We start from the raw sequence: 69,792 nt of genomic DNA, 5'->3' as shown, positions 1-69,792 counted from the left end.
TGTTTTGGGTTGCTTTCATTTGTTTTGATTATGTTTTGGCAAGTTATTGAAAGTTTCGATCACTTCTTACTGGTTTTCTAGTAATTTGACATCTTTTCAGAATGTTTTGATGAGTTTTGGCGGGTTCTAAACTACTTTGTCGGGTTTTTGGAATGTTTTGGTTGGTTATGATTTGTTTTTATGATGTTTTGGCCGGATTTCGGAATATTTTGGCTGGTTTTTGGAATGTTTCGGTTGGTTTATGATTTGTTTTTATGATGTTTTGCAAAGTTTTTTGAATGTTTTGATCAGTTCTGGCTGGTTTTCTAATGTTTTGGCATCTTTTCAGAATGTTTTGATGAGTTTTGCGGGTCTAAATCATTTTGGCGGGATTTTGGAATATTTTGGTTGGTTTTGATTTGTTTTGATGATGTTTTGGCGGGTTTTCGGAATGTTTTGGTTGGGTTTTAGAATGTTTTGTTTTCTCTTGTGTTGTTTATATTGTCTTGGCAGGTTTTGGAATGTTTGGATTCCTTTTGGCGGGTTTTAAAATCTTTTGGCGGGTATTTGGAATGTTTTTTAACGGGTATTCGGAAGGTTTTGATTAGTTTTGACGGGTTTTGAATTATTTTGGCGGGTTTTTAGAAGATTTAGGTTTGTTTTGATTTGTTTTGATTCTGTTTAGCCCAGTTTTTGATGTGTTTGGATTAGCTTTGGTGGGCTTTATCATGTTTTGTGAGGTTTTTTCGAATGTATTGATCACTTCTGTCTGGTTTTCTATTTTGGCGGGTTTGAAAATATTTTTGGATGAGTTTTGGCGGGTTTGAAAATATTTTGGCTCTTTGCGCAGAGATGACGGTGCTGGTTGCGGTGCGCTCCGGGGTGCTCCTTCTGCGGAAAGAGGCCTGGCAGCGGCACTTGGGACAGCTCCGCGTCTCCGTATTCTGTGTTTCTTGCCTTCTGCATCTCAGCAAAATGCTTTCCCACTAGGTCTAGCAAGGAGAAACTGTGGCAGCTGAGTAGATGTAGCCCGGCCCGCCCTTTGAAGTTGACAAGTTCTTGGCATCTCAGAGCCTCAAGGGAAGAGCAAGGTTATCTATGGTAGGCTGGGGCAGAACTAGCAGCAAGCAGAGCAAAGTTGTCCAAGAATAGCTTCCATTGGAATGCTAATGGCAATTGAAGAGGCAGGCCAGTGGCAAGCCACTAGCTTCTAGCAGTTTGAAAGTTGCAGACACAGTGCAGGTGTTGTGCGGCTTCCTTCTTGGCCTCCTAGAAGGTGCCGCGCTCTCTGTCTCTTGCTTGCCAATATGTTGCCGTGTTCCTCTTATTGTTTGGTTTGTTTTGATTTGTTTTGATGATGTTTTGGTGGGTTTTCGGAATGTTTTGGTGGTGTTTTAGAATGTTTTGTTTTCTCTTGTGTTGTTTATATTGTCTTGGCAGGTTTTGGAATGTTTGGATTCCTTTTGGCGGGTTTTCAAATATTTTGGCGGGTATTTGGAATGTTTTGGTTTGCTTTCATTTGTTTTGATTATGTTTTGGCAAGTTATTGAAAGTTTTGATCACTTCAGACTGGTTTTCTAGTATTTTGGCATCTTTTCAGAATGTTTTGATGAGTTTTGGCGGGTTCTAAACTACTTTGTCGGGTTTTTGGAATGTTTCGGTTGGTTATGATTTGTTTTTATGATGTTTTGGCCGGATTTCGGAATATTTTGGCTGGTTTTTGGAATGTTTCGGTTGGTTTATGATTTGTTTTTATGATGTTTTGCAAAGTTTTTTGAATGTTTTGATCAGTTCTGGCTGGTTTTCTAATGTTTTGGCATCTTTTCAGAATGTTTTGATGAGTTTTGCGGGTCTAAATCATTTTGGCGGGATTTTGGAATATTTTGGTTGGTTTTGATTTGTTTTGATGATGTTTTGGCGGGATTTCGGAATGTTTTGGTTGGGTTTTAGAATGTTTTGTTTTCTCTTGTGTTGTTTATATTGTCTTGGCAGGTTTTGGAATGTTTGGATTCCTTTTGGCGGGTTTTAAAATCTTTTGGCGGGTATTTGGAATGTTTTTTAACGGGTATTCGGAAGGTTTTGATTAGTTTTGACGGGTTTTGAATTATTTTGGCGGGTTTTTAGAAGATTTAGGTTTGTTTTGATTTGTTTTGATTCTGTTTAGCCCAGTTTTTGATGTGTTTGGATTAGCTTTGGTGGGCTTTATCATGTTTTGTGAGGTTTTTTCGAATGTATTGATCACTTCTGTCTGGTTTTCTATTTTGGCGGGTTTGAAAATATTTTGGCGGGTATTTGGAATGTTTTGGGTTGCTTTCATTTGTTTTGATTATGTTTTGGCAAGTTATTGAAAGTTTGGATCACTTCTTACTGGTTTTCTAGTATTTTGGCATCTTTTCAGAATGTTTTGATGAGTTTTGGCGGGTTCTAAACTACTTTGTCGGGTTTTTGGAATGTTTCGGTTGGTTATGATTTGTTTTTATGATGTTTTGGCCGGATTTCGGAATATTTTGGCTGGTTTTTGGAATGTTTCGGTTGGTTTATGATTTGTTTTTATGATGTTTTGCAAAGTTTTTTGAATGTTTTGATCAGTTCTGGCTGGTTTTCTAATGTTTTGGCATCTTTTCAGAATGTTTTGATGAGTTTTGCGGGTCTAAATCATTTGGCGGGATTTTGGAATATTTTGGTTAGTTTTGATTTGTTTTGATGATGTTTTGGCGGGTTTTCGGAATGTTTTGGTTGGGTTTTAGAATGTTTTGTTTTCTCTTGTGTTGTTTATATTGTCTTGGCAGGTTTTGGAATGTTTGGATTCCTTTTGGCGGGTTTTAAAATCTTTTGGCGGGTATTTGGAATGTTTTTTAACGGTTATTCGGAAGGTTTTGATTAGTTTTGACGGGTTTTGAATTATTTTGGCGGGTTTTTAGAAGATTTAGGTTTGTTTTGATTTGTTTTGATTCTGTTTAGCCCAGTTTTTGATGTGTTTGGATTAGCTTTGGTGGGCTTTATCATGTTTTGTGAGGTTTTTTCGAATGTATTGATCACTTCTGTCTGGTTTTCTATTTTGGTGGGTTTGAAAATAGTTTTGGATGAGTTTTGGCGGGTTTGAAAATATTTTGGCTCTTTGCGCAGAGATGACGGTGCCGGTTGCGGTGCGCTCCGGGGCGCTCCTTCTGCGGAAAGACGCCTGGCAGCGGCACTTGGGACAGCTCCGCGTCTCCGTATTCTGCGTTTCTTGCCTTCTGCATCTCAGCAAAATGCTTTCCCACTAGGTCTAGCAAGGAGAAACTGTGGCAGCTGAGTAGATGTAGCCCGGCCCACCCTTTGAAGTTGACAAGTTCTTGGCATCTCAGAGCCTCAAGGGAAGAGCAAGGTTATCTATGGTAGGCTGGGGCAGAACTAGCAGCAAGCAGAGCAAAGTTGTCCAAGAATAGCTTCCATTGGAATGCTAATGGCAATTGAAGAGGCAGGCCAGTGGCAAGCCACTATCTTCTAGCAGTTTGAAAGTTGCAGACACAGTGCAGGTGTTGTGCGGCTTCCTTCTTGGCCTCCTAGAAGGTGCCGCGCTCTCTGTCTCTTGCTTGCCAATATGTTGCCGTGTTCCTCTTATTGTTTGGTTTGTTTTGATTTGTTTTTATGATGTTTTGGTGGGTTTTCGGAATGTTTTGGTGGTGTTTTAGAATGTTTTGTTTTCTCTTGTGTTGTTTATATTGTCTTGGCAGGTTTTGGAATGTTTGGATTCCTTTTGGCGGGTTTTAAAATCTTTTGGCGGGTATTTGGAATGTTTTGGGTTGCTTTCATTTGTTTTGATTATGTTTTGGCAAGTTATTGAAAGTTTGGATCACTTCTTACTGGTTTTCTAGTATTTTGGCATCTTTTCAGAATGTTTTGATGAGTTTTGGCGGGTTCTAAACTACTTTGTCGGGTTTTTGGAATGTTTCGGTTGGTTATGATTTTTTTTTATGATGTTTTGGCCGGATTTCGGAATATTTTGGCTGGTTTTTGGAATGTTTCGGTTGGTTTATGATTTGTTTTTATGATGTTTTGCAAAGTTTTTTGAATGTTTTGATCAGTTCTGGCTGGTTTTCTAATGTTTTGGCATCTTTTCAGAATGTTTTGATGAGTTTTGCGGGTCTAAATCATTTTGGCGGGATTTTGGAATATTTTGGTTGGTTTTGATTTGTTTTCATGATGTTTTGGCGGGTTTTCGGAATGTTTTGGTTGGGTTTTAGAATGTTTTGTTTTCTCTTGTGTTGTTTATATTGTCTTGGCAGGTTTTGGAATGTTTGGATTTGTTTTGGCGGGTTTTAAAATCTTTTGGCGGGTATTTGGAATGTTTTTTAACGGGTATTCGGAAGGTTTTGATTAGTTTTGACGGGTTTTGAATTATTTTGGCGGGTTTTTAGAAGATTTAGGTTTGTTTTGATTTGTTTTTATTCTGTTTAGCCCAGTTTTTGATGTCTTTGGATTAGCTTTGGTGGGCTTTATCATGTTTTGTCAGGTTTTTTCGAATGTATTGATCACTTCTGTCTGGTTTTCTATTTTGGCGGGTTTGAAAATATTTTTGGATGAGTTTTGGCGGGTTTGAAAATATTTTGGCTCTTTGCGCAGAGACGACGGTGCCGGTTGCGGTGCGCTCCGGGGCGCTCCTTCTGCGGAAAGAGGCCTGGCAGCGGCACTTGGGACAGCTCCGCGTCTCCGTATTCTGTGTTTCTTGCCTTCTGCATCTCAGCAAAATGCTTTCCCACTAGGTCTAGCAAGGAGAAACTGTGGCAGCTGAGTAGATGTAGCCCGGCCCGCCCTTTGAAGTTGACAAGTTCTTGGCATCTCAGAGTCTCAAGGGAAGAGCAAGGTTATCTATGGTAGGCTGGGGCAGAACTAGCAGCAAGCAGAGCAAAGTTGTCCAAGAATAGCTTCCATTGGAATGCTAATGGCAATTGAAGAGGCAGGCCAGTGGCAAGCCACTAGCTTCTAGCAGTTTGAAAGTTGCAGACACAGTGCAGGTGTTGTGCGGCTTCCTTCTTGGCCTCCTAGAAGGTGCCGCGCTCTCTGTCTCTTGCTTGCCAATATGTTGCCGTGTTCCTCTTATTGTTTGGTTTGTTTTGATTTGTTTTTATGATGTTTTGGTGGGTTTTCGGAATGTTTTGGTGGTGTTTTAGAATGTTTTGTTTTCTCTTGTGTTGTTTATATTGTCTTGGCAGGTTTTGGAATGTTTGGATTCCTTTTGGCGGGTTTTCAAATATTTTGGCGGGTATTTGGAATGTTTTTTAACGGTTATTCGGAAGGTTTTGATTAGTTTTGACGGGTTTTGAATTATTTTGGCGGGTTTTTAGAAGATTTAGGTTTGTTTTGATTTGTTTTGATTCTGTTTAGCCCAGTTTTTGATGTGTTTGGATTAGCTTTGGTGGGCTTTATCATGTTTTGTGAGGTTTTTTCGAATGTATTGATCACTTCTGTCTGGTTTTCTATTTTGGCGGGTTTGAAAATATTTTTTGATTCCTTTTGGCGGGTTTTGAAATCTTTTGGCGGGTATTTGGAATGTTTTGGGTTGCTTTCATTTGTTTTGATTATGTTTTGGCAAGTTATTGAAAGTTTCGATCACTTCTTACTGGTTTTCTAGTAATTTGACATCTTTTCAGAATGTTTTGATGAGTTTTGGCGGGTTCTAAACTACTTTGTCGGGTTTTTGGAATGTTTTGGTTGGTTATGATTTGTTTTTATGATGTTTTGGCCGGATTTCGGAATATTTTGGCTGGTTTTTGGAATGTTTCGGTTGGTTTATGATTTGTTTTTATGATGTTTTGCAAAGTTTTTTGAATGTTTTGATCAGTTCTGGCTGGTTTTCTAATGTTTTGGCATCTTTTCAGAATGTTTTGATGAGTTTTGCGGGTCTAAATCATTTTGGCGGGATTTTGGAATATTTTGGTTGGTTTTGATTTGTTTTGATGATGTTTTGGCGGGTTTTCGGAATGTTTTGGTTGGGTTTTAGAATGTTTTGTTTTCTCTTGTGTTGTTTATATTGTCTTGGCAGGTTTTGGAATGTTTGGATTCCTTTTGGCGGGTTTTAAAATCTTTTGGCGGGTATTTGGAATGTTTTTTAACGGGTATTCGGAAGGTTTTGATTAGTTTTGACGGGTTTTGAATTATTTTGGCGGGTTTTTAGAAGATTTAGGTTTGTTTTGATTTGTTTTGATTCTGTTTAGCCCAGTTTTTGATGTGTTTGGATTAGCTTTGGTGGGCTTTATCATGTTTTGTGAGGTTTTTTCGAATGTATTGATCACTTCTGTCTGGTTTTCTATTTTGGCGGGTTTGAAAATATTTTTGGATGAGTTTTGGCGGGTTTGAAAATATTTTGGCTCTTTGCGCAGAGATGACGGTGCTGGTTGCGGTGCGCTCCGGGGTGCTCCTTCTGCGGAAAGAGGCCTGGCAGCGGCACTTGGGACAGCTCCGCGTCTCCGTATTCTGTGTTTCTTGCCTTCTGCATCTCAGCAAAATGCTTTCCCACTAGGTCTAGCAAGGAGAAACTGTGGCAGCTGAGTAGATGTAGCCCGGCCCGCCCTTTGAAGTTGACAAGTTCTTGGCATCTCAGAGCCTCAAGGGAAGAGCAAGGTTATCTATGGTAGGCTGGGGCAGAACTAGCAGCAAGCAGAGCAAAGTTGTCCAAGAATAGCTTCCATTGGAATGCTAATGGCAATTGAAGAGGCAGGCCAGTGGCAAGCCACTAGCTTCTAGCAGTTTGAAAGTTGCAGACACAGTGCAGGTGTTGTGCGGCTTCCTTCTTGGCCTCCTAGAAGGTGCCGCGCTCTCTGTCTCTTGCTTGCCAATATGTTGCCGTGTTCCTCTTATTGTTTGGTTTGTTTTGATTTGTTTTGATGATGTTTTGGTGGGTTTTCGGAATGTTTTGGTGGTGTTTTAGAATGTTTTGTTTTCTCTTGTGTTGTTTATATTGTCTTGGCAGGTTTTGGAATGTTTGGATTCCTTTTGGCGGGTTTTCAAATATTTTGGCGGGTATTTGGAATGTTTTGGTTTGCTTTCATTTGTTTTGATTATGTTTTGGCAAGTTATTGAAAGTTTGGATCACTTCAGACTGGTTTTCTAGTATTTTGGCATCTTTTCAGAATGTTTTGATGAGTTTTGGCGGGTTCTAAACTACTTTGTCGGGTTTTTGGAATGTTTCGGTTGGTTATGATTTGTTTTTATGATGTTTTGGCCGGATTTCGGAATATTTTGGCTGGTTTTTGGAATGTTTCGGTTGGTTTATGATTTGTTTTTATGATGTTTTGCAAAGTTTTTTGAATGTTTTGATCAGTTCTGGCTGGTTTTCTAATGTTTTGGCATCTTTTCAGAATGTTTTGATGAGTTTTGCGGGTCTAAATCATTTTGGCGGGATTTTGGAATATTTTGGTTGGTTTTGATTTGTTTTGATGATGTTTTGGCGGGATTTCGGAATGTTTTGGTTGGGTTTTAGAATGTTTTGTTTTCTCTTGTGTTGTTTATATTGTCTTGGCAGGTTTTGGAATGTTTGGATTCCTTTTGGCGGGTTTTAAAATCTTTTGGCGGGTATTTGGAATGTTTTTTAACGGGTATTCGGAAGGTTTTGATTAGTTTTGACGGGTTTTGAATTATTTTGGCGGGTTTTTAGAAGATTTAGGTTTGTTTTGATTTGTTTTGATTCTGTTTAGCCCAGTTTTTGATGTGTTTGGATTAGCTTTGGTGGGCTTTATCATGTTTTGTGAGGTTTTTTCGAATGTATTGATCACTTCTGTCTGGTTTTCTATTTTGGCGGGTTTGAAAATATTTTTGGATGAGTTTTGGCGGGTTTGAAAATATTTTGGCTCTTTGCGCAGAGATGACGGTGCCGGTTGCGGTGCGCTCCGGGGTGCTCCTTCTGCGGAAAGACGCCTGGCAGCGGCACTTGGGACAGCTCCGCGTCTCCGTATTCTGTGTTTCTTGCCTTCTGCATCTCAGCAAAATGCTTTCCCACTAGGTCTAGCAAGGAGAAACTGTGGCAGCTGAGTAGATGTAGCCCGGCCCGCCCTTTGAAGTTGACAAGTTCTTGGCATCTCAGAGCCTCAAGGGAAGAGCAAGGTTATCTATGGTAGGCTGGGGCAGAACTAGCAGCAAGCAGAGCAAAGTTGTCCAAGAATAGCTTCCATTGGAATGCTAATGGCAATTGAAGAGGCAGGCCAGTGGCAAGCCACTAGCTTCTAGCAGTTTGAAAGTTGCAGACACAGTGCAGGTGTTGTGCGGCTTCCTTCTTGGCCTCCTAGAAGGTGCCGCGCTCTCTGTCTCTTGCTTGCCAATATGTTGCCGTGTTCCTCTTATTGTTTGGTTTGTTTTGATTTGTTTTGATGATGTTTTGGTGGGTTTTCGGAATGTTTTGGTGGTGTTTTAGAATGTTTTGTTTTCTCTTGTGTTGTTTATATTGTCTTGGCCGGTTTTGGAATGTTTGGATTCCTTTTGGCGGGTTTTCAAATATTTTGGCGGGTATTTGGAATGTTTTGGTTTGCTTTCATTTGTTTTGATTATGTTTTGGCAAGTTATTGAAAGTTTGGATCACTTCAGACTGGTTTTCTAGTATTTTGGCATCTTTTCAGAATGTTTTGATGAGTTTTGGCGGGTTCTAAACTACTTTGTCGGGTTTTTGGAATGTTTCGGTTGGTTATGATTTGTTTTTATGATGTTTTGGCCGGATTTCGGAATATTTTGGCTGGTTTTTGGAATGTTTCGGTTGGTTTATGATTTGTTTTTATGATGTTTTGCAAAGTTTTTTGAATGTTTTGATCAGTTCTGGCTGGTTTTCTAATGTTTTGGCATCTTTTCAGAATGTTTTGATGAGTTTTGCGGGTCTAAATCATTTTGGCGGGATTTTGGAATATTTTGGTTGGTTTTGATTTGTTTTGATCATGTTTTGGCGGGATTTCGGAATGTTTTGGTTGGGTTTTAGAATGTTTTGTTTTCTCTTGTGTTGTTTATATTGTCTTGGCAGGTTTTGGAATGTTTGGATTCCTTTTGGCGGGTTTTAAAATCTTTTGGCGGGTATTTGGAATGTTTTTTAACGGGTATTCGGAAGGTTTTGATTAGTTTTGACGGGTTTTGAATTATTTTGGCGGGTTTTTAGAAGATTTAGGTTTGTTTTGATTTGTTTTGATTCTGTTTAGCCCAGTTTTTGATGTGTTTGGATTAGCTTTGGTGGGCTTTATCATGTTTTGTGAGGTTTTTTCGAATGTATTGATCACTTCTGTCTGGTTTTCTATTTTGGCGGGTTTGAAAATATTTTTGGATGAGTTTTGGCGGGTTTGAAAATATTTTGGCTCTTTGCGCAGAGATGACGGTGCCGGTTGCGGTGCGCTCCGGGGCGCTCCTTCTGCGGAAAGACGCCTGGCAGCGGCACTTGGGACAGCTCCGCGTCTCCGTATTCTGCGTTTCTTGCCTTCTGCATCTCAGCAAAATGCTTTCCCACTAGGTCTAGCAAGGAGAAACTGTGGCAGCTGAGTAGATGTAGCCCGGCCCGCCCTTTGAAGTTGACAAGTTCTTGGCATCTCAGAGCCTCAAGGGAAGAGCAAGGTTATCTATGGTAGGCTGGGGCAGAACTAGCAGCAAGCAGAGCAAAGTTGTCCAAGAATAGCTTCCATTGGAATGCTAATGGCAATTGAAGAGGCAGGCCAGTGGCAAGCCACTAGCTTCTAGCAGTTTGAAAGTTGCAGACACAGTGCAGGTGTTGTGCGGCTTCCTTCTTGGCCTCCTAGAAGGTGCCGCGCTCTCTGTCTCTTGCTTGCCAATATGTTGCCGTGTTCCTCTTATTGTTTGGTTTGTTTTGATTTGTTTTGATGATGTTTTGGTGGGTTTTCGGAATGTTTTGGTGGTGTTTTAGAATGTTTTGTTTTCTCTTGTGTTGTTTATATTGTCTTGGCCGGTTTTGGAATGTTTGGATTCCTTTTGGCGGGTTTTCAAATATTTTGGCGGGTATTTGGAATGTTTTGGTTTGCTTTCATTTGTTTTGATTATGTTTTGGCAAGTTATTGAAAGTTTGGATCACTTCAGACTGGTTTTCTAGTATTTTGGCATCTTTTCAGAATGTTTTGATGAGTTTTGGCGGGTTCTAAACTACTTTGTCGGGTTTTTGGAATGTTTCGGTTGGTTATGATTTGTTTTTATGATGTTTTGGCCGGATTTCGGAATATTTTGGCTGGTTTTTGGAATGTTTCGGTTGGTTTATGATTTGTTTTTATGATGTTTTGCAAAGTTTTTTGAATGTTTTGATCAGTTCAGGCTGGTTTTCTAATGTTTTGGCATCTTTTCAGAATGTTTTGATGAGTTTTGCGGGTCTAAATCATTTTGGCGGGATTTTGGAATATTTTGGTTGGTTTTGATTTGTTTTGATGATGTTTTGGCGGGATTTCGGAATGTTTTGGTTGGGTTTTAGAATGTTTTGTTTTCTCTTGTGTTGTTTATATTGTCTTGGCAGGTTTTGGAATGTTTGGATTCCTTTTGGCGGGTTTTAAAATCTTTTGGCGGGTATTTGGAATGTTTTTTAACGGGTATTCGGAAGGTTTTGATTAGTTTTGACGGGTTTTGAATTATTTTGGCGGGTTTTTAGAAGATTTAGGTTTGTTTTGATTTGTTTTGATTCTGTTTAGCCCAGTTTTTGATGTGTTTGGATTAGCTTTGGTGGGCTTTATCATGTTTTGTGAGGTTTTTTCGAATGTATTGATCACTTCTGTCTGGTTTTCTATTTTGGCGGGTTTGAAAATAGTTTTGGATGAGTTTTGGCGGGTTTGAAAATATTTTGGCTCTTTGCGCAGAGATGACGGTGCCGGTTGCGGTGCGCTCCGGGGCGCTCCTTCTGCGGAAAGACGCCTGGCAGCGGCACTTGGGACAGCTCCGCGTCTCCGTATTCTGTGTTTCTTGCCTTCTGCATCTCAGCAAAATGCTTTCCCACTAGGTCTAGCAAGGAGAAACTGTGGCAGCTGAGTAGATGTAGCCCGGCCCGCCCTTTGAAGTTGACAAGTTCTTGGCATCTCAGAGCCTCAAGGGAAGAGCAAGGTTATCTATGGTAGGCTGGGGCAGAACTAGCAGCAAGCAGAGCAAAGTTGTCCAAGAATAGCTTCCATTGGAATGTTAATGGCAATTGAAGAGGCAGGGCAGTGGCAAACCACTAGCTTCTAGCAGTTTGAAAGTTGCAGACACAGTGCAGGTGTTGTGCAGCTTCCTTCTTGGCCTCCTAGAAGGTGCCGCGTTCTCCGTCTCTTGCTTGCCAATATGTTGCCGTGTTCCTCTTATTGTTTGGTTTGTTTTGATTTGTTTTGATGATGTTTTGGTGGGTTTTCGGAATGTTTTGGTGGTGTTTTAGAATGTTTTGTTTTCTCTTGTGTTGTTTATATTGTCTTGGCCGGTTTTGGAATGTTTGGATTCCTTTTGGCGGGTTTTCAAATATTTTGGCGGGTATTTGGAATGTTTTGGTTTGCTTTCATTTGTTTTGATTATGTTTTGGCAAGTTATTGAAAGTTTGGATCACTTCAGACTGGTTTTCTAGTATTTTGGCATCTTTTCAGAATGTTTTGATGAGTTTTGGCGGGTTCTAAACTACTTTGTCGGGTTTTTGGAATGTTTCGGTTGGTTATGATTTGTTTTTATGATGTTTTGGCCGGATTTCGGAATATTTTGGCTGGTTTTTGGAATGTTTCGGTTGGTTTATGATTTGTTTTTATGATGTTTTGCAAAGTTTTTTGAATGTTTTGATCAGTTCTGGCTGGTTTTCTAATGTTTTGGCATCTTTTCAGAATGTTTTGATGAGTTTTGCGGGTCTAAATCATTTTGGCGGGATTTTGGAATATTTTGGTTGGTTTTGATTTGTTTTGATGATGTTTTGGCGGGTTTTCGGAATGTTTTGGTTGGGTTTTAGAATGTTTTGTTTTCTCTTGTGTTGTTTATATTGTCTTGGCAGGTTTTGGAATGTTTGGATTCCTTTTGGCGGGTTTTAAAATCTTTTGGCGGGTATTTGGAATGTTTTTTAACGGGTATTCGGAAGGTTTTGATTAGTTTTGACGGGTTTTGAATTATTTTGGCGGGTTTTTAGAAGATTTAGGTTTGTTTTGATTTGTTTTGATTCTGTTTAGCCCAGTTTTTGATGTGTTTGGATTAGCTTTGGTGGGCTTTATCATGTTTTGTGAGGTTTTTTCGAATGTATTGATCACTTCTGTCTGGTTTTCTATTTTGGCGGGTTTGAAAATATTTTTGGATGAGTTTTGGCGGGTTTGAAAATATTTTGGCTCTTTGCGCAGAGATGACGGTGCCGGTTGCGGTGCGCTCCGGGGCGCTCCTTCTGCGGAAAGACGCCTGGCAGCGGCACTTGGGACAGCTCCGCGTCTCCGTATTCTGCGTTTCTTGCCTTCTGCATCTCAGCAAAATGCTTTCCCACTAGGTCTAGCAAGGAGAAACTGTGGCAGCTGAGTAGATGTAGCCCGGCCCGCCCTTTGAAGTTGACAAGTTCTTGGCATCTCAGAGCCTCAAGGGAAGAGCAAGGTTATCTATGGTAGGCTGGGGCAGAACTAGCAGCAAGCAGAGCAAAGTTGTCCAAGAATAGCTTCCATTGGAATGCTAATGGCAATTGAAGAGGCAGGCCAGTGGCAAGCCACTAGCTTCTAGCAGTTTGAAAGTTGCAGACACAGTGCAGGTGTTGTGCGGCTTCCTTCTTGGCCTCCTAGAAGGTGCCGCGCTCTCTGTCTCTTGCTTGCCAATATGTTGCCGTGTTCCTCTTATTGTTTGGTTTGTTTTGATTTGTTTTGATGATGTTTTGGTGGGTTTTCGGAATGTTTTGGTGGTGTTTTAGAATGTTTTGTTTTCTCTTGTGTTGTTTATATTGTCTTGGCCGGTTTTGGAATGTTTGGATTCCTTTTGGCGGGTTTTCAAATATTTTGGCGGGTATTTGGAATGTTTTGGTTTGCTTTCATTTGTTTTGATTATGTTTTGGCAAGTTATTGAAAGTTTGGATCACTTCAGACTGGTTTTCTAGTATTTTGGCATCTTTTCAGAATGTTTTGATGAGTTTTGGCGGGTTCTAAACTACTTTGTCGGGTTTTTGGAATGTTTCGGTTGGTTATGATTTGTTTTTATGATGTTTTGGCCGGATTTCGGAATATTTTGGCTGGTTTTTGGAATGTTTCGGTTGGTTTATGATTTGTTTTTATGATGTTTTGCAAAGTTTTTTGAATGTTTTGATCAGTTCAGGCTGGTTTTCTAATGTTTTGGCATCTTTTCAGAATGTTTTGATGAGTTTTGCGGGTCTAAATCATTTTGGCGGGATTTTGGAATATTTTGGTTGGTTTTGATTTGTTTTGATGATGTTTTGGCGGGATTTCGGAATGTTTTGGTTGGGTTTTAGAATGTTTTGTTTTCTCTTGTGTTGTTTATATTGTCTTGGCAGGTTTTGGAATGTTTGGATTCCTTTTGGCGGGTTTTAAAATCTTTTGGCGGGTATTTGGAATGTTTTTTAACGGGTATTCGGAAGGTTTTGATTAGTTTTGACGGGTTTTGAATTATTTTGGCGGGTTTTTAGAAGATTTAGGTTTGTTTTGATTTGTTTTGATTCTGTTTAGCCCAGTTTTTGATGTGTTTGGATTAGCTTTGGTGGGCTTTATCATGTTTTGTGAGGTTTTTTCGAATGTATTGATCACTTCTGTCTGGTTTTCTATTTTGGCGGGTTTGAAAATAGTTTTGGATGAGTTTTGGCGGGTTTGAAAATATTTTGGCTCTTTGCGCAGAGATGACGGTGCCGGTTGCGGTGCGCTCCGGGGCGCTCCTTCTGCGGAAAGACGCCTGGCAGCGGCACTTGGGACAGCTCCGCGTCTCCGTATTCTGTGTTTCTTGCCTTCTGCATCTCAGCAAAATGCTTTCCCACTAGGTCTAGCAAGGAGAAACTGTGGCAGCTGAGTAGATGTAGCCCGGCCCGCCCTTTGAAGTTGACAAGTTCTTGGCATCTCAGAGCCTCAAGGGAAGAGCAAGGTTATCTATGGTAGGCTGGGGCAGAACTAGCAGCAAGCAGAGCAAAGTTGTCCAAGAATAGCTTCCATTGGAATGTTAATGGCAATTGAAGAGGCAGGGCAGTGGCAAACCACTAGCTTCTAGCAGTTTGAAAGTTGCAGACACAGTGCAGGTGTTGTGCAGCTTCCTTCTTGGCCTCCTAGAAGGTGCCGCGTTCTCCGTCTCTTGCTTGCCAATATGTTGCCGTGTTCCTCTTATTTTTTCGTTTGTTTTGAATTGTTTTTATGATGTTTTGGCGGGTTTTCAGAATGTTTTGGTGGTGTTTTAGAATGTTTTGTTTTCTCTTGTGTTGTTTATATTGTCTTGGCCGGTTTTGGAATGTTTGGATTCCTTTTGGCGGGTTTTCAAATATTTTGGCGGGTATTTGGAATGTTTTGGTTTGCTTTCATTTGTTTTGATTATGTTTTGGCAAGTTATTGAAAGTTTGGATCACTTCAGACTGGTTTTCTAGTATTTTGGCATCTTTTCAGAATGTTTTGATGAGTTTTGGCGGGTTCTAAACTACTTTGTCGGGTTTTTGGAATGTTTCGGTTGGTTATGATTTGTTTTTATGATGTTTTGGCCGGATTTCGGAATATTTTGGTTGGTTTTTGGAATGTTTCGGTTGGTTTATGATTTGTTTTTATGATGTTTTGCAAAGTTTTTTGAATGTTTTGATCAGTTCTGGCTGGTTTTCTAATGTTTTGGCATCTTTTCAGAATGTTTTGATGAGTTTTGCGGGTCTAAATCATTTTGGCGGGATTTTGGAATATTTTGGTTGGTTTTGATTTGTTTTCATGATGTTTTGGCGGGTTTTCGGAATGTTTTGGTTGGGTTTTAGAATGTTTTGTATTCTCTTGAGTTGTTTTTATTGTCTTGGCAGGTTTTGGAATGTTTGGATTCCTTTTGGCGGGTTTTAAAATCTTTTGGCGGGTATTTGGAATGTTTTTTAACGGGTATTCGGAAGGTTTTGATTAGTTTTGACGGGTTTTGAATTATTTTGGCGGGTTTTTAGAAGATTTAGGTTTGTTTTGATTTGTTTTGATTCTGTTTAGCCCAGTTTTTGATGTCTTTGGATTAGCTTTGGTGGGCTTTATCATGTTTTGTGCGGTTTTTTCGAATGTATTGATCACTTCTGTCTGGTTTTCTATTTTGGCGGGTTTGAAAATATTTTTGGATGAGTTTTGGCGGGTTTGAAAATATTTTGGCTCTTTGCGCAGAGATGACGGTGCCGGTTGCGGTGCGCTCCGGGGCGCTCCTTCTGCGGAAAGACGCCTGGCATCGGCACTTGGAACAGCTCCGCGTCTCCGTATTCTGTGTTTCTTGCCTTCTGCATCTCAGCAAAATGCTTTCCCACTAGGTCTAGCAAGGAGAAACTGTGGCAGCTGAGTAGATGTAGCCCGGCCCACCCTTTGAAGTTGACAAGTTCTTGGCATCTCAGAGCCTCAAGGGAAGAGCAAGGTTATCTATGGTAGGCTGGGGCAGAACTAGCAGCAAGCAGAGCAAAGTTGTCCAAGAATAGCTTCCATTGGAATGCTAATGGCAATTGAAGAGGCAGGCCAGTGGCAAGCCACTAGCTTCTAGCAGTTTGAAAGTTGCAGACACAGTGCAGGTGTTGTGCGGCTTCCTTCTTGGCCTCCTAGAAGGTGCCGCGCTCTCTGTCTCTTGCTTGCCAATATGTTGCCGTGTTCCTCTTATTGTTTGGTTTGTTTTGATTTGTTTTGATGATGTTTTGGTGGGTTTTCGGAATGTTTTGGTGGTGTTTTAGAATGTTTTGTTTTCTCTTGTGTTGTTTATATTGTCTTGGCCGGTTTTGGAATGTTTGGATTCCTTTTGGCGGGTTTTCAAATATTTTGGCGGGTATTTGGAATGTTTTGGTTTGCTTTCATTTGTTTTGATTATGTTTTGGCAAGTTATTGAAAGTTTGGATCACTTCTGACTGGTTTTCTAGTATTTTGGCATCTTTTCAGAATGTTTTGATGAGTTTTGGCGGGTTCTAAACTACTTTGTCGGGTTTTTGGAATGTTTTGGTTGGTTATGATTTGTTTTTATGATGTTTTGGCCGGATTTCGGAGTATTTTGGCTGGTTTTTGGAATGTTTCGGTTGGTTTATGATTTGTTTTTATGATGTTTTGCAAAGTTTTTTGAATGTTTTGATCAGTTCTGGCTGGTTTTCTAATGTTTTGGCATCTTTTCAGAATGTTTTGATGAGTTTTGCGGGTCTAAATCATTTTGGCGGGATTTTGGAATATTTTGGTTGGTTTTGATTTGTTTTGATGATGTTTTGGCGGGTTTTCGGAATGTTTTGGTTGGGTTTTAGAATGTTTTGTTTTCTCTTGTGTTGTTTATATTGTCTTGGCAGGTTTTGGAATGTTTGGATTCCTTTTGGCGGGTTTTAAAATCTTTTGGCGGGTATTTGGAATGTTTTTTAACGGGTATTCGGAAGGTTTTGATTAGTTTTGACGGGTTTTGAATTATTTTGGCGGGTTTTTAGAAGATTTAGGTTTGTTTTGATTTGTTTTGATTCTGTTTAGCCCAGTTTTTGATGTGTTTGGATTAGCTTTGGTGGGCTTTATCATGTTTTGTGAGGTTTTTTCGAATGTATTGATCACTTCTGTCTGGTTTTCTATTTTGGCGGGTTTGAAAATATTTTTGGATGAGTTTTGGCGGGTTTGAAAATATTTTGGCTCTTTGCGCAGAGATGACGGTGCCGGTTGCGGTGCGCTCCGGGGCGCTCCTTCTGCGGAAAGAGGCCTGGCAGCGGCACTTGGGACAGCTCCGCGTCTCCGTATTCTGTGTTTCTTGCCTTCTGCATCTCAGCAAAATGCTTTCCCACTAGGTCTAGCAAGGAGAAACTGTGGCAGCTGAGTAGATGTAGCCCGGCCCGCCCTTTGAAGTTGACAAGTTCTTGGCATCTCAGAGCCTCAAGGGAAGAGCAAGGTTATCTATGGTAGGCTGGGGCAGAACTAGCAGCAAGCAGAGCAAAGTTGTCCAAGAATAGCTTCCATTGGAATGCTAATGGCAATTGAAGAGGCAGGCCAGTGGCAAGCCACTAGCTTCTAGCAGTTTGAAAGTTGCAGACACAGTGCAGGTGTTGTGCGGCTTCCTTCTTGGCCTCCTAGAAGGTGCCGCGCTCTCTGTCTCTTGCTTGCCAATATGTTGCCGTGTTCCTCTTATTGTTTGGTTTGTTTTGATTTGTTTTGATGATGTTTTGGTGGGTTTTCGGAATGTTTTGGTGGTGTTTTAGAATGTTTTGTTTTCTCTTGTGTTGTTTATATTGTCTTGGCCGGTTTTGGAATGTTTGGATTCCTTTTGGCGGGTTTTCAAATATTTTGGCGGGTATTTGGAATGTTTTGGTTTGCTTTCATTTGTTTTGATTATGTTTTGGCAAGTTATTGAAAGTTTGGATCACTTCTGACTGGTTTTCTAGTATTTTGGCATCTTTTCAGAATGTTTTGATGAGTTTTGGCGGGTTCTAAACTACTTTGTCGGGTTTTTGGAATGTTTCGGTTGGTTATGATTTGTTTTTATGATGTTTTGGCCGGATTTCGGAATATTTTGGCTGGTTTTTGGAATGTTTCGGTTGGTTTATGATTTGTTTTTATGATGTTTTGCAAAGTTTTTTGAATGTTTTGATCAGTTCAGGCTGGTTTTCTAATGTTTTGGCATCTTTTCAGAATGTTTTGATGAGTTTTGCGGGTCTAAATCATTTTGGCGGGATTTTGGAATATTTTGGTTGGTTTTGATTTGTTTTGATGATGTTTTGGCGGGATTTCGGAATGTTTTGGTTGGGTTTTAGAATGTTTTGTTTTCTCTTGTGTTGTTTATATTGTCTTGGCAGGTTTTGGAATGTTTGGATTCCTTTTGGCGGGTTTTAAAATCTTTTGGCGGGTATTTGGAATGTTTTTTAACGGGTATTCGGAAGGTTTTGATTAGTTTTGACGGGTTTTGAATTATTTTGGCGGGTTTTTAGAAGGTTTAGGTTTGTTTTGATTTGTTTTGATTCTGTTTAGCCCAGTTTTTGATGTGTTTGGATTAGCTTTGGTGGGCTTTATCATGTTTTGTGAGGTTTTTTCGAATGTATTGATCACTTCTGTCTGGTTTTCTATTTTGGCGGGTTTGAAAATAGTTTTGGATGAGTTTTGGCGGGTTTGAAAATATTTTGGCTCTTTGCGCAGAGATGACGGTGCCGGTTGCGGTGCGCTCCGGGGCGCTCCTTCTGCGGAAAGACGCCTGGCAGCGGCACTTGGGACAGCTCCGCGTCTCCGTATTCTGTGTTTCTTGCCTTCTGCATCTCAGCAAAATGCTTTCCCACTAGGTCTAGCAAGGAGAAACTGTGGCAGCTGAGTAGATGTAGCCCGGCCCGCCCTTTGAAGTTGACAAGTTCTTGGCATCTCAGAGCCTCAAGGGAAGAGCAAGGTTATCTATGGTAGGCTGGGGCAGAACTAGCAGCAAGCAGAGCAAAGTTGTCCAAGAATAGCTTCCATTGGAATGTTAATGGCAATTGAAGAGGCAGGGCAGTGGCAAACCACTAGCTTCTAGCAGTTTGAAAGTTGCAGACACAGTGCAGGTGTTGTGCAGCTTCCTTCTTGGCCTCCTAGAAGGTGCCGCGTTCTCCGTCTCTTGCTTGCCAATATGTTGCCGTGTTCCTCTTATTTTTTCGTTTGTTTTGAATTGTTTTTATGATGTTTTGGCGGGTTTTCAGAATGTTTTGGTGGTGTTTTAGAATGTTTTGTTTTCTCTTGTGTTGTTTATATTGTCTTGGCAGGTTTTGGAATGTTTGGATTCCTTTTGGCGGGTTTTCAAATATTTTGGCGGGTATTTGGAATGTTTTGGTTTGCTTTCATTTGTTTTGATTATGTTTTGGCAAGTTATTGAAAGTTTTGATCACTTCAGACTGGTTTTCTAGTATTTTGGCATCTTTTCAGAATGTTTTGATGAGTTTTGGCGGGTTCTAAACTACTTTGTCGGGTTTTTGGAATGTTTCGGTTGGTTATGATTTGTTTTTATGATGTTTTGGCCGGATTTCGGAATATTTTGGCTGGTTTTTGGAATGTTTCGGTTGGTTTATGATTTGTTTTTATGATGTTTTGCAAAGTTTTTTGAATGTTTTGATCAGTTCTGGCTGGTTTTCTAATGTTTTGGCATCTTTTCAGAATGTTTTGATGAGTTTTGCGGGTCTAAATCATTTTGGCGGGATTTTGGAATATTTTGGTTGGTTTTGATTTGTTTTCATGATGTTTTGGCGGGTTTTCGGAATGTTTTGGTTGGGTTTTAGAATGTTTTGTATTCTCTTGAGTTGTTTTTATTGTCTTGGCAGGTTTTGGAATGTTTGGATTCGTTTTGGCGGGTTTTAAAATCTTTTGGCGGGTATTTGGAATGTTTTTTAACGGGTATTCGGAAGGTTTTGATTAGTTTTGACGGGTTTTGAATTATTTTGGCGGGTTTTTAGAAGATTTAGGTTTGTTTTGATTTGTTTTGATTCTGTTTAGCCCAGTTTTTGATGTGTTTGGATTAGCTTTGGTGGGCTTTATCATGTTTTGTGAGGTTTTTTCGAATGTATTGATCACTTCTGTCTGGTTTTCTATTTTGGCGGGTTTGAAAATATTTTTGGATGAGTTTTGGCGGGTTTGAAAATATTTTGGCTCTTTGCGCAGAGATGACGGTGCCGGTTGCGGTGCGCTCCGGGGCGCTCCTTCTGCGGAAAGACGCCTGGCAGCGGCACTTGGGACAGCTCCGCGTCTCCGTATTCTGTGTTTCTTGCCTTCTGCATCTCAGCAAAATGCTTTCCCACTAGGTCTAGCAAGGAGAAACTGTGGCAGCTGAGTAGATGTAGCCCGGCCCACCCTTTGAAGTTGACAAGTTCTTGGCATCTCAGAGCCTCAAGGGAAGAGCAAGGTTATCTATGGTAGGCTGGGGCAGAACTAGCAGCAAGCAGAGCAAAGTTGTCCAAGAATAGCTTCCATTGGAATGCTAATGGCAATTGAAGAGGCAGGCCAGTGGCAAGCCACTAGCTTCTAGCAGTTTGAAAGTTGCAGACACAGTGCAGGTGTTGTGCGGCTTCCTTCTTGGCCTCCTAGAAGGTGCCGCGCTCTCTGTCTCTTGCTTGCCAATATGTTGCCGTGTTCCTCTTATTGTTTGGTTTGTTTTGATTTGTTTTGATGATGTTTTGGTGGGTTTTCGGAATGTTTTGGTGGTGTTTTAGAATGTTTTGTTTTCTCTTGTGTTGTTTATATTGTCTTGGCCGGTTTTGGAATGTTTGGATTCCTTTTGGCGGGTTTTCAAATATTTTGGCGGGTATTTGGAATGTTTTGGTTTGCTTTCATTTGTTTTGATTATGTTTTGGCAAGTTATTGAAAGTTTGGATCACTTCTGACTGGTTTTCTAGTATTTTGGCATCTTTTCAGAATGTTTTGATGAGTTTTGGCGGGTTCTAAACTACTTTGTCGGGTTTTTGGAATGTTTCGGTTGGTTATGATTTGTTTTTATGATGTTTTGGCCGGATTTCGGAATATTTTGGCTGGTTTTTGGAATGTTTCGGTTGGTTTATGATTTGTTTTTATGATGTTTTGCAAAGTTTTTTGAATGTTTTGATCAGTTCAGGCTGGTTTTCTAATGTTTTGGCATCTTTTCAGAATGTTTTGATGAGTTTTGCGGGTCTAAATCATTTTGGCGGGATTTTGGAATATTTTGGTTGGTTTTGATTTGTTTTGATGATGTTTTGGCGGGATTTCGGAATGTTTTGGTTGGGTTTTAGAATGTTTTGTTTTCTCTTGTGTTGTTTATATTGTCTTGGCAGGTTTTGGAATGTTTGGATTCCTTTTGGCGGGTTTTAAAATCTTTTGGCGGGTATTTGGAATGTTTTTTAACGGGTATTCGGAAGGTTTTGATTAGTTTTGACGGGTTTTGAATTATTTTGGCGGGTTTTTAGAAGGTTTAGGTTTGTTTTGATTTGTTTTGATTCTGTTTAGCCCAGTTTTTGATGTGTTTGGATTAGCTTTGGTGGGCTTTATCATGTTTTGTGAGGTTTTTTCGAATGTATTGATCACTTCTGTCTGGTTTTCTATTTTGGCGGGTTTGAAAATAGTTTTGGATGAGTTTTGGCGGGTTTGAAAATATTTTGGCTCTTTGCGCAGAGATGACGGTGCCGGTTGCGGTGCGCTCCGGGGCGCTCCTTCTGCGGAAAGACGCCTGGCAGCGGCACTTGGGACAGCTCCGCGTCTCCGTATTCTGTGTTTCTTGCCTTCTGCATCTCAGCAAAATGCTTTCCCACTAGGTCTAGCAAGGAGAAACTGTGGCAGCTGAGTAGATGTAGCCCGGCCCGCCCTTTGAAGTTGACAAGTTCTTGGCATCTCAGAGCCTCAAGGGAAGAGCAAGGTTATCTATGGTAGGCTGGGGCAGAACTAGCAGCAAGCAGAGCAAAGTTGTCCAAGAATAGCTTCCATTGGAATGTTAATGGCAATTGAAGAGGCAGGCCAGTGGCAAACCACTAGCTTCTAGCAGTTTGAAAGTTGCAGACACAGTGCAGGTGTTGTGCAGCTTCCTTCTTGGCCTCCTAGAAGGTGCCGCGTTCTCCGTCTCTTGCTTGCCAATATGTTGCCGTGTTCCTCTTATTTTTTCGTTTGTTTTGAATTGTTTTTATGATGTTTTGGCGGGTTTTCAGAATGTTTTGGTGGTGTTTTAGAATGTTTTGTTTTCTCTTGTGTTGTTTATATTGTCTTGGCAGGTTTTGGAATGTTTGGATTCCTTTTGGCGGGTTTTCAAATATTTTGGCGGGTATTTGGAATGTTTTGGTTTGCTTTCATTTGTTTTGATTATGTTTTGGCAAGTTATTGAAAGTTTGGATCACTTCAGACTGGTTTTCTAGTATTTTGGCATCTTTTCAGAATGTTTTGATGAGTTTTGGCGGGTTCTAAACTACTTTGTCGGGTTTTTGGAATGTTTCGGTTGGTTATGATTTGTTTTTATGATGTTTTGGCCGGATTTCGGAATATTTTGGCTGGTTTTTGGAATGTTTCGGTTGGTTTATGATTTGTTTTTATGATGTTTTGCAAAGTTTTTTGAATGTTTTGATCAGTTCTGGCTGGTTTTCTAATGTTTTGGCATCTTTTCAGAATGTTTTGATGAGTTTTGCGGGTCTAAATCATTTTGGCGGGTTTTTGGAATATTTTGGTTGGTTTTGATTTGTTTTGATGATGTTTTGGCGGGTTTTCGGAATGTTTTGGTTGGGTTTTAGAATGTTTTGTTTTCTCTTGTGTTGTTTATATTGTCTTGGCAGGTTTTGGAATGTTTGGATTCCTTTTGGCGGGTTTTAAAATCTTTTGGCGGGTATTTGGAATGTTTTTTAACGGGTATTCGGAAGGTTTTGATTAGTTTTGACGGGTTTTGAATTATTTTGGCGGGTTTTTAGAAGATTTAGGTTTGTTTTGATTTGTTTTGATTCTGTTTAGCCCAGTTTTTGATGTCTTTGGATTAGCTTTGGTGGGCTTTATCATGTTTTGTCAGGTTTTTTCGAATGTATTGATCACTTCTGTCTGGTTTTCTATTTTGGCGGGTTTGAAAATATTTTTGGATGAGTTTTGGCGGGTTTGAAAATATTTTGGCTCTTTGCGCAGAGATGACGGTGCCGGTTGCGGTGCGCTCCGGGGCGCTCCTTCTGCGGAAAGACGCCTGGCATCGGCACTTGGAACAGCTCCGCGTCTCCGTATTCTGTGTTTCTTGCCTTCTGCATCTCAGCAAAATGCTTTCCCACTAGGTCTAGCAAGGAGAAACTGTGGCAGCTGAGTAGATGTAGCCCGGCCCACCCTTTGAAGTTGACAAGTTCTTGGCATCTCAGAGCCTCAAGGGAAGAGCAAGGTTATCTATGGTAGGCTGGGGCAGAACTAGCAGCAAGCAGAGCAAAGTTGTCCAAGAATAGCTTCCATTGGAATGCTAATGGCAATTGAAGAGGCAGGCCAGTGGCAAGCCACTAGCTTCTAGCAGTTTGAAAGTTGCAGACACAGTGCAGGTGTTGTGCGGCTTCCTTCTTGGCCTCCTAGAAGGTGCCGCGGTGCCGCGCTCTCCGTCTCTTGCTTGCCAATATGTTGCCGTGTTCCTCTTATTGTTTGGTTTGTTTTGATTTGTTTTGATGATGTTTTGGTGGGTTTTCGGAATGTTTTGGTGGTGTTTTAGAATGTTTTGTTTTCTCTTGTGTTGTTTATATTGTCTTGGCAGGTTTTGGAATGTTTGGATTCCTTTTGGCGGGTTTTAAAATATTTTGGCGGGTATTTGGAATGTTTTGGTTTGCTTTCATTTGTTTTGATTATGTTTTGGCAAGTTATTGAAAGTTTTGATCACTTCAGACTGGTTTTCTAGTATTTTGGCATCTTTTCAGAATGTTTTGATGAGTTTTGGCGGGTTCTAAACTACTTTGTCGGGTTTTTGGAATGTTTCGGTTGGTTATGATTTGTTTTTATGATGTTTTGGCCGGATTTCGGAATATTTTGGCTGGTTTTTGGAATGTTTCGGTTGGTTTATGATTTGTTTTTATGATGTTTTGCAAAGTTTTTTGAATGTTTTGATCAGTTCTGGCTGGTTTTCTAATGTTTTGGCATCTTTTCAGAATGTTTTGATGAGTTTTGCGGGTCTAAATCATTTTGGCGGGATTTTGGAATATTTTGGTTGGTTTTGATTTGTTTTGATGATGTTTTGGCGGGATTTCGGAATGTTTTGGTTGGGTTTTAGAATGTTTTGTTTTCTCTTGTGTTGTTTATATTGTCTTGGCAGGTTTTGGAATGTTTGGATTCGTTTTGGCGGGTTTTAAAATCTTTTGGCGGGTATTTGGAATGTTTTTTAACGGGTATTCGGAAGGTTTTGATTAGTTTTGACAGGTTTTGAATTATTTTGGCGGGTTTTTAGAAGATTTAGGTTTGTTTTGATTTGTTTTGATTCTGTTTAGCCCAGTTTTTGATGTCTTTGGATTAGCTTTGGTGGGCTTTATCATGTTTTGTGCGGTTTTTTCGAATGTATTGATCACTTCTGTCTGGTTTTCTATTTTGGCGGGTTTGAAAATATTTTTGGATGAGTTTTGGCGGGTTTGAAAATATTTTGGCTCTTTGCGCAGAGATGACGGTGCCGGTTGCGGTGCGCTCCGGGGCGCTCCTTCTGCGGAAAGACGCCTGGCAGCGGCACTTGGGACAGCTCCGCGTCTCCGTATTCTGCGTTTCTTGCCTTCTGCATCTCAGCAAAATGCTTTCCCACTAGGTCTAGCAAGGAGAAACTGTGGCAGCTGAGTAGATGTAGCCCGGCCCGCCCTTTGAAGTTGACAAGTTCTTGGCATCTCAGAGCCTCAAGGGAAGAGCAAGGTTATCTATGGTAGGCTGGGGCAGAACTAGCAGCAAGCAGAGCAAAGTTGTCCAAGAATAGCTTCCATTGGAATGCTAATGGCAATTGAAGAGGCAGGCCAGTGGCAAGCCACTAGCTTCTAGCAGTTTGAAAGTTGCAGACACAGTGCAGGTGTTGTGCGGCTTCCTTCTTGGCCTCCTAGAAGGTGCCGCGCTCTCTGTCTCTTGCTTGCCAATATGTTGCCGTGTTCCTCTTATTGTTTGGTTTGTTTTGATTTGTTTTTATGATGTTTTGGTGGGTTTTCGGAATGTTTTGGTGGTGTTTTAGAATGTTTTGTTTTCTCTTGTGTTGTTTATATTGTCTTGGCAGGTTTTGGAATGTTTGGATTCCTTTTGGCGGGTTTTAAAATATTTTGGCGGGTATTTGGAATGTTTTGGTTTGCTTTCATTTGTTTTGATTATGTTTTGGCAAGTTATTGAAAGTTTGGATCACTTCTGACTGGTTTTCTAGTATTTTGGCATCTTTTCAGAATGTTTTGATGAGTTTTGGCGGGTTCTAAACTACTTGGTCGGGTTTTTGGAATGTTTCGGTTGGTTATGATTTGTTTTTATGATGTTTTGGCCGGATTTCGGAATATTTTGGTTGGTTTTTGGAATGTTTCGGTTGGTTTATTATTTGTTTTTATGATGTTTTGCAAAGTTTTTTGAATGTTTTGATCAGTTCAGGCTGGTTTTCTAATGTTTTGGCATCTTTTCAGAATGTTTTGATGAGTTTTGCGGGTCTAAATCATTTTGGCGGGATTTTGGAATATTTTGGTTGGTTTTGATTTGTTTTGATGATGTTTTGGCGGGATTTCGGAATGTTTTGGTTGGGTTTTAGAATGTTTTGTTTTCTCTTGTGTTGTTTATATTGTCTTGGCAGGTTTTGGAATGTTTGGATTCCTTTTGGCGTGTTTTAAAATCTTTTGGCGGGTATTTGGAATGTTTTTTAACGGGTATTCGGAAGGTTTTGATTAGTTTTGACGGGTTTTGAATTATTTTGGCGGGTTTTTAGAAGGTTTAGGTTTGTTTTGATTTGTTTTGATTCTGTTTAGCCCAGTTTTTGATGTCTTTGGATTAGCTTTGGTGGGCTTTATCATGTTTTGTGAGGTTTTTTCGAATGTATTGATCACTTCTGTCTGGTTTTCTATTTTGGCGGGTTTGAAAATATTTTTGGATGAGTTTTGGCGGGTTTGAAAATATTTTGGCTCTTTGCGCAGAGATGACGGTGCCGGTTGCGGTGCGCTCCGGGGCGCTCCTTCTGCGGAAAGACGCCTGGCAGCGGCACTTGGGACAGCTCCGCGTCTCCGTATTCTGCATTTCTTGCCTTCTGCATCTCAGCAAAATGCTTTCCCACTAGGTCTAGCAAGGAGAAACTGTGGCAGCTGAGTAGATGTAGCCCGGCCCGCCCTTTGAAGTTGACAAGTTCTTGGCATCTCAGAGCCTCAAGGGAAGAGCAAGGTTATCTATGGTAGGCTGGGGCAGAACTAGCAGCAAGCAGAGCAAAGTCGTCCAAGAATAGCTTCCATTGGAATGCTAATGGCAATTGAAGAGGCAGGCCAGTGGCAAGCCACTAGCTTCTAGCAGTTTGAAAATTGCAGACACAGTGCAGGTGTTGTGCGGCTTCCTTCTTGGCCTCCTAGAAGGTGCCGCGCTCTCTGTCTCTTGCTTGCCAATATGTTGCCGTGTTCCTCTTATTGTTTGGTTTGTTTTGATTTGTTTTGATGATGTTTTGGTGGGTTTTCGGAATGTTTTGGTGGTGTTTTAGAATGTTTTGTTTTCTCTTGTGTTGTTTATATTGTCTTGGCAGGTTTTGGAATGTTTGGATTCCTTTTGGCGGGTTTTCAAATATTTTGGCAGGTATTTGGAATGTTTTGGTTTGCTTTCATTTGTTTTGATTATGTTTTGGCAAGTTATTGAAAGTTTTGATCACTTCAGACTGGTTTTCTAGTATTTTGGCATCTTTTCAGAATGTTTTGAAGAGTTTTGGCGGGTTCTAAACTACTTTGTCGGGTTTTTGGAATGTTTCGGTTGGTTATGATTTGTTTTTATGATGTTTTGGCCGGATTTCGGAATATTTTGGCTGGTTTTTGGAATGTTTCGGTTGGTTTATGATTTGTTTTTATGATGTTTTGCAAAGTTTTTTGAATGTTTTGATCAGTTCTGGCTGGTTTTCTAATGTTTTGGCATCTTTTCAGAATGTTTTGATGAGTTTTGCGGGTCTAAATCATTTTGGCGGGATTTTGGAATATTTTGGTTGGTTTTGATTTGTTTTGATGATGTTTTGGCGGGATTTCGGAATGTTTTGGTTGGGTTTTAGAATGTTTTGTTTTCTCTTGTGTTGTTTATATTGTCTTGGCAGGTTTTGGAATGTTTGGATTCGTTTTGGCGGGTTTTAAAATCTTTTGGCGGGTATTTGGAATGTTTTTTAACGGGTATTCGGAAGGTTTTGATTAGTTTTGACGGGTTTTGAATTATTTTGGCGGGTTTTTAGAAGATTTAGGTTTGTTTTGATTTGTTTTGATTCTGTTTAGCCCAGTTTTTGATGTCTTTGGATTAGCTTTGGTGGGCTTTATCATGTTTTGTGCGGTTTTTTCGAATGTATTGATCACTTCTGTCTGGTTTTCTATTTTGGCGGGTTTGAAAATAGTTTTGGATGAGTTTTGGCGGGTTTGAAAATATTTTGGCTCTTTGCGCAGAGATGACGGTGCCGGTTGCGGTGCGCTCCGGGGCGCTCCTTCTGCGGAAAGACGCCTGGCAGCGGCACTTGGGACAGCTCCGCGTCTCCGTATTCTGCGTTTCTTGCCTTCTGCATCTCAGCAAAATGCTTTCCCACTAGGTCTAGCAAGGAGAAACTGTGGCAGCTGAGTAGATGTAGCCCGGCCCGCCCTTTGAAGTTGACAAGTTCTTGGCATCTCAGAGCCTCAAGGGAAGAGCAAGGTTATCTATGGTAGGCTGGGGCAGAACTAGCAGCAAGCAGAGCAAAGTTGTCCAAGAATAGCTTCCATTGGAATGCTAATGGCAATTGAAGAGGCAGGCCAGTGGCAAGCCACTAGCTTCTAGCAGTTTGAAAGTTGCAGACACAGTGCAGGTGTTGTGCGGCTTCCTTCTTGGCCTCCTAGAAGGTGCCGCGCTCTCTGTCTCTTGCTTGCCAATATGTTGCCGTGTTCCTCTTATTGTTTGGTTTGTTTTGATTTGTTTTTATGATGTTTTGGTGGGTTTTCGGAATGTTTTGGTGGTGTTTTAGAATGTTTTGTTTTCTCTTGTGTTGTTTATATTGTCTTGGCAGGTTTTGGAATGTTTGGATTCCTTTTGGCGGGTTTTCAAATATTTTGGCGGGTATTTGGAATGTTTTGGTTTGCTTTCATTTGTTTTGATTATGTTTTGGCAAGTTATTGAAAGTTTGGATCACTTCAGACTGGTTTTCTAGTATTTTGGCATCTTTTCAGAATGTTTTGATGAGTTTTGGCGGGTTCTAAACTACTTTGTCGGGTTTTTGGAATGTTTCGGTTGGTTTATGATTTGTTTTTATGATGTTTTGCAAAGTTTTTTGAATGTTTTGATCAGTTCTGGCTGGTTTTCTAATGTTTTGGCATCTTTTCAGAATGTTTTGATGAGTTTTGCGGGTCTAAATCATTTTGGCGGGTTTTCGGAATATTTTGGTTGGTTTTGATTTGTTTTGATGATGTTTTGGCGGGTTTTCGGAATGTTTTGGTTGGGTTTTAGAATGTTTTGTATTCTCTTGAGTTGTTTTTATTGTCTTGGCAGGTTTTGGAATGTTTGGATTCATTTTTGCGTGTTTTAAAACCTTTTGGCGGGTATTTGGAATGTTTTTTAACGGGTATTCGGAAGGTTTTGATTAGTTTTGACGGGTTTTGAATTATTTTGGCGGGTTTTTAGAAGATTTAGGTTTGTTTTGATTTGTTTTGATTCTGTTTAGCCCAGTTTTTGATGTGTTTGGATTAGCTTTGGTGGGCTTTATCATGTTTTGTGAGGTTTTTTCGAATGTATTGATCACTTCTGTCTGGTTTTCTATTTTGGCGGGTTTGAAAATATTTTTGGATGAGTTTTGGCGGGTTTGAAAATATTTTGGCTCTTTGCGCAGAGATGACGGTGCCGGTTGCGGTGCGCTCCGGGGCGCTCCTTCTGCGGAAAGACGCCTGGCAGCGGCACTTGGGACAGCTCCGCGTCTCCGTATTCTGCGTTTCTTGCCTTCTGCATCTCAGCAAAATGCTTTCCCACTAGGTCTAGCAAGGAGAAACTGTGGCAGCTGAGTAGATGTAGCCCGGCCCACCCTTTGAAGTTGACAAGTTCTTGGCATCTCAGAGCCTCAAGGGAAGAGCAAGGTTATCTATGGTAGGCTGGGGCAGAACTAGCAGCAAGCAGAGCAAAGTTGTCCAAGAATAGCTTCCATTGGAATGCTAATGGCAATTGAAGAGGCAGGCCAGTGGCAAGCCACTAGCTTCTAGCAGTTTGAAAGTTGCAGACACAGTGCAGGTGTTGTGCGGCTTCCTTCTTGGCCTCCTAGAAGGTGCCGCGCTCTCTGTCTCTTGCTTGCCAATATGTTGCCGTGTTCCTCTTATTGTTTGGTTTGTTTTGATTTGTTTTGATGATGTTTTGGTGGGTTTTCGGAATGTTTTGGTGGTGTTTTAGAATGTTTTGTTTTCTCTTGTGTTGTTTATATTGTCTTGGCAGGTTTTGGAATGTTTGGATTCCTTTTGGCGGGTTTTCAAATATTTTGGCAGGTATTTGGAATGTTTTGGTTTGCTTTCATTTGTTTTGATTATGTTTTGGCAAGTTATTGAAAGTTTTGATCACTTCAGACTGGTTTTCTAGTATTTTGGCATCTTTTCAGAATGTTTTGATGAGTTTTGGCGGGTTCTAAACTACTTTGTCGGGTTTTTGGAATGTTTCGGTTGGTTATGATTTGTTTTTATGATGTTTTGGCCGGATTTCGGAATATTTTGGCTGGTTTTTGGAATGTTTCGGTTGGTTTATGATTTGTTTTTATGATGTTTTGCAAAGTTTTTTGAATGTTTTGATCAGTTCTGGCTGGTTTTCTAATGTTTTGGCATCTTTTCAGAATGTTTTGATGATTTTTGCGGGTCTAAATCATTTTGGCGTGATTTTGGAATATTTTGGTTGGTTTTGATTTGTTTTGATGATGTTTTGGCGGGATTTCGGAATGTTTTGGTTGGGTTTTAGAATGTTTTGTTTTCTCTTGTGTTGTTTATATTGTCTTGGCAGGTTTTGGAATGTTTGGATTCCTTTTGGCGGGTTTTAAAATCTTTTGGCGGGTATTTGGAATGTTTTTTAACGGGTATTCGGAAGGTTTTGATTAGTTTTGACGGGTTTTGAATTATTTTGGCGGGTTTTTAGAAGATTTAGGTTTGTTTTGATTTGTTTTGATTCTGTTTAGCCCAGTTTTTGATGTGTTTGGATTAGCTTTGGTGGGCTTTATCATGTTTTGTGAGGTTTTTTCGAATGTATTGATCACTTCTGTCTGGTTTTCTATTTTGGCGGGTTTGAAAATATTTTTGGATGAGTTTTGGCGGGTTTGAAAATATTTTGGCTCTTTGCGCAGAGATGACGGTGCCGGTTTCGGTGCGCTCCGGGGCGCTCCTTCTGCGGAAAGACGCCTGGCAGCGGCACTTGGGACAGCTCCGCGTCTCCGTATTCTGTGTTTCTTGCCTTCTGCATCTCAGCAAAATGCTTTCCCACTAGGTCTAGCAAGGAGAAACTGTGGCAGCTGAGTAGATGTAGCCCGGCCCGCCCTTTGAAGTTGACAAGTTCTTGGCATCTCAGAGCCTCAAGGGAAGAGCAAGGTTATCTATGGTAGGCTGGGGCAGAACTAGCAGCAAGCAGAGCAAAGTTGTCCAAGAATAGCTTCCATTGGAATGCTAATGGCAATTGAAGAGGCAGGCCAGTGGCAAGCCACTAGCTTCTAGCAGTTTGAAAGTTGCAGACACAGTGCAGGTGTTGTGCGGCTTCCTTCTTGGCCTCCTAGAAGGTGCCGCGCTCTCCGTCTCTTGCTTGCCAATATGTTGCCGTGTTCCTCTTATTGTTTGGTTTGTTTTGATTTGTTTTGATGATGTTTTGGTGGGTTTTCGGAATGTTTTGGTGGTGTTTTAGAATGTTTTGTTTTCTCTTGTGTTGTTTATATTGTCTTGGCCGGTTTTGGAATGTTTGGATTCCTTTTGGCGGGTTTTCAAATATTTTGGCGGGTATTTGGAATGTTTTGGTTTGCTTTCATTTGTTTTGATTATGTTTTGGCAAGTTATTGAAAGTTTGGATCACTTCTGACTGGTTTTCTAGTATTTTGGCATCTTTTCAGAATGTTTTGATGAGTTTTGGCGGGTTCTAAACTACTTTGTCGGGTTTTTGGAATGTTTCGGTTGGTTATGATTTGTTTTTATGATGTTTTGGCCGGATTTCGGAATATTTTGGTTGGTTTTTGAATGTTTCGGTTGGTTTATTATTTGTTTTTATGATGTTTTGCAAAGTTTTTTGAATGTTTTGATCAGTTCTGGCTGGTTTTCTAATGTTTTGGCATCTTTTCAGAATGTTTTGATGAGTTTTGCGGGTCTAAATCATTTTGGCGGGATTTTGGAATATTTTGGTTGGTTTTGATTTGTTTTGATGATGTTTTGGCGGGATTTCGGAATGTTTTGGTTGGGTTTTAGAATGTTTTGTTTTCTCTTGTGTTGTTTATATTGTCTTGGCAGGTTTTGGAATGTTTGGATTCCTTTTGGCGGGTTTTAAAATCTTTTGGCGGGTATTTGGAATGTTTTTTAACGGGTATTCGGAAGGTTTTGATTAGTTTTGACGGGTTTTGAATTATTTTGGCGGGTTTTTAGAAGATTTAGGTTTGTTTTGATTTGTTTTGATTCTGTTTAGCCCAGTTTTTGATGTCTTTGGATTAGCTTTGGTGGGCTTTATCATGTTTTGTGAGGTTTTTTCGAATGTATTGATCACTTCTGTCTGGTTTTCTATTTTGGCGGGTTTGAAAATATTTTTGGATGAGTTTTGGCGGGTTTGAAAATATTTTGGCTCTTTGCGCAGAGATGACGGTGCCGGTTGCGGTGCGCTGCGGGGCGCTCCTTCTGCGGAAAGACGCCTGGCAGCGGCACTTGGGACAGCTCCGCGTCTCCGTATTCTGTGTTTCTTGCCTTCTGCATCTCAGCAAAATGCTTTCCCACTAGGTCTAGCAAGGAGAAACTGTGGCAGCTGAGTAGATGTAGCCCGGCCCGCCCTTTGAAGTTGACAAGTTCTTGGCATCTCAGAGCCTCAAGGGAAGAGCAAGGTTATCTATGGTAGGCTGGGGCAGAACTAGCAGCAAGCAGAGCAAAGTTGTCCAAGAATAGCTTCCATTGGAATGCTAATGGCAATTGAAGAGGCAGGCCAGTGGCAAGCCACTAGCTTCTAGCAGTTTGAAAGTTGCAGACACAGTGCAGGTGTTGTGCGGCTTCCTTCTTGGCCTCCTAGAAGGTGCCGCGCTCTCTGTCTCTTGCTTGCCAATATGTTGCCGTGTTCCTCTTATTGTTTGGTTTGTTTTGATTTGTTTTGATGATGTTTTGGTGGGTTTTCGGAATGTTTTGGTGGTGTTTTAGAATGTTTTGTTTTCTCTTGTGTTGTTTATATTGTCTTGGCAGGTTTTGGAATGTTTGGATTCCTTTTGGCGGGTTTTAAAATATTTTGGCGGGTATTTGGAATGTTTTGGGTTGCTTTCATTTGTTTTGATTATGTTTTGGCAAGTTATTGAAAGTTTGGATCACTTCAGACTGGTTTTCTAGTATTTTGGCATCTTTTCAGAATGTTTTGATGAGTTTTGGCGGGTTCTAAACTACTTTGTCGGGTTTTTGGAATGTTTCGGTTGGTTTATGATTTGTTTTTATGATGTTTTGCAAAGTTTTTTGAATGTTTTGATCAGTTCAGGCTGGTTTTCTAATGTTTTGGCATCTTTTCAGAATGTTTTGATGAGTTTTGCGGGTCTAAATCATTTTGGCGGGTTTTCGGAATATTTTGGTTGGTTTTGATTTGTTTTGATGATGTTTTGGCGGGTTTTCGGAATGTTTTGGTTGGGTTTTAGAATGTTTTGTATTCTCTTGAGTTGTTTTTATTGTCTTGGCAGGTTTTGGAATGTTTGGATTCATTTTTGCGTGTTTTAAAATCTTTTGGCGGGTATTTGGAATGTTTTTTAACGGGTATTCGGAAGGTTTTGATTAGTTTTGACGGGTTTTGAATTATTTTGGCGGGTTTTTAGAAGATTTAGGTTTGTTTTGATTTGTTTTGATTCTGTTTAGCCCAGTTTTTGATGTGTTTGGATTAGCTTTGGTGGGCTTTATCATGTTTTGTGAGGTTTTTTCGAATGTATTGATCACTTCTGTCTGGTTTTCTATTTTGGCGGGTTTGAAAATATTTTTGGATGAGTTTTGGCGGGTTTGAAAATATTTTGGCTCTTTGCGCAGAGATGACGGTGCCGGTTGCGGTGCGCTCCGGGGCGCTCCTTCTGCGGAAAGACGCCTGGCAGCGGCACTTGGGACAGCTCCGCGTCTCCGTATTCTGCGTTTCTTGCCTTCTGCATCTCAGCAAAATGCTTTCCCACTAGGTCTAGCAAGGAGAAACTGTGGCAGCTGAGTAGATGTAGCCCGGCCCACCCTTTGAAGTTGACAAGTTCTTGGCATCTCAGAACCTCAAGGGAAGAGCAAGGTTATCTATGGTAGGCTGGGGCAGAACTAGCAGCAAGCAGAGCAAAGTTGTCCAAGAATAGCTTCCATTGGAATGCTAATGGCAATTGAAGAGGCAGGCCAGTGGCAAGCCACTAGCTTCTAGCAGTTTGAAAGTTGCAGACACAGTGCAGGTGTTGTGCGGCTTCCTTCTTGGCCTCCTAGAAGGTGCCGCGCTCTCTGTCTCTTGCTTGCCAATATGTTGCCGTGTTCCTCTTATTGTTTGGTTTGTTTTGATTTGTTTTGATGATGTTTTGGTGGGTTTTCGGAATGTTTTGGTGGTGTTTTAGAATGTTTTGTTTTCTCTTGTGTTGTTTATATTGTCTTGGCAGGTTTTGGAATGTTTGGATTCCTTTTGGCGGGTTTTCAAATATTTTGGCAGGTATTTGGAATGTTTTGGTTTGCTTTCATTTGTTTTGATTATGTTTTGGCAAGTTATTGAAAGTTTTGATCACTTCAGACTGGTTTTCTAGTATTTTGGCATCTTTTCAGAATGTTTTGATGAGTTTTGGCGGGTTCTAAACTACTTTGTCGGGTTTTTGGAATGTTTCGGTTGGTTATGATTTGTTTTTATGATGTTTTGGCCGGATTTCGGAATATTTTGGCTGGTTTTTGGAATGTTTCGGTTGGTTTATGATTTGTTTTTATGATGTTTTGCAAAGTTTTTTGAATGTTTTGATCAGTTCAGGCTGGTTTTCTAATGTTTTGGCATCTTTTCAGAATGTTTTGATGAGTTTTGCGGGTCTAAATCATTTTGGCGGGTTTTTGGAATATTTTGGTTGGTTTTGATTTGTTTTGATGATGTTTTGGCGGGTTTTCGGAATGTTTTGGTTGGGTTTTAGAATGTTTTGTATTCTCTTGTGTTGTTTTTATTGTCTTGGCAGGTTTTGGAATGTTTGGATTTGTTTTGGTGGGTTTTAAAATCTTTTGGCGGGTATTTGGAATGTTTTTTAACGGGTATTCGGAAGGTTTTGATTAGTTTTGACGGGTTTTGAATTATTTTGGCGGGTTTTTAGAAGATTTAGGTTTGTTTTGATTTGTTTTGATTCTGTTTAGCCCAGTTTTTGATGTGTTTGGATTAGCTTTGGTGGGCTTTATCATGTTTTGTGAGGTTTTTTCGAATGTATTGATCACTTCTGTCTGGTTTTCTATTTTGGCGGGTTTGAAAATATTTTTGGATGAGTTTTGGCGGGTTTGAAAATATTTTGGCTCTTTGCGCAGAGATGACGGTGCCGGTTTCGGTGCGCTCCGGGGCGCTCCTTCTGCGGAAAGACGCCTGGCAGCGGCACTTGGGACAGCTCCGCGTCTCCGTATTCTGTGTTTCTTGCCTTCTGCATCTCAGCAAAATGCTTTCCCACTAGGTCTAGCAAGGAGAAACTGTGGCAGCTGAGTAGATGTAGCCCGGCCCGCCCTTTGAAGTTGACAAGTTCTTGGCATCTCAGAGCCTCAAGGGAAGAGCAAGGTTATCTATGGTAGGCTGGGGCAGAACTAGCAGCAAGCAGAGCAAAGTTGTCCAAGAATAGCTTCCATTGGAATGCTAATGGCAATTGAAGAGGCAGGCCAGTGGCAAGCCACTAGCTTCTAGCAGTTTGAAAGTTGCAGACACAGTGCAGGTGTTGTGCGGCTTCCTTCTTGGCCTCCTAGAAGGTGCCGCGCTCTCTGTCTCTTGCTTGCCAATATGTTGCCGTGTTCCTCTTATTGTTTGGTTTGTTTTGATTTGTTTTTATGATGTTTTGGTGGGTTTTCGGAATGTTTTGGTGGTGTTTTAGAATGTTTTGTTTTCTCTTGTGTTGTTTATATTGTCTTGGCAGGTTTTGGAATGTTTGGATTCCTTTTGGCGGGTTTTCAAATATTTTGGCGGGTATTTGGAATGTTTTGGTTTGCTTTCATTTGTTTTGATTATGTTTTGGCAAGTTATTGAAAGTTTGGATCACTTCTGACTGGTTTTCTAGTATTTTGGCATCTTTTCAGAATGTTTTGATGAGTTTTGGCGGGTTCTAAACTACTTTGTCGGGTTTTTGGAATGTTTCGGTTGGTTTATGATTTGTTTTTATGATGTTTTGCAAAGTTTTTTGAATGTTTTGATCAGTTCTGGCTGGTTTTCTAATGTTTTGGCATCTTTTCAGAATGTTTTGATGAGTTTTGCGGGTCTAAATCATTTTGGCGGGATTTTGGAATATTTTGGTTGGTTTTGATTTGTTTTGATGATGTTTTGGCGGGTTTTCGGAATGTTTTGGTTGGGTTTTAGAATGTTTTGTTTTCTCTTGTGTTGTTTATATTGTCTTGGCAGGTTTTGGAATGTTTGGATTCCTTTTGGCGGGTTTTAAAATCTTTTGGCGGGTATTTGGAATGTTTTTTAACGGGTATTCGGAAGGTTTTGATTAGTTTTGACGGGTTTTGAATTATTTTGGCGGGTTTTTAGAAGATTTAGGTTTGTTTTGATTTGTTTTGATTCTGTTTAGCCCAGTTTTTGATGTGTTTGGATTAGCTTTGGTGGGCTTTATCATGTTTTGTGAGGTTTTTTCGAATGTATTGATCACTTCTGTCTGGTTTTCTATTTTGGCGGGTTTGAAAATATTTTTGGATGAGTTTTGGCGGGTTTGAAAATATTTTGGCTCTTTGCGCAGAGATGACGGTGCCGGTTGCGGTGCGCTCCGGGGCGCTCCTTCTGCGGAAAGACGCCTGGCAGCGGCACTTGGGACAGCTCCGCGTCTCCGTATTCTGTGTTTCTTGCCTTCTGCATCTCAGCAAAATGCTTTCCCACTAGGTCTAGCAAGGAGAAACTGTGGCAGCTGAGTAGATGTAGCCCGGCCCGCCCTTTGAAGTTGACAAGTTCTTGGCATCTCAGAGCCTCAAGGGAAGAGCAAGGTTATCTATGGTAGGCTGGGGCAGAACTAGCAGCAAGCAGAGCAAAGTTGTCCAAGAATAGCTTCCATTGGAATGCTAATGGCAATTGAAGAGGCAGGCCAGTGGCAAGCCACTAGCTTCTAGCAGTTTGAAAGTTGCAGACACAGTGCAGGTGTTGTGCGGCTTCCTTCTTGGCCTCCTAGAAGGTGCCGCGCTCTCTGTCTCTTGCTTGCCAATATGTTGCCGTGTTCCTCTTATTGTTTGGTTTGTTTTGATTTGTTTTTATGATGTTTTGGTGGGTTTTCGGAATGTTTTGGTGGTGTTTTAGAATGTTTTGTTTTCTCTTGTGTTGTTTATATTGTCTTGGCAGGTTTTGGAATGTTTGGATTCCTTTTGGCGGGTTTTAAAATCTTTTGGCGGGTATTTGGAATGTTTTTTAACGGGTATTCGGAAGGTTTTGATTAGTTTTGACGGGTTTTGAATTATTTTGGCGGGTTTTTAGAAGATTTAGGTTTGTTTTGATTTGTTTTGATTCTGTTTAGCCCAGTTTTTGATGTGTTTGGATTAGCTTTGGTGGGCTTTATCATGTTTTGTGAGGTTTTTTCGAATGTATTGATCACTTCTGTCTGGTTTTCTATTTTGGCGGGTTTGAAAATATTTTTGGATGAGTTTTGGCGGGTTTGAAAATATTTTGGCTCTTTGCGCAGAGATGACGGTGCCGGTTGCGGTGCGCTCCGGGGCGCTCCTTCTGCGGAAAGACGCCTGGCAGCGGCACTTGGGACAGCTCCGCGTCTCCGTATTCTGTGTTTCTTGCCTTCTGCATCTCAGCAAAATGCTTTCCCACTAGGTCTAGCAAGGAGAAACTGTGGCAGCTGAGTAGATGTAGCCCGGCCCGCCCTTTGAAGTTGACAAGTTCTTGGCATCTCAGAGCCTCAAGGGAAGAGCAAGGTTATCTATGGTAGGCTGGGGCAGAACTAGCAGCAAGCAGAGCAAAGTTGTCCAAGAATAGCTTCCATTGGAATGCTAATGGCAATTGAAGAGGCAGGCCAGTGGCAAGCCACTAGCTTCTAGCAGTTTGAAAGTTGCAGACACAGTGCAGGTGTTGTGCGGCTTCCTTCTTGGCCTCCTAGAAGGTGCCGCGCTCTCTGTCTCTTGCTTGCCAATATGTTGCCGTGTTCCTCTTATTGTTTGGTTTGTTTTGATTTGTTTTTATGATGTTTTGGTGGGTTTTCGGAATGTTTTGGTGGTGTTTTAGAATGTTTTGTTTTCTCTTGTGTTGTTTATATTGTCTTGGCAGGTTTTGGAATGTTTGGATTCCTTTTGGCGGGTTTTCAAATATTTTGGCGGGTATTTGGAATGTTTTGGTTTGCTTTCATTTGTTTTGATTATGTTTTGGCAAGTTATTGAAAGTTTGGATCACTTCTGACTGGTTTTCTAGTATTTTGGCATCTTTTCAGAATGTTTTGATGAGTTTTGGCGGGTTCTAAACTACTTTGTCGGGTTTTTGGAATGTTTCGGTTGGTTTATGATTTGTTTTTATGATGTTTTGCAAAGTTTTTTGAATGTTTTGATCAGTTCTGGCTGGTTTTCTAATGTTTTGGCATCTTTTCAGAATGTTTTGATGAGTTTTGCGGGTCTAAATCATTTTGGCGGGATTTTGGAATATTTTGGTTGGTTTTGATTTGTTTTGATGATGTTTTGGCGGGTTTTCGGAATGTTTTGGTTGGGTTTTAGAATGTTTTGTTTTCTCTTGTGTTGTTTATATTGTCTTGGCAGGTTTTGGAATGTTTGGATTCCTTTTGGCGGGTTTTAAAATCTTTTGGCGGGTATTTGGAATGTTTTTTAACGGGTATTCGGAAGGTTTTGATTAGTTTTGACGGGTTTTGAATTATTTTGGCGGGTTTTTAGAAGATTTAGGTTTGTTTTGATTTGTTTTGATTCTGTTTAGCCCAGTTTTTGATGTGTTTGGATTAGCTTTGGTGGGCTTTATCATGTTTTGTGAGGTTTTTTCGAATGTATTGATCACTTCTGTCTGGTTTTCTATTTTGGCGGGTTTGAAAATATTTTTGGATGAGTTTTGGCGGGTTTGAAAATATTTTGGCTCTTTGCGCAGAGATGACGGTGCCGGTTGCGGTGCGCTCCGGGGCGCTCCTTCTGCGGAAAGACGCCTGGCAGCGGCACTTGGGACAGCTCCGCGTCTCCGTATTCTGTGTTTCTTGCCTTCTGCATCTCAGCAAAATGCTTTCCCACTAGGTCTAGCAAGGAGAAACTGTGGCAGCTGAGTAGATGTAGCCCGGCCCGCCCTTTGAAGTTGACAAGTTCTTGGCATCTCAGAGCCTCAAGGGAAGAGCAAGGTTATCTATGGTAGGCTGGGGCAGAACTAGCAGCAAGCAGAGCAAAGTTGTCCAAGAATAGCTTCCATTGGAATGCTAATGGCAATTGAAGAGGCAGGCCAGTGGCAAGCCACTAGCTTCTAGCAGTTTGAAAGTTGCAGACACAGTGCAGGTGTTGTGCGGCTTCCTTCTTGGCCTCCTAGAAGGTGCCGCGCTCTCTGTCTCTTGCTTGCCAATATGTTGCCGTGTTCCTCTTATTGTTTGGTTTGTTTTGATTTGTTTTGATGATGTTTTGGTGGGTTTTCAGAATGTTTTGGTGGTGTTTTAGAATGTTTTGTTTTCTCTTGTGTTGTTTATATTGTCTTGGCAGGTTTTGGAATGTTTGGATTCCTTTTGGCGGGTTTTAAAATATTTTGGCGGGTATTTGGAATGTTTTGGGTTGCTTTCATTTGTTTTGATTATGTTTTGGCAAGTTATTGAAAGTTTGGATCACTTCTTACTGGTTTTCTAGTATTTTGGCATCTTTTCAGAATGTTTTGATGAGTTTTGGCGGGTTCTAAACTACTTTGTCGGGTTTTTGGAATGTTTCGGTTGGTTATGATTTGTTTTTATGATGTTTTGGCCGGATTTCGGAATATTTTGGCTGGTTTTTGGAATGTTTCGGTTGGTTTATGATTTGTTTTTATGATGTTTTGCAAAGTTTTTTGAATGTTTTGATCAGTTCTGGCTGGTTTTCTAATGTTTTGGCATCTTTTCAGAATGTTTTGATGAGTTTTGCGGGTCTAAATCATTTTGGCGGGATTTTGGAATATTTTGGTTGGTTTTGATTTGTTTTGATGATGTTTTGGCGGGTTTTCGGAATGTTTTGGTTGGGTTTTAGAATGTTTTGTATTCTCTTGAGTTGTTTTTATTGTGTTGGCAGGTTTTGGAATGTTTGGATTTGTTTTGGCGGGTTTTAAAATCTTTTGGCGGGTATTTGGAATGTTTTTTAACGGGTATTCGGAAGGTTTTGATTAGTTTTGACGGGTTTTGAATTATTTTGGTGGGTTTTTAGAAGGTTTAGGTTTGTTTTGATTTGTTTTGATTCTGTTTAGCCCAGTTTTTGATGTGTTTGGATTAGCTTTGGTGGGCTTTATCATGTTTTGTGAGGTTTTTTCGAATGTATTGATCACTTCTGTCTGGTTTTCTATTTTGGCGGGTTTGAAAATATTTTTGGATGAGTTTTGGCGGGTTTGAAAATATTTTGGCTCTTTGCGCAGAGATGACGGTGCCGGTTGCGGTGCGCTCCGGGGCGCTCCTTCTGCGGAAAGACGCCTGGCAGCGGCACTTGGGACAGCTCCGCGTCTCCGTATTCTGTGTTTCTTGCCTTCTGCATCTCAGCAAAATGCTTTCCCACTAGGTCTAGCAAGGAGAAACTGTGCCAGCTGAGTAGATGTAGCCCGGCCCGCCCTTTGAAGTTGACAAGTTCTTGGCATCTCAGAGCCTCAAGGGAAGAGCAAGGTTATCTATGGTAGGCTGGGGCAGAACTAGCAGCAAGCAGAGCAAAGTTGTCCAAGAATAGCTTCCATTGGAATGCTAATGGCAATTGAAGAGGCAGGCCAGTGGCAAGCCACTAGCTTCTAGCAGTTTGAAAGTTGCAGACACAGTGCAGGTGTTGTGCGGCTTCCTTCTTGGCCTCCTAGAAGGTGCCGCGCTCTCTGTCTCTTGCTTGCCAATATGTTGCCGTGTTCCTCTTATTGTTTGGTTTGTTTTGATTTGTTTTGATGATGTTTTGGTGGGTTTTCAGAATGTTTTGGTGGTGTTTTAGAATGTTTTGTTTTCTCTTGTGTTGTTTATATTGTCTTGGCCGGTTTTGGAATGTTTGGATTCCTTTTGGCGGGTTTTAAAATATTTTGGCGGGTATTTGGAATGTTTTGGTTTGCTTTCATTTGTTTTGATTATGTTTTGGCAAGTTATTGAAAGTTTCGATCACTTCAGACTGGTTTTCTAGTATTTTGGCATCTTTTCAGAATGTTTTGATCAGTTTTGGCGGGTTCTAAACTACTTTGTCGGGTTTTTGGAATGTTTTGGTTGGTTTTGACTTGTTTTTATGATGTTTTGCAAAGTTTTTTGAATGTTTTGATCAGTTCAGGCTGGTTTTCTAATGTTTTGGCATCTTTTCAGAATGTTTTGATGAGTTTTGCGGGTCTAAATCATTTTGGCGGGTTTTCGGAATATTTTGGTTGGTTTTGATTTGTTTTTATGATGTTTTGGCGGGTTTTTGGAATGTTTTGGTTGGGTTTTAGAATGTTTTGTTTTCTCTTGAGTTGTTTATATTGTCTTGGCAGGTTTTGGAATGTTTGGATTCCTTTTGGCGGGTTTTAAAATATTTTGGCGGGTATTTGGAATGTTTTTTAACGGGTATTCGGAAGGATTTGATTAGTTTTGACGGGTTTTGAAATATTTTGGCAGGTTTTTAGAAGGTTTAGATTTGTTTTGATTTCTTTTGATTATGTTTAGCCCAGTTTTTGGTGTGTTTGGATTAGCTTTGGTGGGCCTTACCATGTTTTGTCAGGTTTTTTTGAATGTATTGATCACTTCTGTCTGGTTTTCTATTTTGGCGGGTTTGAAAATATTTTTGGATTAGTTTTGGCGGGTTTTAAAATATTTTGACTCTTTGCGCAGAGATGACGGTGCCGGTTGCGGTGCACTCCGGGGCGCTCCTTCTGCGGAAAGACGCCTGGCAGTGGCACTTGGGACAGCTCCGCGTCTCCGTATTCTGTGTTTCTTGCCTTCTGCATCTCAGCAAAATGCTTTCCCACTAGGTCTAGCAAGGAGAAACTGTGGCAGCTGAGTAGATGTAGCCCGGCCCGCCCTTTGAAGTTGACAAGTTCTTGGCATCTCAGAGCCTCAAGGGAAGAGCAAGGTTATCTATGGTAGGCTGGGGCAGAACTAGCAGCAAGCAGAGCAAAGTTGTCCAAGAATAGCTTCCATTGGAATGCTAATGGCAATTGAAGAGGCAGGCCAGTGGCAAGCCACTAGCTTCTAGCAGTTTGAAAGTTGCAGACACAGTGCAGGTGTTGTGCGATTTCCTTCTTGGCCTCCTAGAAGGTGCCACGCTCTCTGTCTCTTGCTTGCCAATATGTTGCCGTGTTCCTCTTATTGTTTGGTTTGTTTTGATTTGTTTTTATGATGTTTTGGTGGGTTTTCGGAATGTTTTGGTGGTGTTTTAGAATGTTTTGTTTTCTCTTGTGTTGTTTATATTGTCTTGGCCGGTTTTGGAATGTTTGGATTCCTTTTGGCGGGTTTTCAAATCTTTTGGCGGGTATTTGGAATGTTTTGGTTTGCTTTCATTTGTTTTGATTATGTTTTGGCAAGTTATTGAAAGTTTGGATCACTTCTGACTGGTTTTCTAGTATTTTGGCATCTTTTCAGAATGTTTTGATGAGTTTTGGTGGGTTCTAAACTACTTTGTCGGGTTTTTGGAATGTTTCGGTTGGTTATGATTTGTTTTTATGATGTTTTGGCCGGATTTCGGCATATTTTGGTTGGTTTTTGGAATGTTTCGGTTGGTTTATGATTTGTTTTTATGATGTTTTGCAAAGTTTTTTGAATGTTTTGATCAGTTCTGGCTGGTTTTCTAATGTTTTGGCATCTTTTCAGAATGTTTTGATGAGTTTTGCGGGTCGAAATCATTTTGGCGGGTTTTTGGAATATTTTGGTTGGTTTTGATTTGTTTTGATGATGTTTTGGCGGGTTTTCGGAATGTTTTGGTTGGGTTTTAGAATGTTTTGTATTCTCTTGAGTTGTTTTTATTGTGTTGGCAGGTTTTGGAATGTTTGGATTCATTTTTGCGTGTTTTAAAATCTTTTGGCGGGTATTTGGAATGTTTTTTAACGGGTATTCGGAAGGTTTTGATTAGTTTTGACGGGTTTTGAATTATTTTGGCGGGTTTTTAGAAGGTTTAGGTTTGTTTTGATTTGTTTTGATTCTGTTTAGCCCAGTTTTTGATGTCTTTGGATTAGCTTTGGTGGGCTTTATCATGTTTTGTGAGGTTTTTTCGAATGTATTGATCACTTCTGTCTGGTTTTCTATTTTGGCGGGTTTGAAAATAGTTTTGGATGAGTTTTGGCGGGTTTGAAAATATTTTGGCTCTTTGCGCAGAGATGACGGTGCCGGTTGCGGTGCGCTGCGGGGCGCTCCTTCTGCGGAAAGACGCCTGGCAGCGGCACTTGGGACAGCTCCGCGTCTCCGTATTCTGTGTTTCTTGCCTTCTGCATCTCAGCAAAATGCTTTCCCACTAGGTCTAGCTAGGAGAAACTGTGGCAGCTGAGTAGATGTAGCCCGGCCCGCCCTTTGAAGTTGACAAGTTCTTGGCATCTCAGAGCCTCAAGGGAAGAGCAAGGTTATCTATGGTAGGCTGGGGCAGAACTAGCAGCAAGCAGAGCAAAGTTGTCCAAGAATAGCTTCCATTGGAATGCTAATGGCAATTGAAGAGGCAGGCCAGTGGCAAGCCACTAGCTTCTAGCAGTTTGAAAGTTGCAGACACAGTGCAGGTGTTGTGCGGCTTCCTTCTTGGCCTCCTAGAAGGTGCCGCGCTCTCTGTCTCTTGCTTGCCAATATGTTGCCGTGTTCCTCTTATTGTTTGGTTTGTTTTGATTTGTTTTGATGATGTTTTGGTGGGTTTTCGGAATGTTTTGGTGGTGTTTTAGAATGTTTTGTTTTCTCTTGTGTTGTTTATATTGTCTTGGCAGGTTTTGGAATGTTTGGATTCCTTTTGGCGGGTTTTCAAATATTTTGGCGGGTATTTGGAATGTTTTGGTTTGCTTTCATTTGTTTTGATTATGTTTTGGCAAGTTATTGAAAGTTTTGATCACTTCAGACTGGTTTTCTAGTATTTTGGCATCTTTTCAGAATGTTTTGATGAGTTTTGGCGGGTTCTAAACTACTTTGTCGGGTTTTTGGAATGTTTCGGTTGGTTATGATTTGTTTTTATGATGTTTTGGCCGGATTTCGGAATATTTTGGCTGGTTTTTGGAATGTTTCGGTTGGTTTATGATTTGTTTTTATGATGTTTTGCAAAGTTTTTTGAATGTTTTGATCAGTTCTGGCTGGTTTTCTAATGTTTTGGCATCTTTTCAGAATGTTTTGATGAGTTTTGCGGGTCTAAATCATTTTGGCGGGATTTTGGAATATTTTGGTTGGTTTTGATTTGTTTTGATGATGTTTTGGCGGGTTTTCGGAATGTTTTGGTTGGGTTTTAGAATGTTTTGTTTTCTCTTGTGTTGTTTATATTGTCTTGGCAGGTTTTGGAATGTTTGGATTCCTTTTGGCGGGTTTTAAAATCTTTTGGCGGGTATTTGGAATGTTTTTTAACGGGTATTCGGAAGGTTTTGATTAGTTTTGACGGGTTTTGAATTATTTTGGCGGGTTTTTAGAAGGTTTAGGTTTGTTTTGATTTGTTTTGATTCTGTTTAGCCCAGTTTTTGATGTCTTTGGATTAGCTTTGGTGGGCTTTATCATGTTTTGTGAGGTTTTTTCGAATGTATTGATCACTTCTGTCTGGTTTTCTATTTTGGCGGGTTTGAAAATAGTTTTGGATGAGTTTTGGCGGGTTTGAAAATATTTTGGCTCTTTGCGCAGAGATGACGGTGCCGGTTGCGGTGCGCTCCGGGGCGCTCCTTCTGCGGAAAGACGCCTGGCAGCGGCACTTGGGACAGCTCCGCGTCTCCGTATTCTGTGTTTCTTGCCTTCTGCATCTCAGCAAAATGCTTTCCCACTAGGTCTAGCAAGGAGAAACTGTGCCAGCTGAGTAGATGTAGCCCGGCCCGCCCTTTGAAGTTGACAAGTTCTTGGCATCTCAGAGCCTCAAGGGAAGAGCAAGGTTATCTATGGTAGGCTGGGGCAGAACTAGCAGCAAGCAGAGCAAAGTTGTCCAAGAATAGCTTCCATTGGAATGCTAATGGCAATTGAAGAGGCAGGCCAGTGGCAAGCCACTAGCTTCTAGCAGTTTGAAAGTTGCAGACACAGTGCAGGTGTTGTGCGGCTTCCTTCTTGGCCTCCTAGAAGGTGCCGCGCTCTCTGTCTCTTGCTTGCCAATATGTTGCCGTGTTCCTCTTATTGTTTGGTTTGTTTTGATTTGTTTTGATGATGTTTTGGTGGGTTTTCGGAATGTTTTGGTGGTGTTTTAGAATGTTTTGTTTTCTCTTGTGTTGTTTATATTGTCTTGGCAGGTTTTGGAATGTTTGGATTCCTTTTGGCGGGTTTTAAAATATTTTGGCGGGTATTTGGAATGTTTTGGTTTGCTTTCATTTGTTTTGATTATGTTTTGGCAAGTTATTGAAAGTTTTGATCACTTCAGACTGGTTTTCTAGTATTTTGGCATCTTTTCAGAATGTTTTGATGAGTTTTGGCGGGTTCTAAACTACTTTGTCGGGTTTTTGGAATGTTTCGGTTGGTTATGATTTGTTTTTATGATGTTTTGGCCGGATTTCGGAATATTTTGGCTGGTTTTTGGAATGTTTCGGTTGGTTTATGATTTGTTTTTATGATGTTTTGCAAAGTTTTTTGAATGTTTTGATCAGTTCTGGCTGGTTTTCTAATGTTTTGGCATCTTTTCAGAATGTTTTGATGAGTTTTGCGGGTCTAAATCATTTTGGCGGGATTTTGGAATATTTTGGTTGGTTTTGATTTGTTTTGATGATGTTTTGGCGGGTTTTCGGAATGTTTTGGTTGGGTTTTAGAATGTTTTGTTTTCTCTTGTGTTGTTTATATTGTCTTGGCAGGTTTTGGAATGTTTGGATTTGTTTTGGCGGGTTTTAAAATCTTTTGGCGGGTATTTGGAATGTTTTTTAACGGGTATTCGGAAGGTTTTGATTAGTTTTGACGGGTTTTGAATTATTTTGGCGGGTTTTTAGAAGATTTAGGTTTGTTTTGATTTGTTTTGATTCTGTTTAGCCCAGTTTTTGATGTCTTTGGATTAGCTTTGGTGGGCTTTATCATGTTTTGTCAGGTTTTTTCGAATGTATTGATCACTTCTGTCTGGTTTTCTATTTTGGCGGGTTTGAAAATATTTTTGGATGAGTTTTGGCGGGTTTGAAAATATTTTGGCTCTTTGCGCAGAGATGACGGTGCCGGTTGCGGTGCGCTCCGGGGCGCTCCTTCTGCGGAAAGACGCCTGGCAGCGGCACTTGGGACAGCTCCGCGTCTCCGTATTCTGCGTTTCTTGCCTTCTGCATCTCAGCAAAATGCTTTCCCACTAGGTCTAGCAAGGAGAAACTGTGGCAGCTGAGTAGATGTAGCCCGGCCCGCCCTTTGAAGTTGACAAGTTCTTGGCATCTCAGAGCCTCAAGGGAAGAGCAAGGTTATCTATGGTAGGCTGGGGCAGAACTAGCAGCAAGCAGAGCAAAGTTGTCCAAGAATAGCTTCCATTGGAATGCTAATGGCAATTGAAGAGGCAGGCCAGTGGCAAGCCACTAGCTTCTAGCAGTTTGAAAGTTGCAGACACAGTGCAGGTGTTGTGCGGCTTCCTTCTTGGCCTCCTAGAAGGTGCCGCGCTCTCTGTCTCTTGCTTGCCAATATGTTGCCGTGTTCCTCTTATTGTTTGGTTTGTTTTGATTTGTTTTGATGATGTTTTGGTGGGTTTTCGGAATGTTTTGGTGGTGTTTTAGAATGTTTTGTTTTCTCTTGTGTTGTTTATATTGTCTTGGCAGGTTTTGGAATGTTTGGATTCCTTTTGGCGGGTTTTAAAATATTTTGGCGGGTATTTGGAATGTTTTGGGTTGCTTTCATTTGTTTTGATTATGTTTTGGCAAGTTATTGAAAGTTTGGATCACTTCTGACTGGTTTTCTAGTATTTTGGCATCTTTTCAGAATGTTTTGATGAGTTTTGGCGGGTTCTAAACTACTTTGTCGGGTTTTTGGAATGTTTCGGTTGGTTATGATTTGTTTTTATGATGTTTTGGCCGGATTTCGGAATATTTTGGTTGGTTTTTGGAATGTTTCGGTTGGTTTATTATTTGTTTTTATGATGTTTTGCAAAGTTTTTTGAATGTTTTGATCAGTTCAGGCTGGTTTTCTAATGTTTTGGCATCTTTTCAGAATGTTTTGATGAGTTTTGCGGGTCTAAATCATTTTGGCGGGATTTTGGAATATTTTGGTTGGTTTTGATTTGTTTTGATGATGTTTTGGCGGGATTTCGGAATGTTTTGGTTGGGTTTTAGAATGTTTTGTTTTCTCTTGTGTTGTTTATATTGTCTTGGCAGGTTTTGGAATGTTTGGATTCCTTTTGGCGGGTTTTAAAATCTTTTGGCGGGTATTTGGAATGTTTTTTAACGGGTATTCGGAAGGTTTTGATTAGTTTTGACGGGTTTTGAATTATTTTGGTGGGTTTTTAGAAGATTTAGGTTTGTTTTGATTTGTTTTGATTCTGTTTAGCCCAGTTTTTGATGTCTTTGGATTAGCTTTGGTGGGCTTTATCATGTTTTGTGAGGTTTTTTCGAATGTATTGATCACTTCTGTCTGGTTTTCTATTTTAGCGGGTTTGAAAATATTTTTGGATGAGTTTTGGCGGGTTTGAAAATATTTTGGCTCTTTGCGCAGAGATGACGGTGCCGGTTGCGGTGCGCTCCGGGGCGCTCCTTCTGCGGAAAGACGCCTGGCATCGGCACTTGGGACAGCTCCGCGTCTCCGTATTCTGTGTTTCTTGCCTTCTGCATCTCAGCAAAATGCTTTCCCACTAGGTCTAGCAAGGAGAAACTGTGGCAGCTGAGTAGATGTAGCCCGGCCCACCCTTTGAAGTTGACAAGTTCTTGGCATCTCAGAGCCTCAAGGGAAGAGCAAGGTTATCTATGGTAGGCTGGGGCAGAACTAGCAGCAAGCAGAGCAAAGTTGTCCAAGAATAGCTTCCATTGGAATGCTAATGGCAATTGAAGAGGCAGGCCAGTGGCAAGCCACTAGCTTCTAGCAGTTTGAAAGTTGCAGACACAGTGCAGGTGTTGTGCGGCTTCCTTCTTGGCCTCCTAGAAGGTGCCGCGCTCTCTGTCTCTTGCTTGCCAATATGTTGCCGTGTTCCTCTTATTGTTTGGTTTGTTTTGATTTGTTTTGATGATGTTTTGGTGGGTTTTCGGAATGTTTTGGTGGTGTTTTAGAATGTTTTGTTTTCTCTTGTGTTGTTTATATTGTCTTGGCAGGTTTTGGAATGTTTGGATTCCTTTTGGCGGGTTTTAAAATATTTTGGCGGGTATTTGGAATGTTTTGGGTTGCTTTCATTTGTTTTGATTATGTTTTGGCAAGTTATTGAAAGTTTGGATCACTTCAGACTGGTTTTCTAGTATTTTGGCATCTTTTCAGAATGTTTTGATGAGTTTTGGCGGGTTCTAAACTACTTTGTCGGGTTTTTGGAATGTTTCGGTTGGTTATGATTTGTTTTTATGATGTTTTGGCCGGATTTCGGAATATTTTGGCTGGTTTTTGGAATGTTTCGGTTGGTTTATGATTTGTTTTTATGATGTTTTGCAAAGTTTTTTGAATGTTTTGATCAGTTCTGGCTGGTTTTCTAATGTTTTGGCATCTTTTCAGAATGTTTTGATGAGTTTTGCGGGTCTAAATCATTTTGGCGGGTTTTTGGAATATTTTGGTTGGTTTTGATTTGTTTTGATGATGTTTTGGCGGGTTTTCGGAATGTTTTGGTTGGGTTTTAGAATGTTTTGTATTCTCTTGAGTTGTTTTTATTGTCTTGGCAGGTTTTGGAATGTTTGGATTTGTTTTGGTGGGTTTTAAAATCTTTTGGCGGGTATTTGGAATGTTTTTTAACGGGTATTCGGAAGGTTTTGATTAGTTTTGACGGGTTTTTAATTATTTTGGCGGGTTTTTAGAAGGTTTAGGTTTGTTTTGATTTGTTTTGATTCTGTTTAGCCCAGTTTTTGATGTGTTTGGATTAGCTTTGGTGGGCTTTATCATGTTTTGTCAGGTTTTTTCGAATGTATTGATCACTTCTGTCTGGTTTTCTATTTTGGCGGGTTTGAAAATATTTTTGGATGAGTTTTGGCGGGTTTGAAAATATTTTGGCTCTTTGCGCAGAGATGACGGTGCCGGTTGCGGTGCGCTCCGGGGCGCTCCTTCTGCGGAAAGACGCCTGGCAGCGGCACTTGGGACAGCTCCGCGTCTCCGTATTCTGCGTTTCTTGCCTTCTGCATCTCAGCAAAATGCTTTCCCACTAGGTCTAGCAAGGAGAAACTGTGGCAGCTGAGTAGATGTAGCCCGGCCCGCCCTTTGAAGTTGACAAGTTCTTGGCATCTCAGAGCCTCAAGGGAAGAGCAAGGTTATCTATGGTAGGCTGGGGCAGAACTAGCAGCAAGCAGAGCAAAGTTGTCCAAGAATAGCTTCCATTGGAATGCTAATGGCAATTGAAGAGGCAGGCCAGTGGCAAGCCACTAGCTTCTAGCAGTTTGAAAGTTGCAGACACAGTGCAGGTGTTGTGCAGCTTCCTTCTTGGCCTCCTAGAAGGTGCCGCGCTCTCTGTCTCTTGCTTGCCAATATGTTGCCGTGTTCCTCTTATTGTTTGGTTTGTTTTGATTTGTTTTGATGATGTTTTGGTGGGTTTTCGGAATGTTTTGGTGGTGTTTTAGAATGTTTTGTTTTCTCTTGTGTTGTTTATATTGTCTTGGCAGGTTTTGGAATGTTTGGATTCCTTTTGGCGGGTTTTAAAATATTTTGGCGGGTATTTGGAATGTTTTGGGTTGCTTTCATTTGTTTTGATTATGTTTTGGCAAGTTATTGAAAGTTTGGATCACTTCTGACTGGTTTTCTAGTATTTTGGCATCTTTTCAGAATGTTTTGATGAGTTTTGGCGGGTTCTAAACTACTTTGTCGGGTTTTTGGAATGTTTCGGTTGGTTATGATTTGTTTTTATGATGTTTTGGCCGGATTTCGGAATATTTTGGTTGGTTTTTGGAATGTTTCGGTTGGTTTATTATTTGTTTTTATGATGTTTTGCAAAGTTTTTTGAATGTTTTGATCAGTTCAGGCTGGTTTTCTAATGTTTTGGCATCTTTTCAGAATGTTTTGATGAGTTTTGCGGGTCTAAATCATTTTGGCGGGATTTTGGAATATTTTGGTTGGTTTTGATTTGTTTTGATGATGTTTTGGCGGGATTTCGGAATGTTTTGGTTGGGTTTTAGAATGTTTTGTTTTCTCTTGTGTTGTTTATATTGTCTTGGCAGGTTTTGGAATGTTTGGATTCCTTTTGGCGGGTTTTAAAATCTTTTGGCGGGTATTTGGAATGTTTTTTAACGGGTATTCGGAAGGTTTTGATTAGTTTTGACGGGTTTTGAATTATTTTGGTGGGTTTTTAGAAGATTTAGGTTTGTTTTGATTTGTTTTGATTCTGTTTAGCCCAGTTTTTGATGTCTTTGGATTAGCTTTGGTGGGCTTTATCATGTTTTGTGAGGTTTTTTCGAATGTATTGATCACTTCTGTCTGGTTTTCTATTTTAGCGGGTTTGAAAATATTTTTGGATGAGTTTTGGCGGGTTTGAAAATATTTTGGCTCTTTGCGCAGAGATGACGGTGCCGGTTGCGGTGCGCTCCGGGGCGCTCCTTCTGCGGAAAGACGCCTGGCATCGGCACTTGGAACAGCTCCGCGTCTCCGTATTCTGTGTTTCTTGCCTTCTGCATCTCAGCAAAATGCTTTCCCACTAGGTCTAGCAAGGAGAAACTGTGGCAGCTGAGTAGATGTAGCCCGGCCCACCCTTTGAAGTTGACAAGTTCTTGGCATCTCAGAGCCTCAAGGGAAGAGCAAGGTTATCTATGGTAGGCTGGGGCAGAACTAGCAGCAAGCAGAGCAAAGTTGTCCAAGAATAGCTTCCATTGGAATGCTAATGGCAATTGAAGAGGCAGGCCAGTGGCAAGCCACTAGCTTCTAGCAGTTTGAAAGTTGCAGACACAGTGCAGGTGTTGTGCGGCTTCCTTCTTGGCCTCCTAGAAGGTGCCGCGCTCTCTGTCTCTTGCTTGCCAATATGTTGCCGTGTTCCTCTTATTGTTTGGTTTGTTTTGATTTGTTTTGATGATGTTTTGGTGGGTTTTCGGAATGTTTTGGTGGTGTTTTAGAATGTTTTGTTTTCTCTTGTGTTGTTTATATTGTCTTGGCAGGTTTTGGAATGTTTGGATTCCTTTTGGCGGGTTTTAAAATATTTTGGCGGGTATTTGGAATGTTTTGGGTTGCTTTCATTTGTTTTGATTATGTTTTGGCAAGTTATTGAAAGTTTGGATCACTTCAGACTGGTTTTCTAGTATTTTGGCATCTTTTCAGAATGTTTTGATGAGTTTTGGCGGGTTCTAAACTACTTTGTCGGGTTTTTGGAATGTTTCGGTTGGTTATGATTTGTTTTTATGATGTTTTGGCCGGATTTCGGAATATTTTGGCTGGTTTTTGGAATGTTTCGGTTGGTTTATGATTTGTTTTTATGATGTTTTGCAAAGTTTTTTGAATGTTTTGATCAGTTCTGGCTGGTTTTCTAATGTTTTGGCATCTTTTCAGAATGTTTTGATGAGTTTTGCGGGTCTAAATCATTTTGGCGGGTTTTTGGAATATTTTGGTTGGTTTTGATTTGTTTTGATGATGTTTTGGCGGGTTTTCGGAATGTTTTGGTTGGGTTTTAGAATGTTTTGTATTCTCTTGAGTTGTTTTTATTGTCTTGGCAGGTTTTGGAATGTTTGGATTTGTTTTGGTGGGTTTTAAAATCTTTTGGCGGGTATTTGGAATGTTTTTTAACGGGTATTCGGAAGGTTTTGATTAGTTTTGACGGGTTTTTAATTATTTTGGCGGGTTTTTAGAAGGTTTAGGTTTGTTTTGATTTGTTTTGATTCTGTTTAGCCCAGTTTTTGATGTGTTTGGATTAGCTTTGGTGGGCTTTATCATGTTTTGTCAGGTTTTTTCGAATGTATTGATCACTTCTGTCTGGTTTTCTATTTTGGCGGGTTTGAAAATATTTTTGGATGAGTTTTGGCGGGTTTGAAAATATTTTGGCTCTTTGCGCAGAGATGACGGTGCCGGTTGCGGTGCGCTCCGGGGCGCTCCTTCTGCGGAAAGACGCCTGGCAGCGGCACTTGGGACAGCTCCGCGTCTCCGTATTCTGCGTTTCTTGCCTTCTGCATCTCAGCAAAATGCTTTCCCACTAGGTCTAGCAAGGAGAAACTGTGGCAGCTGAGTAGATGTAGCCCGGCCCGCCCTTTGAAGTTGACAAGTTCTTGGCATCTCAGAGCCTCAAGGGAAGAGCAAGGTTATCTATGGTAGGCTGGGGCAGAACTAGCAGCAAGCAGAGCAAAGTTGTCCAAGAATAGCTTCCATTGGAATGCTAATGGCAATTGAAGAGGCAGGCCAGTGGCAAGCCACTAGCTTCTAGCAGTTTGAAAGTTGCAGACACAGTGCAGGTGTTGTGCAGCTTCCTTCTTGGCCTCCTAGAAGGTGCCGCGCTCTCTGTCTCTTGCTTGCCAATATGTTGCCGTGTTCCTCTTATTGTTTGGTTTGTTTTGATTTGTTTTGATGATGTTTTGGTGGGTTTTCGGAATGTTTTGGTGGTGTTTTAGAATGTTTTGTTTTCTCTTGTGTTGTTTATATTGTCTTGGCAGGTTTTGGAATGTTTGGATTCCTTTTGGCGGGTTTTAAAATATTTTGGCGGGTATTTGGAATGTTTTGGGTTGCTTTCATTTGTTTTGATTATGTTTTGGCAAGTTATTGAAAGTTTGGATCACTTCTGACTGGTTTTCTAGTATTTTGGCATCTTTTCAGAATGTTTTGATGAGTTTTGGCGGGTTCTAAACTACTTTGTCGGGTTTTTGGAATGTTTCGGTTGGTTATGATTTGTTTTTATGATGTTTTGGCCGGATTTCGGAATATTTTGGTTGGTTTTTGGAATGTTTCGGTTGGTTTATTATTTGTTTTTATGATGTTTTGCAAAGTTTTTTGAATGTTTTGATCAGTTCAGGCTGGTTTTCTAATGTTTTGGCATCTTTTCAGAATGTTTTGATGAGTTTTGCGGGTCTAAATCATTTTGGCGGGATTTTGGAATATTTTGGTTGGTTTTGATTTGTTTTGATGATGTTTTGGCGGGATTTCGGAATGTTTTGGTTGGGTTTTAGAATGTTTTGTTTTCTCTTGTGTTGTTTATATTGTCTTGGCAGGTTTTGGAATGTTTGGATTCCTTTTGGCGGGTTTTAAAATCTTTTGGCGGGTATGTGGAATGTTTTTTAACGGGTATTCGGAAGGTTTTGATTAGTTTTGACGGGTTTTGAATTATTTTGGTGGGTTTTTAGAAGATTTAGGTTTGTTTTGATTTGTTTTGATTCTGTTTAGCCCAGTTTTTGATGTCTTTGGATTAGCTTTGGTGGGCTTTATCATGTTTTGTGAGGTTTTTTCGAATGTATTGATCACTTCTGTCTGGTTTTCTATTTTAGCGGGTTTGAAAATATTTTTGGATGAGTTTTGGCGGGTTTGAAAATATTTTGGCTCTTTGCGCAGAGATGACGGTGCCGGTTGCGGTGCGCTCCGGGGCGCTCCTTCTGCGGAAAGACGCCTGGCATCGGCACTTGGAACAGCTCCGCGTCTCCGTATTCTGTGTTTCTTGCCTTCTGCATCTCAGCAAAATGCTTTCCCACTAGGTCTAGCAAGGAGAAACTGTGGCAGCTGAGTAGATGTAGCCCGGCCCACCCTTTGAAGTTGACAAGTTCTTGGCATCTCAGAGCCTCAAGGGAAGAGCAAGGTTATCTATGGTAGGCTGGGGCAGAACTAGCAGCAAGCAGAGCAAAGTTGTCCAAGAATAGCTTCCATTGGAATGCTAATGGCAATTGAAGAGGCAGGCCAGTGGCAAGCCACTAGCTTCTAGCAGTTTGAAAGTTGCAGACACAGTGCAGGTGTTGTGCAGCTTCCTTCTTGGCCTCCTAGAAGGTGCCGCGCTCTCTGTCTCTTGCTTGCCAATATGTTGCCGTGTTCCTCTTATTGTTTGGTTTGTTTTGATTTGTTTTGATGATGTTTTGGTGGGTTTTCGGAATGTTTTGGTGGTGTTTTAGAATGTTTTGTTTTCTCTTGTGTTGTTTATATTGTCTTGGCAGGTTTTGGAATGTTTGGATTCCTTTTGGCGGGTTTTAAAATATTTTGGCGGGTATTTGGAATGTTTTGGGTTGCTTTCATTTGTTTTGATTATGTTTTGGCAAGTTATTGAAAGTTTGGATCACTTCTGACTGGTTTTCTAGTATTTTGGCATCTTTTCAGAATGTTTTGATGAGTTTTGGCGGGTTCTAAACTACTTTGTCGGGTTTTTGGAATGTTTCGGTTGGTTATGATTTGTTTTTATGATGTTTTGGCCGGATTTCGGAATATTTTGGTTGGTTTTTGGAATGTTTCGGTTGGTTTATTATTTGTTTTTATGATGTTTTGCAAAGTTTTTTGAATGTTTTGATCAGTTCAGGCTGGTTTTCTAATGTTTTGGCATCTTTTCAGAATGTTTTGATGAGTTTTGCGGGTCTAAATCATTTTGGCGGGATTTTGGAATATTTTGGTTGGTTTTGATTTGTTTTGATGATGTTTTGGCGGGATTTCGGAATGTTTTGGTTGGGTTTTAGAATGTTTTGTTTTCTCTTGTGTTGTTTATATTGTCTTGGCAGGTTTTGGAATGTTTGGATTCCTTTTGGCGGGTTTTAAAATCTTTTGGCGGGTATTTGGAATGTTTTTTAACGGGTATTCGGAAGGTTTTGATTAGTTTTGACGGGTTTTGAATTATTTTGGTGGGTTTTTAGAAGATTTAGGTTTGTTTTGATTTGTTTTGATTCTGTTTAGCCCAGTTTTTGATGTCTTTGGATTAGCTTTGGTGGGCTTTATCATGTTTTGTGAGGTTTTTTCGAATGTATTGATCACTTCTGTCTGGTTTTCTATTTTAGCGGGTTTGAAAATAGTTTTGGATGAGTTTTGGCGGGTTTGAAAATATTTTGGCTCTTTGCGCAGAGATGACGGTGCCGGTTGCGGTGCGCTCCGGGGCGCTCCTTCTGTGGAAAGACGCCTGGCATCGGCACTTGGAACAGCTCCGCGTCTCCGTATTCTGTGTTTCTTGCCTTCTGCATCTCAGCAAAATGCTTTCCCACTAGGTCTAGCAAGGAGAAACTGTGGCAGCTGAGTAGATGTAGCCCGGCCCACCCTTTGAAGTTGACAAGTTCTTGGCATCTCAGAGCCTCAAGGGAAGAGCAAGGTTATCTATGGTAGGCTGGGGCAGAACTAGCAGCAAGCAGAGCAAAGTTGTCCAAGAATAGCTTCCATTGGAATGCTAATGGCAATTGAAGAGGCAGGCCAGTGGCAAGCCACTAGCTTCTAGCAGTTTGAAAGTTGCAGACACAGTGCAGGTGTTGTGCAGCTTCCTTCTTGGCCTCCTAGAAGGTGCCGCGCTCTCTGTCTCTTGCTTGCCAATATGTTGCCGTGTTCCTCTTATTGTTTGGTTTGTTTTGATTTGTTTTGATGATGTTTTGGTGGGTTTTCGGAATGTTTTGGTGGTGTTTTAGAATGTTTTGTTTTCTCTTGTGTTGTTTATATTGTCTTGGCAGGTTTTGGAATGTTTGGATTCCTTTTGGCGGGTTTTAAAATATTTTGGCGGGTATTTGGAATGTTTTGGGTTGCTTTCATTTGTTTTGATTATGTTTTGGCAAGTTATTGAAAGTTTGGATCACTTCTTACTGGTTTTCTAGTATTTTGGCATCTTTTCAGAATGTTTTGATGAGTTTTGGCGGGTTCTAAACTACTTTGTCGGGTTTTTGGAATGTTTCGGTTGGTTATGATTTGTTTTTATGATGTTTTGGCCGGATTTCGGAATATTTTGGCTGGTTTTTGGAATGTTTCGGTTGGTTTATGATTTGTTTTTATGATGTTTTGCAAAGTTTTTTGAATGTTTTGATCAGTTCAGGCTGGTTTTCTAATGTTTTGGCATCTTTTCAGAATGTTTTGATGAGTTTTGCGGGTCTAAATCATTTTGGCGGGTTTTTGGAATATTTTGGTTGGTTTTGATTTGTTTTGATGATGTTTTGGCGGGTTTTCGGAATGTTTTGGTTGGGTTTTAGAATGTTTTGTATTCTCTTGAGTTGTTTTTATTGTCTTGGCAGGTTTTGGAATGTTTGGATTTGTTTTGGCGGGTTTTAAAATCTTTTGGCGGGTATTTGGAATGTTTTTTAACGGGTATTCGGAAGGTTTTGATTAGTTTTGACGGGTTTTGAATTATTTTGGTGGGTTTTTAGAAGGTTTAGGTTTGTTTTGATTTGTTTTGATTCTGTTTAGCCCAGTTTTTGATGTGTTTGGATTAGCTTTGGTGGGCTTTATCATGTTTTGTGAGGTTTTTTCGAATGTATTGATCACTTCTGTCTGGTTTTCTATTTTGGCGGGTTTGAAAATATTTTTGGATGAGTTTTGGCGGGTTTGAAAATATTTTGGCTCTTTGCGCAGAGATGACGGTGCCGGTTGCGGTGCGCTCCGGGGCGCTCCTTCTGCGGAAAGACGCCTGGCAGCGGCACTTGGGACAGCTCCGCGTCTCCGTATTCTGTGTTTCTTGCCTTCTGCATCTCAGCAAAATGCTTTCCCACTAGGTCTAGCAAGGAGAAACTGTGGCAGCTGAGTAGATGTAGCCCGGCCCGCCCTTTGAAGTTGACAAGTTCTTGGCATCTCAGAGCCTCAAGGGAAGAGCAAGGTTATCTATGGTAGGCTGGGGCAGAACTAGCAGCAAGCAGAGCAAAGTTGTCCAAGAATAGCTTCCATTGGAATGCTAATGGCAATTGAAGAGGCAGGCCAGTGGCAAGCCACTAGCTTCTAGCAGTTTGAAAGTTGCAGACACAGTGCAGGTGTTGTGCGGCTTCCTTCTTGGCCTCCTAGAAGGTGCCGCGCTCTCTGTCTCTTGCTTGCCAATATGTTGCCGTGTTCCTCTTATTGTTTGGTTTGTTTTGATTTGTTTTGATGATGTTTTGGTGGGTTTTCGGAATGTTTTGGTGGTGTTTTAGAATGTTTTGTTTTCTCTTGTGTTGTTTATATTGTCTTGGCCGGTTTTGGAATGTTTGGATTCCTTTTGGCGGGTTTTAAAATATTTTGGCGGGTATTTGGAATGTTTTGGTTTGCTTTCATTTGTTTTGATTATGTTTTGGCAAGTTATTGAAAGTTTCGATCACTTCAGACTGGTTTTCTAGTATTTTGGCATCTTTTCAGAATGTTTTGATCAGTTTTGGCGGGTTCTAAACTACTTTGTCGGGTTTTTGGAATGTTTTGGTTGGTTTTGACTTGTTTTTATGATGTTTTGCAAAGTTTTTTGAATGTTTTGATCAGTTCAGGCTGGTTTTCTAATGTTTTGGCATCTTTTCAGAATGTTTTGATGAGTTTTGCGGGTCTAAATCATTTTGGCGGGTTTTTGGAATATTTTGGTTGGTTTTGATTTGTTTTGATGATGTTTTGGCGGGTTTTTGGAATGTTTTGGTTGGGTTTTAGAATGTTTTGTTTTCTCTTGAGTTGTTTATATTGTCTTGGCAGGTTTTGGAATGTTTGGATTCCTTTTGGCGGGTTTTAAAATATTTTGGCGGGTATTTGGAATGTTTTGGCGGGTATTCGGAAGGTTTTGATTTGTTTTGACGGGTTTTGAAATATTTTGGCAGGTTTTTAGAAGGTTTAGATTTGTTTTGATTTCTTTTGATTATGTTTAGCCCAGTTTTTGGTGTGTTTGGATTAGCTTTGGTGGGCCTTACCATGTTTTGTCAGGTTTTTTTGAATGTATTGATCACTTCTGTCTGGTTTTCTATTTTGGCGGGTTTGAAAATATTTTTGGATGTGTTTTGGCGGGTTTGAAAATATTTTGACTCTTTGCGCAGAGATGACGGTGCCGGTTGCGGTGCACTCCGGGGCGCTCCTTCTGCGGAAAGACGCCTGGCAGTGGCACTTGGGACAGCTCCGCGTCTCCGTATTCTGTGTTTCTTGCCTTCTGCATCTCAGCAAAATGCTTTCCCACTAGGTCTAGCAAGGAGAAACTGTGGCAGCTGAGTAGATGTAGCCCGGCCCGCCCTTTGAAGTTGACAAGTTCTTGGCATCTCAGAGCCTCAAGGGAAGAGCAAGGTTATCTATGGTAGGCTGGGGCAGAACTAGCAGCAAGCAGAGCAAAGTTGTCCAAGAATAGCTTCCATTGGAATGCTAATGGCAATTGAAGAGGCAGGCCAGTGGCAAGCCACTAGCTTCTAGCAGTTTGAAAGTTGCAGACACAGTGCAGGTGTTGTGCAGCTTCCTTCTTGGCCTCCTAGAAGGTGCCGCGCTCTCTGTCTCTTGCTTGCCAATATGTTGCCGTGTTCCTCTTATTGTTTGGTTTGTTTTGATTTGTTTTGATGATGTTTTGGTGGGTTTTCGGAATGTTTTGGTGGTGTTTTAGAATGTTTTGTTTTCTCTTGTGTTGTTTATATTGTCTTGGCAGGTTTTGGAATGTTTGGATTCCTTTTGGCGGGTTTTAAAATATTTTGGCGGGTATTTGGAATGTTTTGGGTTGCTTTCATTTGTTTTGATTATGTTTTGGCAAGTTATTGAAAGTTTGGATCACTTCAGACTGGTTTTCTAGTATTTTGGCATCTTTTCAGAATGTTTTGATGAGTTTTGGCGGGTTCTAAACTACTTTGTCGGGTTTTTGGAATGTTTCGGTTGGTTATGATTTGTTTTTATGATGTTTTGGCCGGATTTCGGAATATTTTGGCTGGTTTTTGGAATGTTTCGGTTGGTTTATGATTTGTTTTTATGATGTTTTGCAAAGTTTTTTGAATGTTTTGATCAGTTCTGGCTGGTTTTCTAATGTTTTGGCATCTTTTCAGAATGTTTTGATGAGTTTTGCGGGTCTAAATCATTTTGGCGGGTTTTTGGAATATTTTGGTTGGTTTTGATTTGTTTTGATGATGTTTTGGCGGGTTTTCGGAATGTTTTGGTTGGGTTTTAGAATGTTTTGTATTCTCTTGAGTTGTTTTTATTGTCTTGGCAGGTTTTGGAATGTTTGGATTTGTTTTGGCGGGTTTTAAAATCTTTTGGCGGGTATTTGGAATGTTTTTTAACGGGTATTCGGAAGGTTTTGATTAGTTTTGACGGGTTTTGAATTATTTTGGTGGGTTTTTAGAAGGTTTAGGTTTGTTTTGATTTGTTTTGATTCTGTTTAGCCCAGTTTTTGATGTGTTTGGATTAGCTTTGGTGGGCTTTATCATGTTTTGTGAGGTTTTTTCGAATGTATTGATCACTTCTGTCTGGTTTTCTATTTTGGCGGGTTTGAAAATATTTTTGGATGAGTTTTGGCGGGTTTGAAAATATTTTGGCTCTTTGCGCAGAGATGACGGTGCCGGTTGCGGTGCGCTCCGGGGCGCTCCTTCTGCGGAAAGACGCCTGGCAGCGGCACTTGGGACAGCTCCGCGTCTCCGTATTCTGTGTTTCTTGCCTTCTGCATCTCAGCAAAATGCTTTCCCACTAGGTCTAGCAAGGAGAAACTGTGGCAGCTGAGTAGATGTAGCCCGGCCCGCCCTTTGAAGTTGACAAGTTCTTGGCATCTCAGAGCCTCAAGGGAAGAGCAAGGTTATCTATGGTAGGCTGGGGCAGAACTAGCAGCAAGCAGAGCAAAGTTGTCCAAGAATAGCTTCCATTGGAATGCTAATGGCAATTGAAGAGGCAGGCCAGTGGCAAGCCACTAGCTTCTAGCAGTTTGAAAGTTGCAGACACAGTGCAGGTGTTGTGCGGCTTCCTTCTTGGCCTCCTAGAAGGTGCCGCGCTCTCTGTCTCTTGCTTGCCAATATGTTGCCGTGTTCCTCTTATTGTTTGGTTTGTTTTGATTTGTTTTGATGATGTTTTGGTGGGTTTTCGGAATGTTTTGGTGGTGTTTTAGAATGTTTTGTTTTCTCTTGTGTTGTTTATATTGTCTTGGCCGGTTTTGGAATGTTTGGATTCCTTTTGGCGGGTTTTAAAATATTTTGGCGGGTATTTGGAATGTTTTGGTTTGCTTTCATTTGTTTTGATTATGTTTTGGCAAGTTATTGAAAGTTTGGATCACTTCTGACTGGTTTTCTAGTATTTTGGCATCTTTTCAGAATGTTTTGATCAGTTTTGGCGGGTTCTAAACTACTTTGTCGGGTTTTTGGAATGTTTTGGTTGGTTTTGACTTGTTTTTATGATGTTTTGCAAAGTTTTTTGAATGTTTTGATCAGTTCAGGCTGGTTTTCTAATGTTTTGGCATCTTTTCAGAATGTTTTGATGAGTTTTGCGGGTCTAAATCATTTTGGCGGGTTTTTGGAATATTTTGGTTGGTTTTGATTTGTTTTGATGATGTTTTGGCGGGTTTTTGGAATGTTTTGGTTGGGTTTTAGAATGTTTTGTTTTCTCTTGAGTTGTTTATATTGTCTTGGCAGGTTTTGGAATGTTTGGATTCCTTTTGGCGGGTTTTAAAATATTTTGGCGGGTATTTGGAATGTTTTGGCGGGTATTCGGAAGGTTTTGATTTGTTTTGACGGGTTTTGAAATATTTTGGCAGGTTTTTAGAAGGTTTAGATTTGTTTTGATTTCTTTTGATTATGTTTAGCCCAGTTTTTGGTGTGTTTGGATTAGCTTTGGTGGGCCTTACCATGTTTTGTCAGGTTTTTTTGAATGTATTGATCACTTCTGTCTGGTTTTCTATTTTGGCGGGTTTGAAAATATTTTTGGATGTGTTTTGGCGGGTTTGAAAATATTTTGACTCTTTGCGCAGAGATGACGGTGCCGGTTGCGGTGCACTCCGGGGCGCTCCTTCTGCGGAAAGACGCCTGGCAGTGGCACTTGGGACAGCTCCGCGTCTCCGTATTCTGTGTTTCTTGCCTTCTGCATCTCAGCAAAATGCTTTCCCACTAGGTCTAGCAAGGAGAAACTGTGGCAGCTGAGTAGATGTAGCCCGGCCCGCCCTTTGAAGTTGACAAGTTCTTGGCATCTCAGAGCCTCAAGGGAAGAGCAAGGTTATCTATGGTAGGCTGGGGCAGAACTAGCAGCAAGCAGAGCAAAGTTGTCCAAGAATAGCTTCCATTGGAATGCTAATGGCAATTGAAGAGGCAGGCCAGTGGCAAGCCACTAGCTTCTAGCAGTTTGAAAGTTGCAGACACAGTGCAGGTGTTGTGCGGCTTCCTTCTTGGCCTCCTAGAAGGTGCCGCGCTCTCTGTCTCTTGCTTGCCAATATGTTGCCGTGTTCCTCCTATTGTTTGGTTTGTTTTGATTTGTTTTGATGATGTTTTGGTGGGTTTTCGGAATGTTTTGGTGGTGTTTTAGAATGTTTTGTTTTCTCTTGTGTTGTTTATATTGTCTTGGCCGGTTTTGGAATGTTTGGATTCCTTTTGGCGGGTTTTCAAATCTTTTGGCGGGTATTTGGAATGTTTTGGTTTGCTTTCATTTGTTTTGATTATGTTTTGGCAAGTTATTGAAAGTTTGGATCACTTCTTACTGGTTTTCTAGTATTTTGGCATCTTTTCAGAATGTTTTGATGAGTTTTGGCGGGTTCTAAACTACTTTGTCGGGTTTTTGGAATGTTTCGGTTGGTTATGATTTGTTTTTATGATGTTTTGGCCGGATTTCGGCATATTTTGGTTGGTTTTTGGAATGTTTCGGTTGGTTTATGATTTGTTTTTATGATGTTTTGCAAAGTTTTTTGAATGTTTTGATCAGTTCTGGCTGGTTTTCTAATGTTTTGGCATCTTTTCAGAATGTTTTGATGAGTTTTGCGGGTCTAAATCATTTTGGCGGGTTTTTGGAATATTTTGGTTGGTTTTGATTTGTTTTGATGATGTTTTGGCGGGTTTTCGGAATGTTTTGGTTGGGTTTTAGAATATTTTGTATTCTCTTGAGTTGTTTTTATTGTCTTGGCAGGTTTTGGAATGTTTGGATTCATTTTTGCGTGTTTTAAAATCTTTTGGCGGGTATTTGGAATGTTTTTTAACGGGTATTCGGAAGGTTTTGATTAGTTTTGACGGGTTTTGAAATATTTTGGCGGGTTTTTAGAAGGTTTAGGTTTGTTTTGATTTGTTTTGATTCTGTTTAGCCCAGTTTTTGATGTGTTTGGATTAGCTTTGGTGGGCTTTATCATGTTTTGTGAGGTTTTTTCGAATGTATTGATCACTTCTGTCTGGTTTTCTATTTTGGCGGGTTTGAAAATAGTTTTGGATGAGTTTTGGCGGGTTTGAAAATATTTTGGCTCTTTGCGCAGAGATGATGGTGCCGGTTGCGGTGCGCTGCGGGGCGCTCCTTCTGCGGAAAGACGCCTGGCAGCGGCACTTGGGACAGCTCCGCGTCTCCGTATTCTGTGTTTCTTGCCTTCTGCATCTCAGCAAAATGCTTTCCCACTAGGTCTAGCAAGGAGAAACTGTGGCAGCTGAGTAGATGTAGCCCGGCCCGCCCTTTGAAGTTGACAAGTTCTTGGCATCTCAGAGCCTCAAGGGAAGAGCAAGGTTATCTATGGTAGGCTGGGGCAGAACTAGCAGCAAGCAGAGCAAAGTTGTCCAAGAATAGCTTCCATTGGAATGCTAATGGCAATTGAAGAGGCAGGCCAGTGGCAAGCCACTAGCTTCTAGCAGTTTGAAAGTTGCAGACACAGTGCAGGTGTTGTGCGATTTCCTTCTTGGCCTCCTAGAAGGTGCCGCGCTCTCTGTCTCTTGCTTGCCAATATGTTGCCGTGTTCCTCTTATTGTTTGGTTTGTTTTGATTTGTTTTGATGATGTTTTGGTGGGTTTTCGGAATGTTTTGGTGGTGTTTTAGAATGTTTTGTTTTCTCTTGTGTTGTTTATATTGTCTTGGCAGGTTTTGGAATGTTTGGATTCCTTTTGGCGGGTTTTAAAATATTTTGGCGGGTATTTGGAATGTTTTGGTTTGCTTTCATTTGTTTTGATTATGTTTTGGCAAGTTATTGAAAGTTTGGATCACTTCAGACTGGTTTTCTAGTATTTTGGCATCTTTTCAGAATGTTTTGATGAGTTTTGGCGGGTTCTAAACTACTTTGTCGGGTTTTTGGAATGTTTCGGTTGGTTATGATTTGTTTTTATGATGTTTTGGCCGGATTTCGGAATATTTTGGCTGGTTTTTGGAATGTTTCGGTTGGTTTATGATTTGTTTTTATGATGTTTTGCAAAGTTTTTTGAATGTTTTGATCAGTTCAGGCTGGTTTTCTAATGTTTTGGCATCTTTTCAGAATGTTTTGATGAGTTTTGCGGGTCTAAATCATTTTGGCGGGATTTTGGAATATTTTGGTTGGTTTTGATTTGTTTTGATGATGTTTTGGCGGGTTTTCGGAATGTTTTGGTTGGGTTTTAGAATGTTTTGTTTTCTCTTGTGTTGTTTATATTGTCTTGGCAGGTTTTGGAATGTTTGGATTCCTTTTGGCGGGTTTTAAAATCTTTTGGCGGGTATTTGGAATGTTTTTTAACGGGTATTCGGAAGGTTTTGATTAGTTTTGACGGGTTTTGAATTATTTTGGCGGGTTTTTAGAAGATTTAGGTTTGTTTTGATTTGTTTTGATTCTGTTTAGCCCAGTTTTTGATGTGTTTGGATTAGCTTTGGTGGGCTTTATCATGTTTTGTGAGGTTTTTTCGAATGTATTGATCACTTCTGTCTGGTTTTCTATTTTGGCGGGTTTGAAAATATTTTTGGATGAGTTTTGGCGGGTTTGAAAATATTTTGGCTCTTTGCGCAGAGATGACGGTGCCGGTTGCGGTGCGCTCCGGGGCGCTCCTTCTGCGGAAAGACGCCTGGCAGCGGCACTTGGGACAGCTCCGCGTCTCCGTATTCTGTGTTTCTTGCCTTCTGCATCTCAGCAAAATGCTTTCCCACTAGGTCTAGCAAGGAGAAACTGTGGCAGCTGAGTAGATGTAGCCCGGCCCGCCCTTTGAAGTTGACAAGTTCTTGGCATCTCAGAGCCTCAAGGGAAGAGCAAGGTTATCTATGGTAGGCTGGGGCAGAACTAGCAGCAAGCAGAGCAAAGTTGTCCAAGAATAGCTTCCATTGGAATGCTAATGGCAATTGAAGAGGCAGGCCAGTGGCAAGCCACTAGCTTCTAGCAGTTTGAAAGTTGCAGACACAGTGCAGGTGTTGTGCGGCTTCCTTCTTGGCCTCCTAGAAGGTGCCGCGCTCTCTGTCTCTTGCTTGCCAATATGTTGCCGTGTTCCTCTTATTGTTTGGTTTGTTTTGATTTGTTTTGATGATGTTTTGGTGGGTTTTCGGAATGTTTTGGTGGTGTTTTAGAATGTTTTGTTTTCTCTTGTGTTGTTTATATTGTCTTGGCCGGTTTTGGAATGTTTGGATTCCTTTTGGCGGGTTTTAAAATATTTTGGCGGGTATTTGGAATGTTTTGGTTTGCTTTCATTTGTTTTGATTATGTTTTGGCAAGTTATTGAAAGTTTCGATCACTTCAGACTGGTTTTCTAGTATTTTGGCATCTTTTCAGAATGTTTTGATCAGTTTTGGCGGGTTCTAAACTACTTTGTCGGGTTTTTGGAATGTTTTGGTTGGTTTTGACTTGTTTTTATGATGTTTTGCAAAGTTTTTTGAATGTTTTGATCAGTTCAGGCTGGTTTTCTAATGTTTTGGCATCTTTTCAGAATGTTTTGATGAGTTTTGCGGGTCTAAATCATTTTGGCGGGTTTTTGGAATATTTTGGTTGGTTTTGATTTGTTTTGATGATGTTTTGGCGGGTTTTTGGAATGTTTTGGTTGGGTTTTAGAATGTTTTGTTTTCTCTTGAGTTGTTTATATTGTCTTGGCAGGTTTTGGAATGTTTGGATTCCTTTTGGCGGGTTTTAAAATATTTTGGCGGGTATTTGGAATGTTTTGGCGGGTATTCGGAAGGTTTTGATTTGTTTTGACGGGTTTTGAAATATTTTGGCAGGTTTTTAGAAGGTTTAGATTTGTTTTGATTTCTTTTGATTATGTTTAGCCCAGTTTTTGGTGTGTTTGGATTAGCTTTGGTGGGCCTTACCATGTTTTGTCAGGTTTTTTTGAATGTATTGATCACTTCTGTCTGGTTTTCTATTTTGGCGGGTTTGAAAATATTTTTGGATGTGTTTTGGCGGGTTTGAAAATATTTTGACTCTTTGCGCAGAGATGACGGTGCCGGTTGCGGTGCACTCCGGGGCGCTCCTTCTGCGGAAAGACGCCTGGCAGTGGCACTTGGGACAGCTCCGCGTCTCCGTATTCTGTGTTTCTTGCCTTCTGCATCTCAGCAAAATGCTTTCCCACTAGGTCTAGCAAGGAGAAACTGTGGCAGCTGAGTAGATGTAGCCCGGCCCGCCCTTTGAAGTTGACAAGTTCTTGGCATCTCAGAGCCTCAAGGGAAGAGCAAGGTTATCTATGGTAGGCTGGGGCAGAACTAGCAGCAAGCAGAGCAAAGTTGTCCAAGAATAGCTTCCATTGGAATGCTAATGGCAATTGAAGAGGCAGGCCAGTGGCAAGCCACTAGCTTCTAGCAGTTTGAAAGTTGCAGACACAGTGCAGGTGTTGTGCGATTTCCTTCTTGGCCTCCTAGAAGGTGCCACGCTCTCTGTCTCTTGCTTGCCAATATGTTGCCGTGTTCCTCCTATTGTTTGGTTTGTTTTGATTTGTTTTGATGATGTTTTGGTGGGTTTTCGGAATGTTTTGGTGGTGTTTTAGAATGTTTTGTTTTCTCTTGTGTTGTTTATATTGTCTTGGCCGGTTTTGGAATGTTTGGATTCCTTTTGGCGGGTTTTCAAATCTTTTGGCGGGTATTTGGAATGTTTTGGTTTGCTTTCATTTGTTTTGATTATGTTTTGGCAAGTTATTGAAAGTTTGGATCACTTCTTACTGGTTTTCTAGTATTTTGGCATCTTTTCAGAATGTTTTGATGAGTTTTGGCGGGTTCTAAACTACTTTGTCGGGTTTTTGGAATGTTTCGGTTGGTTATGATTTGTTTTTATGATGTTTTGGCCGGATTTCGGCATATTTTGGTTGGTTTTTGGAATGTTTCGGTTGGTTTATGATTTGTTTTTATGATGTTTTGCAAAGTTTTTTGAATGTTTTGATCAGTTCTGGCTGGTTTTCTAATGTTTTGGCATCTTTTCAGAATGTTTTGATGAGTTTTGCGGGTCTAAATCATTTTGGCGGGTTTTTGGAATATTTTGGTTGGTTTTGATTTGTTTTGATGATGTTTTGGCGGGTTTTCGGAATGTTTTGGTTGGGTTTTAGAATGTTTTGTATTCTCTTGAGTTGTTTTTATTGTCTTGGCAGGTTTTGGAATGTTTGGATTCATTTTTGCGTGTTTTAAAATCTTTTGGCGGGTATTTGGAATGTTTTTTAACGGGTATTCGGAAGGTTTTGATTAGTTTTGACGGGTTTTGAATTATTTTGGCGGGTTTTTAGAAGGTTTAGGTTTGTTTTGATTTGTTTTGATTCTGTTTAGCCCAGTTTTTGATGTGTTTGGATTAGCTTTGGTGGGCTTTATCATGTTTTGTGAGGTTTTTTCGAATGTATTGATCACTTCTGTCTGGTTTTCTATTTTGGCGGGTTTGAAAATAGTTTTGGATGAGTTTTGGCGGGTTTGAAAATATTTTGGCTCTTTGCGCAGAGATGACGGTGCCGGTTGCGGTGCGCTCCGGGGCGCTCCTTCTGCGGAAAGACGCCTGGCAGCGGCACTTGGGACAGCTCCGCGTCTCCGTATTCTGTGTTTCTTGCCTTCTGCATCTCAGCAAAATGCTTTCCCACTAGGTCTAGCAAGGAGAAACTGTGGCAGCTGAGTAGATGTAGCCCGGCCCGCCCTTTGAAGTTGACAAGTTCTTGGCATCTCAGAGCCTCAAGGGAAGAGCAAGGTTATCTATGGTAGGCTGGGGCAGAACTAGCAGCAAGCAGAGCAAAGTTGTCCAAGAATAGCTTCCATTGGAATGCTAATGGCAATTGAAGAGGCAGGCCAGTGGCAAGCCACTAGCTTCTAGCAGTTTGAAAGTTGCAGACACAGTGCAGGTGTTGTGCGGCTTCCTTCTTGGCCTCCTAGAAGGTGCCGCGCTCTCTGTCTCTTGCTTGCCAATATGTTGCCGTGTTCCTCTTATTGTTTGGTTTGTTTTGATTTGTTTTGATGATGTTTTGGTGGGTTTTCGGAATGTTTTGGTGGTGTTTTAGAATGTTTTGTTTTCTCTTGTGTTGTTTATATTGTCTTGGCAGGTTTTGGAATGTTTGGATTCCTTTTGGCGGGTTTTAAAATATTTTGGCGGGTATTTGGAATGTTTTGGTTTGCTTTCATTTGTTTTGATTATGTTTTGGCAAGTTATTGAAAGTTTTGATCACTTCAGACTGGTTTTCTAGTATTTTGGCATCTTTTCAGAATGTTTTGATGAGTTTTGGCGGGTTCTAAACTACTTTGTCGGGTTTTTGGAATGTTTCGGTTGGTTATGATTTGTTTTTATGATGTTTTGGCCGGATTTCGGAATATTTTGGCTGGTTTTTGGAATGTTTCGGTTGGTTTATGATTTGTTTTTATGATGTTTTGCAAAGTTTTTTGAATGTTTTGATCAGTTCAGGCTGGTTTTCTAATGTTTTGGCATCTTTTCAGAATGTTTTGATGAGTTTTGCGGGTCTAAATCATTTTGGCGGGATTTTGGAATATTTTGGTTGGTTTTGATTTGTTTTGATGATGTTTTGGCGGGTTTTCGGAATGTTTTGGTTGGGTTTTAGAATGTTTTGTTTTCTCTTGTGTTGTTTATATTGTCTTGGCAGGTTTTGGAATGTTTGGATTCCTTTTGGCGGGTTTTAAAATCTTTTGGCGGGTATTTGGAATGTTTTTTAACGGGTATTCGGAAGGTTTTGATTAGTTTTGACGGGTTTTGAATTATTTTGGCGGGTTTTTAGAAGATTTAGGTTTGTTTTGATTTGTTTTGATTCTGTTTAGCCCAGTTTTTGATGTCTTTGGATTAGCTTTGGTGGGCTTTATCATGTTTTGTGAGGTTTTTTCGAATGTATTGATCACTTCTGTCTGGTTTTCTATTTTGGCGGGTTTGAAAATATTTTTGGATGAGTTTTGGCGGGTTTGAAAATATTTTGGCTCTTTGCGCAGAGATGACGGTGCTGGTTGCGGTGCGCTCCGGGGCGCTCCTTCTGCGGAAAGATGCCTGGCAGCGGCACTTGGGACAGCTCCGCGTCTCCGTATTCTGTGTTTCTTGCCTTCTGCATCTCAGCAAAATGCTTTCCCACTAGGTCTAGCAAGGAGAAACTGTGGCAGCTGAGTAGATGTAGCCCGGCCCACCCTTTGAAGTTGACAAGTTCTTGGCATCTCAGAGCCTCAAGGGAAGAGCAAGGTTATCTATGGTAGGCTGGGGCAGAACTAGCAGCAAGCAGAGCAAAGTTGTCCAAGAATAGCTTCCATTGGAATGCTAATGGCAATTGAAGAGGCAGGCCAGTGGCAAGCCACTAGCTTCTAGCAGTTTGAAAGTTGCAGACACAGTGCAGGTGTTGTGCGATTTCCTTCTTGGCCTCCTAGAAGGTGCCGCGCTCTCTGTCTCTTGCTTGCCAATATGTTGCCGTGTTCCTCTTATTGTTTGGTTTGTTTTGATTTGTTTTGATGATGTTTTGGTGGGTTTTCGGAATGTTTTGGTGGTGTTTTAGAATGTTTTGTTTTCTCTTGTGTTGTTTATATTGTCTTGGCCGGTTTTGGAATGTTTGGATTCCTTTTGGCGGGTTTTCAAATATTTTGGCGGGTATTTGGAATGTTTTGGGTTGCTTTCATTTGTTTTGATTATGTTTTGGCAAGTTATTGAAAGTTTGGATCACTTCTGACTGGTTTTCTAGTATTTTGGCATCTTTTCAGAATGTTTTGATGAGTTTTGGCGGGTTCTAAACTACTTTGTCGGGTTTTTGGAATGTTTCGGTTGGTTATGATTTGTTTTTATGATGTTTTGGCCGGATTTCGGAATATTTTGGCTGGTTTTTGGAATGTTTCGGTTGGTTTATGATTTGTTTTTATGATGTTTTGCAAAGTTTTTTGAATGTTTTGATCAGTTCTGGCTGGTTTTCTAATGTTTTGGCATCTTTTCAGAATGTTTTGATGAGTTTTGCGGGTCTAAATCATTTTGGCGGGTTTTTGGAATATTTTGGTTGGTTTTGATTTGTTTTGATGATGTTTTGGCGGGTTTTCGGAATGTTTTGGTTGGGTTTTAGAATGTTTTGTATTCTCTTGAGTTGTTTTTATTGTGTTGGCAGGTTTTGGAATGTTTGGATTCATTTTTGCGTGTTTTAAAATCTTTTGGCGGGTATTTGGAATGTTTTGGCGGGTATTCGGAAGGTTTTGATTAGTTTTGACGGGTTTTGAATTATTTTGGCGGGTTTTTAGAAGGTTTAGGTTTGTTTTGATTTGTTTTGATTCTGTTTAGCCCAGTTTTTGATGTGTTTGGATTAGCTTTGGTGGGCTTTATCATGTTTTGTGAGGTTTTTTCGAATGTATTGATCACTTCTGTCTGGTTTTCTATTTTGGCGGGTTTGAAAATAGTTTTGGATGAGTTTTGGCGGGTTTGAAAATATTTTGGCTCTTTGCGCAGAGATGACGGTGCCGGTTGCGGTGCGCTGCGGGGCGCTCCTTCTGCGGAAAGACGCCTGGCAGCGGCACTTGGGACAGCTCCGCGTCTCCGTATTCTGCGTTTCTTGCCTTCTGCATCTCAGCAAAATGCTTTCCCACTAGGTCTAGCAAGGAGAAACTGTGGCAGCTGAGTAGATGTAGCCCGGCCCGCCCTTTGAAGTTGACAAGTTCTTGGCATCTCAGAGCCTCAAGGGAAGAGCAAGGTTATCTATGGTAGGCTGGGGCAGAACTAGCAGCAAGCAGAGCAAAGTTGTCCAAGAATAGCTTCCATTGGAATGCTAATGGCAATTGAAGAGGCAGGCCAGTGGCAAGCCACTAGCTTCTAGCAGTTTGAAAGTTGCAGACACAGTGCAGGTGTTGTGCGGCTTCCTTCTTGGCCTCCTAGAAGGTGCCGCGCTCTCTGTCTCTTGCTTGCCAATATGTTGCCGTGTTCCTCTTATTGTTTGGTTTGTTTTGATTTGTTTTGATGATGTTTTGGTGGGTTTTCGGAATGTTTTGGTGGTGTTTTAGAATGTTTTGTTTTCTCTTGTGTTGTTTATATTGTCTTGGCAGGTTTTGGAATGTTTGGATTCCTTTTGGCGGGTTTTCAAATCTTTTGGCGGGTATTTGGAATGTTTTGGGTTGCTTTCATTTGTTTTGATTATGTTTTGGCAAGTTATTGAAAGTTTGGATCACTTCTTACTGGTTTTCTAGTATTTTGGCATCTTTTCAGAATGTTTTGATGAGTTTTGGCGGGTTCTAAACTACTTTGTCGGGTTTTTGGAATGTTTCGGTTGGTTATGATTTGTTTTTATGATGTTTTGGCCGGATTTCGGAATATTTTGGCTGGTTTTTGGAATGTTTCGGTTGGTTTATGATTTGTTTTTATGATGTTTTGCAAAGTTTTTTGAATGTTTTGATCAGTTCTGGCTGGTTTTCTAATGTTTTGGCATCTTTTCAGAATGTTTTGATGAGTTT

The sequence above is a fragment of the Passer domesticus genome, chromosome 9 (genome assembly GCF_036417665.1).
Source record: "Passer domesticus isolate bPasDom1 chromosome 9, bPasDom1.hap1, whole genome shotgun sequence".
NCBI lineage: Eukaryota > Metazoa > Chordata > Aves > Passeriformes > Passeridae > Passer > Passer domesticus.
This window is presented reverse-complemented; position numbering follows the sequence as displayed.